The sequence below is a fragment of the Balearica regulorum genome, chromosome 1 (assembly GCF_011004875.1).
Source record: "Balearica regulorum gibbericeps isolate bBalReg1 chromosome 1, bBalReg1.pri, whole genome shotgun sequence".
In the NCBI taxonomy this organism is placed as follows: domain Eukaryota; kingdom Metazoa; phylum Chordata; class Aves; order Gruiformes; family Gruidae; genus Balearica; species Balearica regulorum.
In genome coordinates, this window is record NC_046184.1 from 168,941,471 (window position 1) to 169,013,559 (window position 72,089).

Here is a 72,089-nt window from a genome sequence, read left to right on the forward strand (position 1 = left end):
GTTATATATATATAAATGTATGCAAACACACTGGGATGAAATTTTAATGAAAGAAATAATGATTTTCTTTTTTTTTTTTAAATCAGTGAATCCAAGACAGTTTGCAATAAAATTAAAGCTTTCTTTTACCATTTTTTTCTGAAATACGTTTAAATAAAAGTGACCTCTATTCCACCTCTTTTTTTGGAGGTGGAAAACTATTTGATTTTCAAAAATATCACCAATAACATTTCGTTTGTATAACAAAGGTATTTAATGTCCCAGTGCACTAGAAATATAATACATATGCAAAATCCCCAGCTATAATTCCTGGTAGCTTCTCTGGATTTACTAGTTCCCTCTGAATCATTTATTCATTTTGAATGATCCTAACCATGTGACCAGACAATGGATACAAGGACACAAATAGGCACTACCTATGCATAGTCTTTTGTGGCTCAATCAAGAATGAACATCTGGGAGGTCAAATGTGCAAGTCTGATGTAAATATTATTGAACTCAGAGAGAATCCCAAGAGAAGCAGAAGAGACACCTCCTAGGCTTTTCTAGCCTAGTCCTTGGAAATACTCATTAATTAGTGAGAATCTAAAATATTGCTCTGTTTCATAACCAAATCAACAGCAACACTGTAGATTTCCTTTAATTGTAAAGCTTTACGTCTATCTTAAATTAGTTTGTTGCTATTGCATATTCTAAAGAACTAAAGTTCCTCTGTTATTCCCATAATTATCTCAAATTTCTTTAAAGCTAACAAATAAGAGTAGAGCTTTAAAAGTGACAACACAGAAAAAATAGAACTAAATTATTGTTGCATATACTGGGCCAAAATAGATCTTAAATATGCTATAAAAACTCAAATATACTCAGAGGGATATGAATATTACTATAAAACTAGTGGAGAAAAAATAAAATCATCCCTCCAGTACTGGATCAAGTGTCCATAGAAATCTAAGCAGTAAAAGTTAAATAGTCCTGGAAGCAGGACCCCAGCAGGATACTCTTCCTCAATTAGAGCTAAGGAATCGCAGAAACTGTAGAGTGGGCCAATGACTTTTATTACCTTTTGTAGTGTGGGATATCTGCAACTGAGATTACAATGTCACCTGTACCTGAAATATGGCTCAGGGATGACAGTACAATATCACACAGAATCACAGAATCATACGGGTGGAAGGGTCCTCTGGAGATCATCTAGGCCAACCCCCTGCTAAAGCAGGATCACCTGGAGCAGGTTGCCTAGGATTGTGACCGGATGGGTTTTGAATATCTCCAGAGAAGGAGACTCCACAACCTCTCTGGGCAGCCCGTTCCAGTGCTTGGTCACCCTCAAAGTGAAGAAGTTTTTCCTCATTTTCAGATGGAACTTCCTGTGTTCCAGTTTATGCCCATTGCCCCTTGTCCTGTCACTGGGCTCCACTGAAAAGTGTCTGGCCTCTTCCTCTTGAAACCTGCCATTTAGATATTTATAAGCATTGATGAGATCCCCTCTCAGTCTTCTCTTCTCCAGGCTAAACAGACCCAGCTCTCTCAGCCTTTCTTCATACAAGAGATGATCCAGTCTCTAGCTGCCAATCACAGGGATTGTCCTGGTCTCCCTTTCCCAAACTTTCAGCCACTGTGCTCCCCGTGTATTGCACTGGCACATCTGATCACACAAGGAGCCAGTTCAGGGAGGAAAATCATCAGGGGAACAGGAATACGTGGTTTGATGTGAGGGGAGGAGGAGCAGGGCCACAACCTTCAGCATCAGATCTGCTGATCATTTAATCACACTCTCAGGCTTTTGCACAGACCTGAGGAGGGGGATATGACTTACATCCTAACTAACTTGGTAAAAAATTCAAAGATTAGATGTTTTGGGTTTTTTTTTTTTTTGGAGGGGGGTGGTTATTATTATTTCCTATGGGAACACCTAATATACAGTAAAGGCAATGAATCATAAAGTACAGACAATAAAAATAAATATCCTTTTTTTCTGCATAAAGTCAGTAATTTCATCATTCACCTGCAAATACCTGACTTCAGTTCAGGTTTCTTCCTTTGTTTGACTCACAGATCTGCACAGATCTAAGCTCCAGCCTGTAGAATAATGTACGTATGCCCTTCTGAGTGCATGCACGGGAGTCTACTCCCACGGAGAGGAAGGGTGGGTTAAACTGGGAGAGAATGAAAGAGAAAGCAGAACAGCCAAGCCTATAAATAGAAAGTGGGCCACTGAGCAGGAATACAACAGCCAGCAGTTGTTGTAGCAGGAGACCAGGTAGATAAGGTGATTTTTCCTTAAGCTAATAATTAGGAGTGGAAGGGGCAGCTGTGTGAAAGAGCGACTCATAGTAATAAGACTTACAGCACTGTCCATCAAGTCTTTTAGTATCTTTATCCTGCTCTTTATCCAACTATCTGTATTTTCTCACAGAAAAAGCAACAACCAACCAACCAACCAAACAAACCAAACCCCCAACCCCACCCCAAAACAAAAAACAAACAAAAAAACACCTGGTAGATTTTCTTAACAAAGGCTTTAATCATAAAATTAATTTCAAGATAAATAACATTATATGACGTTAATTTCCCTATTTTCCCACAAGCTTGGGCCCTTAGGTAACGTAGCAGGCTAAAACCCACTTATTCAGGAAGCTATTGTGAAATCTTTCTGTCATATTCTGTCAAATTGCTTTGTTCTCACACTGCAAAAGACTTCTTTCTGTGTTCCTTGACTTATTCACACCAGTTATGCTGAATTGTACAATGTTTTTTAGTGGAAGACTGGTGTTTGGAAGAAATTAGATTCAGTCCAAAACTCTCAGTTCATTTGAATGTTCGCAAACTGACTGAGTCCCAAAACTCAAAAAGTGAAAGAATTATTACATTCCCTCATTAAATCATTTTTTGTAAGTAAATGTATCATCTTAATAAAACGGAAGGTTACAACAATAAAAACACAATGTCTCCCAAATAATATTTGTTACAATATTAGAATGAGTCAGTTACTGGCATGAATTTTATATTGAAAGATAAAAAACCCACAATATGTAAGGATGATGATGTTGAATACCACTGCCCAGTAAAATGCGTTAATGTTTGATCCACAGATCTATTAGAGACGTTAGTTTACCACTGAATAATATTTTAAGTAGACAATATTTTATACTTTATACTGTTTAAAACATTTCATCTCTTTCTATTTACCAAAGTATTAAACCTGCAACAGAACATTTTGGTAGCTAATCAACTTTACTCAAATTGGGGAAAAAAACCCAAACAACAACCCAATGCTTAAATCTTACTTTATCTTTTTTTTCTTATTAAAACATCACATTTATTCACTCTTACTGGGGACTAATGCACATGCTCTTACATGATATGGTTATGTGACCTGACAATCATGCATTCTCTGTGCATAGGTAACCAGCAGCAGGTTCCGCATAAAAGCTGCCCCACTATGCAGTCCTCAGTCTCTGAGGGTTTGGGGTTTTTTTCTTATTAATCTAGCTTTGAAATCTCTCCAAAGCACAATTTTCTAAATAAAATTCACAATAGTTTATCTTCCTGAAGCAGAATGCTTAATTTTTCTGAAAAAACAAACACCTGTTCTTTTATTCTGTTGTGATTAGTTTTCATGCGAGCCTTTTACCAATATTTTCTAACTGAACCAAGAAATTGCAGCCATGTCAATATCATATTAAATATATTCACTATTGGGATGTCAAAATAGTACAGATAAAAGATAATAGCCCTCTTTCCATTAGTCTCTTGTTCCGGAATTTTTAAAAATGCATGTTCAAAATAAAATTGGCAATTAACAAATACAGGGTTTATTTATCTTATTTATACATTTTTAAAATAATCCACTAATGAATCTCTGTAAGGGTTGCATATCTATCAGTGGAAGTTCATAGACTTGAAATAGATCACAGAGAATTTTATAATAAGATGACCAATTAAAACAGGAAGCTTTTCTTGGGGATTTATTTCACTGTGCTTTATTATTTTTCTGTGCTGATTTGTTCATAGCTGATTGATGTTTCTGTGAGAAAACTATAATGGGATACATCTTTTGAAGACACTTTTATTGCACAGACAGCACAGCAGGAATGATTATACAGTCATAAAAAAGTACCAAAATATCTTTCCATGTCAAAGGACACTTTCTGTGAGTGCCAGTTAGAAGAACCTGTCATGACTTCAAGATCTGGTTCTTCACTTGGCAGGCAGACAGCACAACAGATCATAATGTGACAGTCCCCTGAGGGTCCCCAATGTGTTAAAGGCTTTCACTCTCCCTGCAGTAGCAAAACAAGCTGTTTTAAATGTTGTTAAGGCCATAACCCTGACAGAAACCTTCATTTTCCCTGTCTTGACCAGAATTCTGAAGTAACCCAGTCCAATCTGGGTGGAAAAGGCCAGTTCAAGCAATGATATTCAAAAGACTTTTTAGGATGTGATACCCAATCCAGAAGACAGTTTGAGTCAAATTGGTTATTAATGACCAAGTATCACTTGTTGCACTTTAGATTACGTATAGAAACAAAAATGGAATTAAAACTTTAGTAACTAAGCAGGTCATAAGGAAAGACTTGTCTTAAAATGATATCTCAGAATCCCAAATATCATGATGTCAGTAAAATTCTGATGTATATACCGCATCGAGTTTGTAACACTTCCTGCAAATACAATAGGAAACCTCATTATAACTCATAACTCTCTAGCCTGTCCAGGTCTCACTGAATGGCAGTGCAGCCTTCTGGTGTGTTGGCCACTCCTCCCAGTTTTGTATCATCAGCAAACTTACTGAGGGTACACTGTCTTTTCATCTAGGTCATTGATGAATATGTTGAATAAGACCAGACCCAGCACTGACCCCTGGGGCACACCACTAGCTACAGGCCTCCAACTAGACTCTGCACAGCTTATGACAACACTCTGAGCTCTGCCATTCAGCCAGCTCTCAACCCACCTCACTGTCCACTCATCTAACCCACACTTCCTAAGCTTACCTATGAGGATGATATGTGAGACAGTGTTAAAAGCCTTACAGAAGTCAAGATAGACAACATCTACTGCTCTGCCCTCATCCATCCAGCCAGTCATGCCATCACAGAAGGCTATCAGATTGGTCAGGCATGATTTCCCCTTGGTGAATCCATGTTGACCACTCCTGATAACTTTCTTTTCCTCCACAGGCTTAGAGATGACCTCCAGAATGAGCTGTTCCGTCACCTTTTCAGGGATGGAGGTGAGGCTGACTGACCTGTAGTTTCCCAGGTCCTCCTTCTTGCCCTTTTTGAAAATCAGAGTGACATTGGCTTTCTTCCAATCCTCAGGTACTTGTCCTGTTCTCCATGACCTTTCAAAGATGACGGAGAGTGGCACAGCAATAACATCTGCCAGCTCTCTCAGCACTCACAGGTGCATCCCATCAGGGCCCATGGATTTGTGGGTGTCAAAAGTAAAGGCTGAAGCAAAAGACTGCATTCAGTAACTCTGCCTTCTCTGTATCCTCTGTCACCAGGGCTCCCACCTCATTCAGCAGCGGGCCCACATTTTCCCTAGTCTTCCTTTTGCTGCTGATGTAGTTGAAAAAGCCCTTCTTGTTGTCCTTGCCATCTCTTGCCATATTTAATTCCAAGTGGGCCTTAGCCTTCCTCGTTGCATCCCTACATAATCTACCACATTTCTATATTCCTGCCAAGTGGCCAGTTCCTCTTTCCACAGTCTGTAAACTTCCTTCTTCCCTTTGAGTTTTTCCAGGAGCTCCTTGGTCACCCATGTCCATCAGGTCTCCTGCCTCCTTTGCTTGATTTCTTACTCTTAGGGATGCACCGACCTTGAGCTAGGAGAAGGCGGTGCTTGAATGTTGCCCAGCTCTCTTGGACCCCGCTACCTTCTAGAGCCCTAACCCATGGCATTTTTGCCAAACAGGTCTTTGAAGAGGCCAAAGTTAGCCCCCCTGAAGCCCAGGGTTGTAATCCAGCAAAATGTCTTTTGTAGAAATACTGTATCAAAACTGCTAATCAATCTTTTCTATACAATCCTCGAGGATTTTAATACACAGATACACAGAGTAACTTGAATATAAGGGAAAATTAGTCTGAAGAAAATCAATATGTTATACTACTGAAGACATGAAAGGAAAATATAGTAAAAATCATTAATGTTATTAAAAACACTGGGCACTTGCATGAAGTCTCTGACTGGATTAGGGTGTTTAATCAAAATAAACAATCTGTCTGTGGTGTTGCAGGATTCTTACCTGAAATAGTTCCTTAAAATTAGATGACATGCTTTATTTTTGATTAATTATGTATTAATTCTAGTGCTTTATACTGCAGATAGTGCATTTCTTATTCTGAACAGACAATTATCCTGAATCACGATTTCTTTCTGTTACATTGCTTTGTTGGATTACAGCTCTTTTATATGTCTCAGGCCAAGAAATAGCAGTTTTGAGTGCTACTTAATATGTTACTATTGCCATTTTAGTCCCCTTTTCAGTGTTACATTGCGGTAATACAGAATTTTTCTCTTTCTTTAATCCCACACAGGGAGCCCCAAGTGATCTCCTGACCCAAGGAGGCAACGAGCACCACACTTCTTCTGGCAATGACTGCAGGGTGCTGGTGTGACTCCACTGTCATCCCACACAATGTTATTTTGCTTGACCTTGGAAACTGTTGCACTCTGGACCCAGAGGGACATGGAATAGGTGTAACATCAAAGAAAAGGGTTAGAAATTGAAAGGATTTTGCCCTTGACAGTTGTAAATGTGTTGGTGAGTATATTAATCCGGGCAGTCTGTGTTAGTATAACTCGTTAAGGGCTGTTAAGAGTGTGGCCACCTCCTCCAGCCATTCCTCCTTCCATATACCCTTGCAATATTTCAATTGAATTAGCAACACTTGTTTGTTGCATTTTGATTAGATCGCTGAGATTGTAAGAAGGCAAAATGTGTTCTTTTTCACCCCAAACAACCTTTTGACTAGCACTTGGATCTATATATATGTATGGAAATCAGTGATAAAAACAGACTTTAAATTCAACAGGATATATGGGGTGGGATCAGGTACAGAAGCAGACACCTACATTCAGGCATTTATATTAACTATAATGCCTAAGGACAAGCCTGAACATAAATGCCCAGTGGCATTCAAGATGCCCTGGCATACATATATCCTTTGACCTTCATCTGGGATTATAGAAAGCATGAGCATCTCCAAAATGTTGTGTCATATATGCCAGTACCATATAGATAACTTTGTGCTTGATCATGCAATAGATGTCACTTTCTGGGCATCTGAATGAAGTTCAAGGTTTGCACTGGCTGTAACAGGAGCTTAGATATGCAGGTCACACACAGATGCCTACATTTAGATGTGCATGAACTACATAATTTCAGTAACTTCCAAGATTTTACATGGCACTACACATCGGCCTCATTTTAGAATTGCACCGACTGCAGACAATACAAATTAATGTAACATTAAACTCCGTAGTTTTCACTTAATCTTTTACTTCCTTCATCTAGATTTATTTTGGATGAATATTTCTACCCAAGTTCCAAGCTATCAGACAGAGGTTTAAATATAAAGTGAGATGGTGTTCTGATTAGCTTTAAACCTGACCATCAGACAGGAGTCTAAAAGATGTGCAACTGCTCTAGGGTTCTGAGGGATCTACAGAAGCAGCAGCTGGGGTCAAGGTGGTTCTCAAGAGCCACCATCCTCCAGGGTCTGGATGTTCAAATAGAGAGACAGTGGAAGAGAACACATCAGCCGATGCCACCACTTTTAAAATATATGTTGTGTAAGTCAGCTGTATGGGAAGCCAAATCATCATATCTGTAGACACAGCCCTCACATACAGGTTTTGGCTAACTTAGAAATTTAATGGTAAAAAGCACAAGCAACATGCAGATAAACTGGAACCTCTTGCTCTAGAAATCCTGAAAGACTTTCACAAAACTGAACACACACTCCTAAAATCTTATATTTTATTTAGTATGTTTAAATTTTGCATAAAACGAAGTTTTTAAGACAAAATGTTTTTAAGAAAAAAATGTTTCTAATGCTATTACCTATATGTAGTAGTGAGGAATACAACCAAAAGGTGGCAGTACTCTATCCACTAAACTTTGGGTCTGTATTAGATTATATTATTGTTGAGAATCTTTTATACACATTTATATACCCATTGTGATTTAAATATATTTATGTGTGTTTGTAGTGTTTCACTGTTTTTTGTGACTATGTATGAAGAACAAGAAGCAGGAATTCCATTTTTCCGTGTTACTTCAATGACTTTCTACATTTTTTTCCCATCTTTTAAGATCACAGTCCAAAGGCAGAAAGATGGTATATATCATGAGAAAGTGGAATAAATGGGTAAAATTTAAATACAAATTATCTTCAGGAAAATGAAGTTAAACTGGATGGCAGAAATTCTCCAGGTCTCAGAAAATTTAGCAATTCCAAAGGAAAATATCCTGAGAAAATTATTTAGACTTGGATTAGACACTCCAGTTTTTGTGGTGTTTGTTGATTTTTTTGTTTAATAAAAACTTTTAATAAATCAAACTGAACTTCAGAATTTACAAAACATATCTTGATTATTTTGCAGTAAAATGGAAATATTAGTTTCTGGCAAGACTGTTGAATTAAAATAAATTAATAAAATTAACTACAGTTACTTCATATGACCATTCTGGATCAAAGTAAAAGATTTCTACTAAGTATACTCAGACAAAATTGAGTCCAAAGTACATAGTAAAGTTCAGTCATTGCATTTTTATTATGCAGAAATAAAGTATTAATTTACAATATGCATTTTCAAGAAATAGAAGTATCAACATAAATTGTAAAATATGAACTTAAAAAATTAAAGAGTAACAAGAACCAAAAAGAACAGGCTGAAGAACTCAGCTTCCTAAAGTCTCAGAATGAAACTCTCTTAGCATTTCTCTGGGGTTAGAGTTAAACATTTCTCCTTATATTTCTCTTTCAACAAATGTTTCAAAAAAAAAAAAAAAAAGAAAGAACTGTTCTTGAAGGTTTTCAATCTAATGTGAGATAAATTACATCAAATAAAATTAAGCATTTGAAGGGATACTCTCAACTACTTAGCATTTAGTTTTGTGTAATTTCTTTCAAATTTTCCATTGTTTTCAAAACTCTTCAGAAGTCAAGATCTCTTGCTCTATTTGTACATTCTGTTTCTTATTGTTTGCAAGTGTGTATTTTACCTCTTTCTCAGTAGGTATTTCATGCTGCTAATTAACAGCTCCCTAGTTAGTTTATTCCTGGGTCTTGGTAGCCTCATCATCTATGCTGCATAAATGTGAGTTCACTCATTTGAAGTCAGTCAGCGTTTTCCCTCTGAAATATATTCTTGGTTCTGTGAATGGTCTACCCTGAGGGCAGCTCCCATTGTGAAATACATATGAGCCTTATCTGGGACTTTGCCAATCCAACCTTCTCAGTTGTCATGAACGTTTATAGCAGACTTTGAAACCCCAAAGTCTCTGCTATGTCATCACACCTGGTAGCACTTACTGCTCTTTTCAACTTAAAGAAACATCACTCTTATGGTCACCACAAGCATATTTCTGGAGTCACGGAGGACTCAAAGATACTCATGGCCAAGTGCTATGGACCCAGCCAGGCTGCTCAAGAAGGGGTTTAGCGTGAGCAGTCTGATCACCAGCCGAGTCAGTCTGCACAGGCTGGCCTCCAGGTCAGTGATTAGCTCTCAGTGGAATATAAACTCAAAGTTAGCAAAATATCCAAAGTATCCCAGAAAAATACTGGTGTTTTCACAAGTGTGTTGCCCTTTTCTCCCCCTACTCAAACACAGAGTATTTTTCTATGATACCTTTTGAAATAAGGCAAGTAAAAAATATGGGAAACAATGAACAGGGTCAAGGACTCTGTAGAGAACCTTAGAGGACAATTAGCAAAGGTTAATGATTTAGGAGACCCAGAACCAAAGGAAAGAGGCTCAAACCAAGTTACCTGCTAAGAAATAATTATATCTAAGTAAATTGAAATCCAATATTTCTCACCGCATAAGTAAAAATCAGGCTGACAGACATTGACCTTCTATGTTGCCAAGAATGATTTGATTATTATTTTTAAAGGGGAAAAAAAAAAAAAAAAGACATTCACTATGTTCCCTGTTCTTGTCATCAGATATCAGAGGAGTAGGAAGCAACTTCAGTTCTCCCACATATCTGCAAGTAGAGACAGAAAGAGGGAGCCTGTTTGATGTACTTTTTTGGCTTTCCTTCATTTAAAGTTTTATGAGTAGCAGAGGAGGATACTGAAAGTTTCAGATGGCTTTTAAACCCCAAATTTCCTTTTAAAGGACAGGTGGAATTTAACCTGACCTACCATAGAAGAGAACTCACAGGAAAAAGGAACTGAGAGAAGACAAAACCACAGGTGAAGCCAGGGGAGCAGAGATAAAAGATGGATTCACAAAAGCTAATTTTATCCTGTAGAAGCTGATTTCATAGGACTGTCTCCATAGTATTTGGAAAGAGGCTGTTTGAGAGGTAGTATTAAAAAAAATCTAAAGTTAGGCTCTTGTTCTGAATTACCTTCTGGAGTTGCCTTGCAAAAGACTATAAAGTGACATATGGGAAGTTAGTGCTTTTGGGGTGAAGTTCAAAATTTGAGTGAAAAAAAATTTCCTGAGTAGAAGAGAAAGAAAATAATTAAAATTTTAGACAGCATTTAAAAGGCAAGTGGAATTAAACCTGATATAAAAAGATTTTCTTCTTCTTAAAAGCAAAAAACATACAGAAAAAACCCAACAAAACAACCACAAACAACTTTGCCAGAATTTTAAAGACACTGAGAGTGCTGAGAAATCCTGATTATATTATTTCTTCAAAATATATTATTTTTCTCTTGTATAAAATAAAAAGGAAAAAAATAGTAATAAATGAAAAAAAGATTTAAAAAATGTGAAAATATTAATCCTATATTACATGTGACAGTTATGCCTTCTGTCACTGTAGGACTGGTATCAGTGTTTCTCTGAAGCTTCACAATTCTTTTGCTAATGCTAGGAATTTTCTTTGAGGAGGAATACATTATTCCCAAAACAGATGCATAATGCGTACAGAAATGAAGTTCATGGTGTATATCTACCTGTCTTGATATAGACTTCATTAAAGGTCACATGAAGTTCTCAGTGCTTCCTTATGTGTATAATTGTATGAGACTATCTACCAGATCAGTAGCATTTTTCTTTTAACTGTGATTAAAATTATTTTTGTAAAAATTGATTGATGCCTGTCAAGAAAGCTCAGGCAACAGAGAAACAAGTTTACTTAAGGAATCTGTGTGTGTGTGTGACTGAAAGTGTTTGTGTGTGTGTGTGTGTGTGTGTATATGCATTTTTTAAATATGCATGTGTTTATATACATATTTGTAAATACACTCACAATTATTGTTCTGCTTTGATAAATTTCATTAAGCCTCCTCCTTAATATCTGTAGGTGTTATTAATTTTAAAATGCAATATGAAAGGAACATGCAGAGCGTCCTTATTTTTCATTCTCCCTTGATCCACTAAACCACCCACACGAATAAACAAACAAGTCTTTGCACTGAGCCCTCCCTACCAGCATCTGGAGATGCTAGGAAACTGTCACCTTCCTTCTGCTATTGTTTGTGGAGGACTTAAAAAAAAGATCTCAAAATTTTAGTGTTTGTGGATTTGGCAGAGGAAGTAATTGTTACAACACTGCAAAGTAAACAAAAATCAAGAAAATCATATATATATATTTGCATAATATTTTAGATTGAAAATTCTCTATAAGCCCTGCTTAATGTTTAAATGGACTAATTTATTCAGCATTTAGTGTATGAAATGGAAAATCTGTTTTTTTCAGGATCCTAGTAAGTTTATTATCATAGATATTTGCTTGGTGCTTCTAAATGAGATATATGACTTGTAAAATTTAGGTTGTGCCATTCAGCAGTTGAATATATATATATATAAAGGGAATAAGCTATTCTTATGCACATGGGCAAGATTTTCTTTCTTTTCTTTCTCTTTCTTTCTTTCTTTCTTTCTTTCTTTCTTTCTTTCTTTCTTTCTTTCTTTCTTTCTTTCCAAAGAACAGCTAACTCCAGGAAAAAATATTCCTTTTCAATCTTGGACTATGGGGGTTTTTTTAATTTGCAAATATAGCAATAAATTTTAAATATGGTAAAAATAAGATGCTGTATCTTAACTACAAAACATAGAAATTTACACATGGCTGAAGACATTTTAAAGAGTTGTTTTTCTTCACCTATGTGCACAAACTAAATTAATCTAATCTAAAATTATTGACAATATCTTTACTAGACAAAGGTAATTTATGGAATTTTATTTCATAAAGTTATTTCATAACTCATTTTCAATAAATTAAAATTTAAATGTGCACTTTTAGTTTATACACAATTTCCTTTGCATACTGTTGTGTTCTCAACTGAAACAGTGTGGCTTAGCTTGAAAAATAAAAGTAATATAAGTTGCAAGAGGAAAAAGAGCATGATCATCTTTATCATTCCAAAGATAATTGGCTCATGGGAATGTATCAATTTCAGTCTGGCTTGATTCCAGATGAGAAGCAGTTTGGCTTTCTTGAAGACAAATCATTTTTTGTTTTTTTGTGTCCATGATCTTAAAACTAGAGGAAATTGGTGATTCTTTTTTTTTTTTCTCTATTCAGGAAAAATATATAACAGACCTTATATCTATTTAAATATGTTTACAGGTGTTTCAGGGAATTATGACTGAGATTTTCAAAGTGGTGGTTTGTTTGGTTTGTTTTTTTTTTTAATATTCACTGCTGAAGAAAGGCTTACTGCATAGTGAATGTACTGGAAAAAACAACAAAACAAATCAAGAAATAAACACCAGATCCCTTTTCTTATGCAACCTCCCCCAGCATAGTAAACCTGGAAAATTTTAAGTCTGGAAAATTATTTTCATCCCATATTTTTTATTAAGGCTTTTATTTTCATTACTTATTAAATTGACTCTTACACAGTTCTCTAAAGACAAATTTAACCTTTGAAATGTTATATACAGGTTTGAATGTGGAAATGTGCAGTCTATAAACTTACAGAAATAATACTCTAAAAATTTAATCTACATTAGAACTGATTAAGAGTCTAGGTGAAACTACTTAAGAGAAATTATGATCCTGCTACGAGATACTGCTAATTTTGATATGTTCCTGTTTGTTGTAGAGCAATTCAAATTCTATCCTCATGGCACTATCCATTTATCGTTTTGACTTAGATATCTTACTTCATTTCAGGAATAGATTCTCTGATGTAAGCCTCTGTTTGGTATTTTATTTTTTCCTGGTTTAGGTGTCCCAGTGCTTGTCATTCTGGCTATGATAGATCCTCACCTAGGATTCTAATTCCCTCTTATTTTATTCACACTCACCTACTGCAAGAGGACGTAGATTCCCAGAGCACAGATACTTCACTTTTGGTTTTGCAGTAGTGCACCCCAGCCTTCCCTTCGTAGCCCCAGCCATAATGCTCTAACATGGAGAAACTTCTGCCATGAGGAGAAAGCTCCATTGCAGCGAGAGCCAGCAACAGATGATGGAGTCAAGTCCACTTGAAGTTCATTGGAAACTGAGTCTACAGAGAGTAGACTTAAACTCCAGAGCAAGAAATATTTACCAAAAGGTAAAGAATAGCACTGACTGAGGTGGCAAGCAGAAAGAATGAATTGAGTATTTATAAGATTTTTTTGTTTTCAGTGATACACCTCTAGCTACACCAGCCATCTAAGACTTTGCCAGCAGCCTTCTTTTTAAAGTTACTTTTCAAAATTGGTAACCTTTTTCATTAATGATTTGGGGGGGGGAGGGGGGGGGTGTAGAAAAAAAGGATATTTCCTGGCTTATCTGCTGTTTCCAATAGTCCTAATTTTTAACCACTTGAAAGTGGAATCTTCTGAATTAAATCATCACCTACTAAGTAGCAGGCTACTAATTTCAAGGACTTTGCGGACATCTGTTTTCTACAATATCAGATATAAAAAAATGACACTTTTTTGACAGAAATGAATAGTTACTTCTCTGTGTGCCCTCTAACACTCTTGAATAATACATAAGATCAAAGTCTCAGGGGTATTATGGAATTTGAAATGGATATGTTGACTACTAAGGATTCTCAATATACAGTATATCACAGGGTGGAAGCTATGAGGGGCAACTGGAGACAGATTAAAGAGAATCAGCCAAAAATCAAACCTACTCATTCAGAATGTCCTGCTGTGAAAATAATGAAAAAGGATGAGTTTCATCCAAACATGCTGAAAATTACAAGCCATAAAACAGATAAAAACCTAATATATATTGAGGAGAAGTCATGTCACTTTTATTACTTTTAACATTTTTTAAGGATTCAAAACTTGTAGATGTTGTAGCAGAAGCGAGATGAGGAAGTAGGGATTTAAATGAAGAAACAATAATGTCTTTATAAATCATGTCTAGAAAATAGTGAAAAAGGGACAGGAATACAAGTGGAAGTGATGTCAAGATCTGTTGACTGAATTGCACATATAAAAGATCTGCTATGTTCTTCATAAATTCATACTGAGATTTTTTAAGATGTTAACATGAATGCAAGTATATTTGGGACAGGGGAAAGAATTCCATCCAGGAAAACCCAGAAAAATTCTTAGTAGGAATACTAATGCTGCCTTAAGTATTTACATTTTCTAACACAAAGGGAAAACACATGATATAAGAACTTGAGAACCATATTTTGTTTCCTTTTTTTTTTTTTTTCTTTTCTCCTTCTCCTTACAGTTCATAGCGGCCTCTTGTTCTTGCTCCTGATAAGATTGCCACAAAACTGGCTAAGCAGAGTCTTCAGTTTCAATTATGCATACAGCCTTGGAGAGGTTAGAAGACATTTTATGACCTGCAAAGATGGGCATCAATTATGTATGCGTGAGCCAGATTTTCTAGGAAGTTAGAATGACAGAATGTGATGGAAAATACTGTGTTTATGCGGTTTTTTTGTTTTTTTTGTTTTGTTTTTTTTTTTCAAAAAAACCCAACCAAACATGAAATCTCAATTATTTTATTAATTTAAACTTCTAAATAGATTGTTTGAATTCTAAGCAGAATGAATAAAGGTTATTATTTTACTTAGATTTCACTATAGTGTAACTCTTGAAGATGATGAAAATACTTGTGTGTAACTGGAGAAAAATGCAGAGAAAAGCAGTCCCATTTTTGAAGCCTTTTCCCCCTCAGATAGTTGTTATTTATGAAAGGGAAAATCAGCTCATTCTATTACTGTGATAAAAATAAAATCACAAAATTAATTATGGCAATTTGAGTGAAAACAAGTTTGCTGACAGTATCAAAATACACAGCAGTATGAACTAGATTTTTCAAAAGAAAGATGAAATGTTTTAGTCAACAAATTTGGGGTATTTTGTTTCTATGTTAGGCCTCAGTGTTTTGAAGAGAAATTTCTTCAGCCCTAGAATACAAGACTTCTTTTAGAAATATACTAGCATTACTTATTTAAGCCAAATGAATTTTTGGTGGGTGAACAATTCACTGAAACATGCAGTGTTGGTCAGACAGGAGTGTTCCTGAATTTGGATTGTACTCAAGTGAAAGAGCAGAAAGCAGTAGCTGACAGAAATGAAAGATTAAAAGGAAAAAAAAAAAAAAATAAAAAAAATTGATTTTCATGTAAAACAATTTTCATTAGAGAATTAGCTAAATTAATAAAATATTTTATTTCAAAATGAGCAAAACACTTTGATTAACTCCCAGAAGAGAATTTATTTTTAGCTGGATTACCAAGCTCTAATTGTTATCATCGTTCTAATTCTGGATATTTTTGTCATTACTTTAAATGTTCTAGTTTCAGTAGTAGCCTAAGGCAGGAAGTTCCATCATCTAAAATTGTTCATTTCCTGAAAAATTGTTTTCCTTTAGTATTTTAATTTTAGTCAATGACCCTTTTACTTTTATATAAGTTAAAGAAAGCTGCCCCATCACTATAGCATATCATATTAAAATCAAACTGAAAAATATAATGAATGTAATATCTTACATAATACACTTTGTTCTGGGAGAAAATGTTATGAAAAGAGGCAAAGAGGGACATCTGAAAATGCCTAATTTATTCCTGAATTTAACAGCTAAATAATAGTGACATTAAACCCAGAAAGCAGACAAACAAATAAAACCCCTAGGTTTTATAAGGCAAGCCTATTCTTTCTTCTGTAGCAATGATGTAAAATAGCAATTGTAATTTCATGGTCTATATTTAAACTCATAAGTTATTAAGCAATAAAATAAATTGATGTTTCATACAGTGTCAGACTTTAGACTTTTCAAGGATATGTCTAGGTTTTTTTATTTGTTAAATAAAAAATAATCCTATATATTAAATTTTCTAATCTGTGGACTTTGTATATACAGCATTGAATATACAGTAGTGGCATACATGTCTGTAAAATTTTAAGGACAATCTTGTGTTTACACAGTGAAGGCATCCACTGAAAGGGAAGTTATATATAGGATTTATATAGGATTTTCAGAACGAGAGTCTATGTCTTCAGGAAATTGAATCCGAGAGCAGAATTTTTAGTGTGCAGTGAGAAACAAAATTATCTCCCTAAAACTAATTTTTTTTTTTTCACAATTATGATTTGTTTCAATAAAGATGGTATTGCATAGAGCTATCCAACAACTATTGTGCAAAGAGACTATGAATTGTGATTGTTTCTGCAGTATTTCACATGAAAGCGAGAACTTCTGATGTAATAGTCAGTCTTTAAATATATAGTATAACCATTACTTTGCTTTTACATTTACTTTGACTTTTCTTTGCCTTTAACATATTTTCAGTGGTACCTGGAGCTTAACATGTCCCAAGCATTGTAGTAGAGACAAACATGGGTGGAGTGTAAAACAACAACTAAACTATTAGTCATTTCACAGCTCCATATTGGGAGGTAATCAAGTCTTCAGGAGCATAAATTACTTTTTTTTTTTTTTTTTTAAATCCCGCTTGATTTCACAGAAACAAACAAGTTCTGTTCCTATCTACATGTGTATAGAAGATATAGTACTGATGCCTCCTCCAAAAACAGTCAAGGAGATACAACAATATTAACAAGTACCTTTTCTTCAAACATCTGACTTGATTAGTTGGAATTGCTTTATCTAAACCTTTTGCACATCTTACAATGAAATGATAAAAAATTAGTTTAAGGTGAGACTCAATTTGTGTTTTCAGTGCTGTTTGATATTATTCATACATGAGGTATCTTACATCTTTGTTGTTCTTTAAATAAAATTATTTATTTTTTATGCTGGAAAATTCACAAGCCACTGGAGAAATTTTGGGGAAAAAAGTTAAGGAACCATGCCAAGATTAAGGTTTATTCAGATTATCAAAGAGTTGAAATGGTGATGAAATAACAGCAGAAAGAAATTCATAGAGAAAATTTTATTTCCTTGCCTAGCATCTCCAAAGCTAGCTCTTGCCTTATCTCAAAGGTTGACAGTGATCTGTCCTAGATCTACTGTGTGGTAGATCATGAAGTTGAGATGCAGCTGAACAGAATGTGTGCCGAACTATGTCCATCCTTCACGTGTCAGTTTGTCTCAGTGCATGGAATTCACCCCATCTGCATAGAGTGGCTTGACCTATCTGATTTGCATAGGCACCTAATGCCATTTAAGGTGTAAGTGGTTAATTGAGTGATGGCTCAAAAATGAAAAAAAGATGAACAGTCCCACTGATAAATCTGATGTTTTGGTTCATTTTCATTATCTTCTGTTTCATCAAATAAATGAGTATTTCAGATTTTCATTCTTGAACAGGATGAACCAAAATTTTGAAATATTAGACCTTATAGTGAGTAACTGTGGAAGAAAAGAAGTTTGGATCTGGAACCAGTTATTTATGATATAAATTTAAAGGTAAACATCATGGTAATTCTCAGGGAACTTGGAAGGCAGAGCACTGGTTTCAGAAGGGAAGAGTTAAGAGACATGAGCAAAAAGCTATTCCTTGGACATCATCTGAACACCAGTTGCAGTGGTAGCACCTCTAAAAATACTTCTGTATTAACGACTCAGTTTAACATAACAAGAATGAAACCTTTTACCTTATTAATCAGTATGTGGCCCATGAAAAGCAATAAAGAATTTTTCAGGTAGCTGAAACCAGCGAAGAAAGTTATTCAGCAGGGCAGATCTCATCTTGTGTCAGACAGCTTAGCAAAACACAGCTGAAGTTTCTAACAGCTCACCTTACTTAGTTCATTCCCTTTCTTCTCTTTCTGATCACTGCTTTGACAGCATCTATTGTATTACTGAGAGCCCATTTTCATTAAAAGGATATGCTGATTTGGAGTGACAGTGCTTTTCAGTCACTAGTAAATGAGCAGTTCTCCTCAGCAGTTTTCTGAGAGGTGTCAAGAAAAGACAGTACCTTCAAAAAATTCTGGAATGGTATTGCTGGAGTTGTGGGATAGCTGTATTACTACCACTACTGCCTTTTCTCCATGGGTCAGAATAAATCCTTAACAACAACAACAACAACAGAAACCTGTTTAAAACCTAGAAAAGATTTATGGGAAAAAAATTTTAAAAAAAGGATCTTTGTGTAATTTTAATGATCATCACAATCAAGATGAGGAAATTAATACTGCTCCTACCAAGTAATTATGTCAGATGAGCAGTGAAGTTCTGTTTGGTGTGTGTATTACTTGTTCTTTTCCCAGCTGAATATTTGACTATCTGATTGTGAGACAGTCATCAACAACAAAGAAATGATAAAAATAAATTCCCCAGAGTCTTTATCCTCAGATTATGCTTTGAGAATTTTTCTATGAAGATTATTATTGATGGATGAAGGGAAAAGATCCTGGTAGTATTTCATTCCACTCCATTGCTACAGTTCAGGTGATAGCTGCTCTTTAGTCAAGTAATTTTCCTATATCATCAGCTGTGCTGAAAAGAACAAAGATAATTTCTAGTCTCTAAATGGTAAGCAGCAAGTCAGACATGAGGTCTTTCAATTGTCTGGGGAAAATCAGAGTAGGCTGGCCAGTTTTGAGATTATTTGTGCAGAGTCCTTGTGAGTTACTGTCATCCAGTTGTGATATTCTGGGGAACAGAAGGAAATGGGTAATTTAAAGTCAGGAGTGGAGACCTGTTCCTGTCCAGGAATTTCACAAAAATCTGCTCCTTAAGTAGCAGTGAGAAGTGAATCCTTCCTCAGCTGCTTGATATGGAGTAGGACAGAGAGAGCACAAGTATCTCATCTTCTACCAATCCCTCCCAAAATCAACATCTGTTGCCAGTCTGATTAGAAGAGGATAGACAAAATTCTTCTAAGGCATTCAGAGAAAGCCTTAACTACGAAGATTATAGATACACTAGGATAGGTCCTACAGCTTTCCAGATTAATAATTGTATAATTGTATATATTTGTAAACATATCCATGAGAACAGAGAAAATATTAAATAATAAGATTATGATTTGGAGATCAGTATGGATGGCAGAAGGAATGGGATAAGTGCCTGAGCTAACAAATCTCTATTCAGTCAAGCAAATATATTACAGAAAATAAACCAAAGAGGTTAGAGCTTTTACCTGGCTTGTCTATTCCCTCCCTTCCCTGCAGCGTTAAGTTCATAGAATCATAGAATTACTGAGGTTGGAAAAGACCTTAAAGATCATCGAGTAGTTCACTAGATGTTGACTTCCCTTCCCAGCAGGGAAATCATTGCTGCTCTGGGAAGGTCAGGCAGAAAGTTCGGTCACTTCCTGCTGTGCAGCTGCTAGCAGTTACCAGTCTTGGGTGTCCCCAGCCAAGGTCAGCCATTTGTCTCCATGATTCTTTCCCATATCCAGGATCTTCCCCGACTTCTGAGAGCTTACCTCTGGCTAAGATCTTCCCCTTCTTCTTTCTGGACCCCTTTCTTCTTTCCACAGCCACTTCTTCATTTCCGAAACCCTTATTTTTTGCAACATTTTCTTCTTTCTGGAACATCAAGTCCTTGTTTTTGCCATTCAAAATAGACTGTGTGCAGAAACAAATGTGTGATCGGCTTTGCAATTTCTGGTTCTGTCTCTTTACTAAACAGAGAATTCAGGGTATGGCACTTCTGTTTAACCCAGGTGTTTTCAAAATCCCCAGCCAGCCCATATCAGGGGCAGCTAGCAAGCACCAGGCTTCCACTTGAGAGTTCAAAAATTCAGTTTTGCACATTTAGTCACCAACACAGAAACATCCAGTTAGATGCCAAGTGTTAACATTCACAATTAAAGCTTTTTTTTTTTTTTCCCCACCTGTGACATATGGGAAAGGGTCTTTACCCAATAAGCAGTTTACCTCTCCATAAATAGACTTCTGGATGAGAAGGGAAAAATCCTTTCCCTTCACCTCTTAGATGTGAAGTGTTGCTCCACAAAATGTCAAGCTGGCCTCAGGGACAGAGACCGGTCCCTTGATCATTCTGTTTTCTGGCTTTGCAAAGCCCACCAGCCCTAAATAGAAGTTCCTGCTAAATCAGATGGAGTGGGCAGTTTGACTAGAATTTTATCCTCATCTGTAGCATGTATTAAGGCCCTGATTAATTCTTTACATGAGGACACATGCCTTTTTCATCTGGCAGTTTCCTGAAGTCCTGAAGAAGCAACTTAAAGGTTGTTCCCTGAATAGACTCTGAAAATGCTTATCATTTCCAATTATGTCCATGAGATAGGTTATCTGTAGAGATCACTGGTCTGAGAATCAGCTTGGGTTCAGCTTGGGTAACAAGCAGCTTTGAATTTCTGGAACACTTATAGAAGCATATTTCTACATACGAATCTTTCAAGTTTAGAAAGAGCTGAGCAAGTTTTGAAAAAGTTCGTCACTACATAAATATTTCATCAAGGTCCCTAAATCCGTACACAGGCCCAGGCTTTAACCTAAACAGACAAGCAAAAAAATAAAAAGTAATAAAGTCATCGCTCTTCCTACTTCATTTTTATAAATTAATTCACCACTGAATTGATTTACTAACTGCATCAGCCAGGAGATTCAGCCAAAATTCTCATGGAACATCTTTCTTTGCAGCTGCACTATTTGAATGGCAGTAAACATTTCAAAGACAGTTCTGTGGCTGTTAAAAAGAATACAATGTTCTAATGCAAGAGACTACAATACATTGCATGTTAAATCTGATTCCAACATAGAGTAAAAGTGCATCAAACATCTTAAAAATAACAGGAAAAATTTTAATCAAGATCAAGCTGTCATCTTGCTGTCAACATGGCATTAGAGTGCTTAGTAGTATGTCTACAGAAAGAAGGAATTCACCTTACCATCTGTATATTTGTTAGGCTTAAAGCTTTTTTTGTGGGAATGATGGAGTGATTTACAGCATGGTGAACTAGTTAATGGCATGATAAGGTTTCAAATAAGTTAAAATCTTCAAAAGAAAGTATAACTATTTAAGTGGATTAAAAGTTTATCTGCCACACTTCCTTTATTTATTTTAGTTTTTGGTTGGGTTTTTTGTTTGTTTGGTTGGTTGGTTTGGGTTTTTTAATACATTTGGTTTTCCATACCTTTTACTGGAGGGTTTGGGAAAGGCTTTAAGTGAAATGCTGAGACCGAGAGACTATTCTTTGCTCTGGGAAGTTGTTTGGGTTTTTCTTTCTTGGTTTTGTTGTTGTTTGGTTTTTTTTTTTTTTTTTTTTTTTTGGGGGGGGTGGGGGGGAACTGCAGCTATTTTAATGAAAAATTTAATTCGTATTCCCCTCCCCACATAGTCTGATAAGAATTTCCTAACTGAGATGGGTGATGTAACTGTTTAATTTCTTCACTGTTTACTGTGTGTGCTTTTTATGTTGTCTTCTGTTCAAAGCATATGGTTGAGCATCAAAAAAAATGCAACCACCTGTTTACCTTACTCTTGGGTAGTACTTTCTGAATTAAATGAAACTGCATAGTGGGAACAAGGGTTTACTATTTTTCTGAAGCCAGATGATCATGACTAGTTTGGAGAAATCTTCTGGAAAGTCAGATGGGATGAAAGTATTCTGAAATCACACAAATAAAGACTGAGAGACTGCTGAGAGAAGCAGAGGGCAGATAGGAGCCAGTTTTTTCAGGTGACTGGAAAAAAAAAAATCTTCCTGGGAGAATGAGGAGGGACTTTGTTGTAGTACAGCAAGACCCTGAGAGTTTCTCGTCTTAGAGCTTAGCAAAAGGGAGAGCCTTATGCAGGAAGGGAAAAGAAAGAAAAATGGCAGATCTGTTTTCAATTTCTTTTATTTCAGTCTATTCCATAAATACAATTTTATTCTGTTTTGAACAATTCTTCATCTTAATGTGTTTTCTAATAATACAAAGTATGGTATAGGTAGGGCTTTTAAAGACAACAACATGTGAAAGGGAAAATTTTACAAAAAAATACTGAAGGAAAAGGACATAATACTACTAGATTGTTCAATTGGTGATTTTTTGTTTTTGTAGAATTTCTATGCTAGATGTGGTCCAGTTCCATATTAGCAGATATCTGTTCTATAGGAATAAATAAAAAAAAATAAAATACAAAGAAGTGTCTAAATGTTACTTTGCATACTTGCCAGATTTCCTATATTTAAGTATCATCTCCTATTTTACCTAGATTAAAAAAGCACTATTTTACCTAGCTTATAAAAGCACCATTAATTTTCCTTTGTAACATTATTAAAAATATATCTACAGGATGGAAAAATATGAATTAAATTTTGAAAGAAAATTTGTGCTATCTGAATTCCTGCCATGATTTCAATATTTTTGCTCTCATTGCAAATTGCTTTTCATTTCTTACAATACTGAGATGAAGTCAAATAATTCTACTAATATGGGCAAAAGGAAGCATATTTAACAGAGATGATGGGGAAACATTTAATGAGGACACTTTGAATAATTCCTACCTGACTATAAATAGTTGACAAAACTGATTATAAATGGATGTATTGTGCCTGGTATTTGAAGTGCTAAACATGCATTCTGAATAGCTTTAGAGCTTGTCTTTGAAGTACTAAGGATGAAATCCAGTAGTTCACCTACTATTTTTTCCAGCCCTGTATGATGCTTCAATGGACTTATTAATAAGGCAGTTCTTAGGGAATTCTGAAATTCCTGTAATTACTATAATTTGATAATATGTGTCTATTTTCCTTAGTATACAATTACATTATGGTAATTTAAATACTCCAAACTAGACTATGGTAATGAGCTCTTCAGGGGGTTAAACTTAAATCAGCCTGGAAACTGAAGCTACTAAAGAACACAGAAGCCTGTGTATCAGCTGACATTGTTTTGACATCACATGATACCTTTATGCTTTCTAGTTTGCCTGTTTAAGCTGTTGGTATTGCTGATTTTGCCTAAACAGCTCAAGACACAGACTTTTGCCATCTGCATGGGGCTACTTATAGTAAAATTTTAAAGAGTTTCCTTCCTCTTCAGTACGTCCAAAACATGTTGAATCTGTTGAACTTCAGGGTTCCCTGTACAAAATTTTAAATGGAGGTCTTTCAAACTTTGCTAGCCTCTCACCTTTCTTCCTTTATTTTCCTCTAAGAAGGGACTTCATTGAATTGCTGAACAGTGTTGAACCAGAGCACTTGATTCATTCCTGGCACACAGATGTCCAGAGCTGTTAGAGATGGGTTGGGATAAATAAAACATCAGAGGACTGATGGATATGATGCAGGACCTGTGGAATACCTCTTCTCTTGGTGTAACCAGTGATCAGCTGGTTACACTTTCGATGTAAAATGCCTTGGGCATCTTAAACTGTGTGTCTTTCTGTGCTTTCTTCACAGCTACATTTTATTTTTGTTTCTGCTACTCTGTGATACTTAGGACATGTAAATCCTTTGTTTTTCTCAACTCATGAACGCCAATTTGCAAAAAATCCCTAACATTTCACAAACCAAATCTACCTTTTAGTAGAGTGAAATATCTTCCTTTCCTCAATATCACCTGAGTATACTTGAATGGTGTTTTAATCTTCTGCCACACTGCCAATGTCCTTCACTTTTGTGGCATTTGCAACTTTTGTCAAGATTTGTAAGCACAGGCAGCTGGTACTCTGGTAGGCCTTTCCTCTTGCTATGTTTCTTTTTTCTGTAGCATCTCTTCTGGGCTGGTCATTACATATATTATGCATGCGTATGCTTATCCTTGTTTTCTTTACTGAGGCTCATGTACATTGATTATTCCTTAAGCCAGCAGTGTGCCCTTGTGGCCAAGAAGGCCAATGGTATCCTGGGGTGCATTAAGAAGAGCGTGGCCAGCAGGTCAAGGGAGGTTACCCTCCCCCTCTGCTCTGCCCTGGTGAGGCCACATCTGGAGTTCTGTGTCCAGTTCTGGGCTTCCCAATTCAAGAAAGACAGGGAACTACTGGAGAGAGTCCACTGGAGGGCTGCGAGGATGATGAGCATCTCTCATATGACGAAAGGCTGAGAGAGCTGGGTCTGTTTAGCCTGGAGAAGAGAAGACAGAGAGAGGATCTCATCAATGCTTATGAATATCTAAAGGGTGGATGTCAAGTGGATGGGGCCAGACTTTTGTCAGTGGTGCCCAGAGACAGGACAAGGGGCAAAGGGCACAACTGGAACAGAGGAAGTTCCATCTCAATATGAGGAAAAACTTCTTCACTTTGAGGGTGACTGAGCACTGGAACAGGCTGCCCAGAGAGGCTGTGGAGTCTCCTTCTCTGGAGATATTAAAAACTTGCCTAGATGTGATTCTGTTCAATGTGCTCTAGGTGAACCTGCTTTAGTAGGGGTGTTGGACTAGACAATCTCCTGAAGTCCCTTCTACGTCCTACCATTCTGTGATTCTGTGATTTCTGTCTAAATTATTTAACCTTAGGATTTGCCATACATATTTCACAGCATAGTTTGATATCTACAATGTTAGCTTTAAATTGTCTGCCAAGCAAATAATGACAAATGTGAAGAAGAACAGATGATAAAATGTCACAACTTGTGCACTCAGATATTTTCAGGCACATTTCACATAAAATAACAATTGTGGAAGCATTAAAGGTTTTGTTAAATACATTAGGCATAACCATGCTTCTGCCTTCCAGGGTGAAGCTCTTTTTCTTCTAAGAAGTTCAGTTTTAGCACTGACTCAATAGCCTTTACTTTTCACAAATTTGGAACTGTCATTGTCACTGACACTGTAAAAAAACATTGGGATCACCCAATGGCTGAGAATTCAGTGCTTCCAGAGCTTTTAGTTCCTACCAAGAAACCTAGTGCTGCTTCTCATTTACTTTTAAACACCTCAAACATAGCATCTTCATGAGCCAGTTGTATTAGACACCTCTCCTTACAGTGCAGGTACATAGTATGAGAAGTCAAATGAATGATCAATTGTAGACCTACCTTTTATGATGAGACTAATCATCTCTAGAAGTAACATGCCATAAAGTTAAAATGAGTGGTTAGATCAAATATAAAATGAACGCTACAGATATACCTGGACAAATAAACTACATTTCAAGACCTTTAGAAACCCTAGAGGATGGGGTATACCAGGCACTCTGGGACATATGTTTTCACATTTCTGTCCCTCGGATTCTATTTCTTTGACCATACTGAAATAAACAGATGCTGGGTGGTTGCTCAGAACAGCTGACATTCTGGCTTTATAGCGGCAGTGAAATTGATAAGAATGACAACTGCGCTGCATAGGTTAGGAAAGCCAAAGCCCTGATAGAAATCAGTCTGGCCAGGGATGTCAAGGACAAGAAAAGCTTCTATAGGTATGTCAGTGATAAGAGGAGGAAGAGGGAAAATGTGGGTCCCCTCTGGAACAAAATGGGTGACCTGGTTACCCAGGATATGGAGAAGGCTGAGGTACTCAACAACTTCTTTGCCTCAGTCTTCACTGGCAAATGCTCGAGCCTGACACTGCCCAAGTCACAGAAGGCAGGGACTGGGAGAATGCAGAACTGCCCACTGTAGGAGAAGATCAGGATCGAGAATATCTAAGGAACCTGAAGGTGCACAAGTCCATGGGACCTGATGAGTTGCATCCGTGGGTCTTGAGGGAACTGGCGGATGAAGTGGCCAGGCCACTCTCCATCATATTTAAGAAGTCCTGGCAGTCCAGAAAAGTTCCCACTGACTGGAAAAGGGGAAACATAACCCCATTTTTAAGAAGGGAAAAAAGGAAGAGCCAGGGAGCTACAGGCCGGTCAGTCTGACCTCCGTGCCTGGCAAGATGATGGAGCAGACCCTCCTGGAGACTATGCTCAGGCACATGGAAAATAAGGAGGTGATTGGTGACAGCCAACACGGGTTCACTAAGGGCAAATCGTGCCTGAAAAATTTGGTGGCCTTCTATGATGGGGTTACAGCATCAGTGGATAAGGGAAGGGCAACTGACGTCATCTACCTGGACTTGTGCAAGGCATTTGACACTGTCCCGCACAACATCCTTGTTTCTAAATTGCAGAGACATGGATTCGATGGATGGACCACGCGGTGGATAAGGAACTGGCTGGATGGTCACACTCAAAGAGTTGTGGTCAACGGCTCAATGTCCAAATGGAGACCAGTGACGAGTGGTGTTCCTCAGAGGTTGGTACTTGGACTTTTCAACATCTTTGTCGGTGACATGGACAGTGGGATCGAGCGCACCCTCAGCAAGTTTGCCGAAGACACCAAGCTGTGTGGTGTGATCGACACACTGGAGGGAAGGGATGCCATCCAGAGGGATCTTGACAGGCTGGAGAGGTGGGCCCGTGCGAACCACATGAAGTTCAACAAGGCCAAGTGCAAGGTCTTGCATGTGGGTCAGTGCAATCCCAAGCACAACTACAGGTTGGGCAATGAATGGATTGAAAGCAGACCCGAGGAGAAGGACTTGGAGGTATTTATTAATAAGAAGCTCAACATGAGCTGGCAGTGTGCGCTTGCAGCCCAGAAAGCCAACCGTGTCCTGGGCTGCATCAAAAGAGGCGTGACCAGCAGGTCGAGGGAGGTGATCCTGCCCCTCTACTCGGCTCTTGTCAGACCCCACCTGGAGTACTGCGTCCAGCTCTGGGGGCCCCAGTACAGGAGAGACATGGAGCTGTTGGAGAGAGTCCAGAGGAGGGCCATGTGGATGATCAGAGGGCTGGAGCACCTCTCCTATGAGGACAGGCTGAGAGAGTTGGGATTGTTCAGCCTGGAGAAGAGAAGGCTCTGGGGAGATCTAATTGCAGCTTACCAGTACCTGAAGGGGCCTACAGGAAAGCTGGAGAGGGACTGTTTATGAGGGAGTGTAGTGACAGGACAAGGGGTAACGGGTTTAAGCTGAAGGGGGGTCGATTTAGATGAGATGTTAGAAAGAAATTCTTTCCTGTGAGAGTGGTGAGGCACTGGAACAGGTTGCCCAGAGAAGTTGTGGATGCCCCCTCCCTGGAAGTGTTCAAGGCCAGGTTGGATGGGGCTTTGGGCAATGTGGTCTAGTGGAGAGTGTCCCTGCCCATGGCAAGGGAGTTGGAACTAGATGATCTTTGATGTCCCTTCCAACCCAAACCATTCTATGATTCTATGATATCTCCAACATCTATGGAATAGATGGCATTTCAGAAAAATTGTGTCAATACCTATATTTTGAAACTTTTTCTATATTTTGGATTTTCAGATTTTTTGAGGCAGGGGGCAATTCAGGCAGATGTTTGTGTTTAATTTATACAAGATCCAAATGAAACATAAACATATTTTCACAATGACAATCTGGATTTTTATTAAAATCCTATAATACCAGTTACTCAATTTCCACAGTTTCTCACTTTGAGTGTAAATACTATCTTTCTGTTAAAATAGTTTTAAACCAAAAATATTCTCAAACCTATAAGTATAGTAAACATGGGTGGTTGGGGTTTTTTTGTGGGGGTTTTTGTTTGTTTGTTTTTGTTTTCCCTGCAGAAATGTTAGAAGTTGGTTTAATTTTATTTTACTTTTCTGGATGTAACTCATTAAAAGATCTATTTTTGACTCATGTATCATACTATTCCAGCAGTGCATAGCAATCAGGTTTCTTAGACTACCAAATGTGAAATAAATAAAGAAATTATATTTTTCATTTTATATGAAGTAGAAAAGAAAGATGAATGTATAAAAATTTCTCTATTGTCTAGTTGAAGCAGAGAAGGCCATATCAGGAATTTCATTTCCTTTGTGTTGCTGTGACAGCAAAGTCACATAGCCTTAAATTAGTGCATAAGAAAGAGAAAGACTGTACTGCAGTTTGCACAGAAGTTCTATAACAAAGGCACAATGGACAGTTAGGAACACTGTGCATTACCACTGTTTTTGTCTTTATTTCATCAAACTGACAACCCAGTCACAGGTCTTTAAGTTAGGGCATACATTGCATTTATTGTGAAAGTTCTTGAGTGTCTTGGTCAACTGGGAATGCTCCTCATGAATTTCATTTAAGTACAAAGTCACAGTGTGATTTGGCATTAGATACTAAGGCCTTTTGAAAAAAAAAAAAAAAAAAAAAAAGAAAGGGCATTAATATTGTCAGTTTTTCAATGAGTGCCAGCAAAATGCATTAGATCATTTTCATTTTGCTGCTCTCTGCTCACAAGTAAACTATAAAATCAAGAAAATAAAAGCCAAAAGGAATTTTTAGAGATCGTCAAATCTCATGTCAACCTGGTTGAACAATGTATGAAGGCACAGCTAGAGAAGCTGATGAAACCTATGCACATTAGCTCTCCTTGTAGTTTAATGTGATTGTATATCACAGTATCACAGAATTGTTCAGGTCAGAAGGAACCTCTGGAGATCTAGTTCAGTGTTCTGCTCAGAGCGGGGTCAGCTACAGCAGGTTACTAAGGTCTGTGTCCAAGTCAGGTTACGAATATCTCCAAAGAGGGAGTCTCCACAACCTCTCTGGGAAACTTGGTCCAGGGTTTGACAATCTTCCAAGTAAAAAAAGCTTTTTCTTATGCTTCCATGGAATATCTTGCATATCAATTTGTGTCTTCTTCTCCATTCACTGAATATCACTGAGATAAGTCTGGCTCTGTCTTCTTTACTCCCCCTCATCAAGTATTTATACACATTGATAAGATTCCCCCAAGTCTTCTCTTTTCCATGCTGAACAATCCCTGCTCTGTCAGCCTCTCCTCACATGTCAGATGCTTCAAGTCCTTAATGATCTTCAAGACCCTTTGCAGGACTTACTCCAGTATGTCCATGTCTCTTTTCTGTGAGGAGCTCAGACTTGGACCCAGCACTCCAGATGTGACCTCACCAATGCTGAATTAAGAGGAAGAATCATCTCCCACAACCTCCTGGCAATGTTCTTCCTAATGGAGCCTGGGAAGTTGCTGGCCGCCTTTGCTGCAATGGATCATTGCTGGCTTATGCTCCACTTGCTGTCCATCAGGGCCGCCAGATTTTTCTCTGCAAAGTTTCTTTCCAGCTGTTCAGCCCCTATATGTACTCATGCATGGGCTTATTCCTTCCCAGTTGGAGGACTTTGCATTTCCCTTTGCTGAACTTTGTGAGATTACTGTTGGCCCATTTCTCCAGCCTATCCAGGTTCCTCTGAACAACAGAACAACCATCTGGTTTATCAACCACTTCTACCAGATTTGTATCACCTGCAAATTTTCTGAGAGCATACTCTGTCCAAACATCCAGGTCATTAATGAAGAAGTTAAACAGTATTGACACCAGTATCAACCCTGGTACATGCTTTGGTGACTGGTCTCCAACTAGACTTTGTGCCATTGATCACAACCCTTTGAGCACAGCAGTTCAACCAGTTTTCAGTCCACCTCAATGTCCACTTATCTGAGCCAATTCTATTTTAGATGCATTGTCATAGCAACATGGCAATGTAATAGGGTAAAACTATTATGAGCTACTGCTAAGAGTGACTCATCCCCAAGCACCAGATTCTCATCATTACTGAAAATAGATTTATACCAAGTACAATCCTGATACCCAAGTAGGTATCTACACAGAGATTATCTGAATCTATAGGTTACTTTGTTATCTTTGTCCCTCTTCTATTGTTTGCCCCCAGACCCTCTTTTCGTAAATCACAATAGTTACTGAGTCTGGTTCCCCTGTCTGCAGTGGTGGTTTTGATACAAGTGATTTTGTACTCATTCCCAGCTAGTTTGTGCAGTCTAATCTGTTCCATATCCACTGTTTTTCTGGATTCATCTTCTGTTGGATTCCCTAGCATGTCAGTGTTTGATCTGATTGAGACTAAAGAGGCTCTTTCTAGATTAATTCTACCAGCCTAATTGTAAAGCTCCCCTACCTATCATTCTTTCTTTGGATATTCCCTTATTGACTTATTTGCATTAAGTTTTTATAATATGGTATCAGTACTATTTACTAACCTTGAGATTACTCAGGATACAGCTATAACAGCAAATAGAAAAAAGAAAAAAAAATATTCAGTTGTTAATGAGAAATCATTTAAATTATGAGGGCAGGGACAAGCAGCAGGTGACATACTGAGGCCTGAATGGCTGAAGTTACATGTAGAAATAAAACCTCATCTACCAAATTATTAAAAAATACAGAAAATAAAATCAACATGGTTGGAAAATTGCATGTGTTGCAATAGAAATTTAATGCTTTAATTTCCTAGATTCATACAGAAGAGTTTTATCTTCAGAATCTCTATATAATGCAATATGTTCAGCATGTATCTCTTTGGAGCTTCATTTAGGGTTGCACTGTATGTACCACTTTTTTTTTTTAAACCAATTCTAAAAAAACAAATGGCCAATATTACCATTTCATACACTACTTGGATCTCTGTGAATTCAATATGCTTTAGAATATGACAATATAAAATACCAGATTGTTAGCATAACATTCCTTTTATTTCCTTCATTCTGCACATAATGTCTGCCATGATGCTTAGGATGAAATTTAGCTTTTGTTGAACACTCCAACACAACAAAAATGTGAAGTGTCCTAGATGCAGACACTTTCCTTTCTTTATAATCAGTTGTCACATCTCCCTACCTCACTGCCAGAAGCTTGTCTACAAGAATGTTCATTATTAACTTTCTCGAGCTGTAGAATGGGTAAAAGTCCCATGAGAGTTTTGTTCTAGGAACAATTCCTTTTTACTGTTCTCTCCTAAATCTGTTTCCACTTTACAACTGCAGAAGGCACTGGGAAAGGCTACCCTTTCAAAAGCCTGTTGGTCTTCACTCTGTTCTCCATGGCAGATGCAATCATCAATTATTTCCTATTTCTAATGCCATTTATGTCATTTCAGAGGGCTTCATCATCCTGGTTTTATATATTATTTACTAGATTTTAGTATTAATAATACAAATCAAAATTGCATTGACTGTAATTGTTGTATGTTACAGAGAAATAATTTGTAATGAATTCTGTAATAGACTGTAAAGGGTAGCTTCAGCATGGAAATGTATCTGAAAACTCTGATGAGAATGTCTAGTCACTGGCAGTCTGATCTGAAGACTGTACTATGTCAGTCTCTCCTATCATTATGTTACTCTTTTCTTTGCCCTGTTCCATAATGCTCGGGTTTTTAGAGGATGATAGACATAGATCTTCTACTCAGGCACGTGTGTACCTGTCATGAAATAATATCTTTGCTATGCTAGCTTCTTTTTTGGTTTTTTTTTTCCTCCCACCTCACTCCCCAAGTAGTTATGATACATATGGTCTCCAGAATTGGAAAGATTTAGGCTTTAGTTTATCTGTCCTCTAGCAGGTGGTGTGTCCAGAATCTTCAAGCCACTATTTAAGTTGTATTTCCAAAATTTGTTTGTGTGAGGAGTCTTACTCTTTCAATAATTTAATAAAAGACTCTTTACTGAGTTGCTACAAATAACTGACAAGACCATTCATCATAACCCTTGAGAACCTTTCGCACAGATTCCAAACAGTGGCTTTGTCTCTACTTGCTTAAAGTGTTTGGCATGTTTTGCTCATTTTTTTCTTTCTTTCATAGTTTTTAGGAGCACCTAATGTAAAAACTATCTTGTACTGTTCCCAAGATATTTAGAAAATACACGTTATTCTGTAATCAGACAATCTTAAATATTCTTTCTAAGAATCTGCTCTTAATTAGAAATGCTAATAGACCTATGGCAAGTTCTCTTCCAGTCATTCAAAATGGTTTGGTTCCTCCAGAATCAAATGTATACTTTCAGTAGTGTTAGACATGACTGGATAAGGTAATTTAGTGACCGAGTATTGTTTTGTCTTCCATCAAGTTTGTTTACATCAGAAATTTGCAAATTGACTTCTTGTGTTCTGATATATTGATGATATATATATCTATGTCATACACCTACAGGTACATGTTTATATGTACATACACACATATACATATATGTGTATATTTTAAAATATATTTAAATATTAAATATTAAACTTATAATTTGATATTTAATAGAATGTTCTTAATATAGTTAATATAATGAATGTATTTAATATATTTATTAAGTATATTTAATATGTATTTAACAGCTATATATATTTAACGGCAAAATGGCCAAGGTATTTGTAGCTGTATTCAAGAATTAATAATATAGATCATTTTCTGTAATGTTTGCTATCTATGAATTTACTGAAAGTTTCCCTCCCTATTTCTGATGTTACTTCCTTTACTTTATATTAAAGTAGTTGTAATCTTTACTCAGTTCATTCTTCTCCATATGAGTTATTGACGATTGTAATAAAGGAGGCATCAGTGAAGCTGATAAGCTGTAAACCCATCTTTACTGTGTCATGCAGTAAGTAGTCAAAATTATTGTATATTAATGTTCAAATTATGTGATGGCATTTTTATTTTTGGAATAGAACTTGACTAATTTTAAGAGATCAGCCAATGCAGAGATATTGCTAATAGAATGCTGAGCTCTTTTTTTGCCATCTAACACTTGTCTTTTTTTTTTTTTTTTTTTTAAATCTCTGCATTATGAGGAGACTCTTCTCTTTTTCAAGGATGTCAGTGAAAATATTTTGTTTTTCAGATGCATTGACTTTTAAATCAAGTTTATAACATCTTCAGGTTTGAACTCTGGTGTCATAGTCATCATTTTAAGAATACTTTTGGCATATTTTATCTAGTTGTGTGGTTTTAGACTCTTCATAACTAACTAAATCAACTATAAAAATAATATATTTTAGGTTTTCTTGTGTGTTTGAATCTCTATTTTTGTGTAGCTATAAAACCTCTAGCAGAAAATAGTTCCACTGCAGTAAATCTTTTTCCTGTACCAGATTTGAAATAGCAGAAAACTATCTTTTTTTTATCTGTGGTTCATTGTTCTCTTCAAATATTGTTTACTGATACTAACCAGAGAAGACTCCATTTTCTTTCTGTTCAGTTGCTTCTGTTAGATTATACCATGTCTGTTCACGCAAATTGCTCAACTTTACAGGACCCAGCACACAGTCAAAAATCCCCAGTCAAGAACGTTTCTAGAGTTAGAGCAACATCTTCCATCAGCATGGCCTTGCTCTACAATTTTGTTGTGTTGACATCAGAGCATTAGCTTCAGTGCAATTCTTTTCTCCATGTGGCCATGCTGAAGGCCACTGTGAAGACTGCAGTACCTGCTCTTAACGTATAAGGTTGATGTCAGCAAAGCAATGATTTAAGGTCTGCTTCTGAAAACTCATATTACTGTGGAGCTGTAATTTAAGCAAAGTCTAATGAGAATCACTGACTTACCTCAATTTCTTTGTTATAGTTACGTCCAGAGTTAGCAATTATTGTTTCTGTTTTATTTAGTTAATTGAAAATTTAGATATTGTTTTGAATTCATACAATTGCTGGGTTTAATTTGACCTTCCTATCTAGTTACTTTCAGCCACATTCAGCATATGTTCAAATGTCTATCATTTTCTAATAGCCTTTTTTGGAAACAGAGTAGTTTATCTATTAAAGATGTTACCACTGTGTCATTTATCTCTAACAGAAGTACAGCACGAGCCAGCTCATAAACGTATGCACCATCTCTTACAAACAGGACTGTAAATGTAGATAGGATAGTGAGGAGATGGGAAAGATAATAATAGATTATGGAGAATGAATGAAAACAAATAGTTTAAAGGAAAATAATTTGCATGCATAAAATAAGTGGGAAATAATTCCAATTGACAAAAAATATAAAATTATCATATCGTAACAGAGTCATTTCATAACAGAGTCATGAGTTTGCTGTATTGTGCTTGAAGCTTCCAAGCAGAACGTAAGTTTCGTATGAAAAAATCTTATCCCTGAACAAGGTGACTGAGTCTAATATCTCAGCAGAGACAGAAAACCCCCATGACTTTCTGTAAAGGGCTTTATAGACATAATGCCACTTAAGTGATCTTGAAAACAAGGACAGAAGAAGAGTGTGTTGGTTTTGCGTGGCAAGGTTTTGGTAGCGGGGGGGCTACAGGGGTGGCTTCTGTGAGAAGCTGCTAGAAGCTTCCACAGTGTCTGACAGAGCCAATGCCAGCCGGCTCCAAGATGGACCCGCCGCTGGCCAAGGCCAAGCCAATCAGCGCCTCTGTGATAACATATTTAAGAAAGAGGAAAACAGTTAGAGAGGGCTTTTGCAGCCAGAGAGAGGAGTGAGAAGATGTAAGAACATCTGCAGACACCAAGGTCAGTGCAGAAGGAGGGGGAGGAGGTGCTCCAGGCGCCGGAGCAGAGATCCCCCTGCAGCCCGTGGTGAAGACCATGGTGAAGCAGGCTGTCCCCCTGCAGCCCATGGAGGAAGGATGAGGGGGTGTAGCGATTCCACCTGCAGCCCATGGAGGACCCCACGCCAGAGCAGGTGGAGGCACCTGAAGGAGGCTGTGACCCCGTGGGAAGCCCAGGCTGGAGCAAGCTCCTGGCAGGACCTGTGGATTCGTGGAGAGAGGAGCCCATGCCAGGGCAGGTTTTCTGGCAGGACTTGTGACCCCGTGGGGGACCCACACTGGAGCAGTTTTCTCCTGAAGGTCTGCACCCCGTGGGAGAGACTCACGTTGGAGCAGTTCATGAAGGACTGTCTCCCATGAGAGGGACTCCATGTTGGAGCAGGGGAACGATGAGAGGAGTCCTCCCCCTGAGGATGAAGAAGCGGCAGAAACACCGCGTGATGAACTGACCGTAACCCCCACTCCCCATCCCCCTGTGCTGCTGAGGGGGGGCAGAGGTTGAAGCCGGGAGTGAAGTTGAGCCCGGGAAGATGGGAGGGGTGGGGGGAGGTGTTTTTAAGATTTGGTTTTCTTTCTCATTCCTCTACTCTGTTTTGCTTAGTAATAAATAAGATGAATTCCCTCTCTAAGTTCTGTCTGTTTTGCTCGTGATGATAATTAGAGAATGATCTCTCCCTGTCCTTATCTCGACCCATAAGTTTTCTTTCATTGTACCTTTTCTCCCCTGTCTAATGAAAGAGGGGAGTGATAGAGCGGCTCTGGTGGGCACCTGGCCCCCAGCCAGGGTCAACCCACGACAAAGAGTGATTTCTGTTGCTTTAGATGCTGAGAGGGAAATAATATGTTTCCTACTACAGGTGCATGATAGGATGTGTATCAACAGCAATTCTGCATGAATTTTGAACCTGGAATGGTATTGACAGTGAACACAAGAGTCAAGAAACATTCTAGAAAATTGTTGTGATTTTGGGCAGAAAGAGAGATAACACTTGTAAGTTTGAGTTATCCATTTGTTATAAAATACAGAGGAGGTGTCATTGTCAGTAGTCCAGAGTAGGTCAGAGTCAAAAGGCATTAATGCTATGTTTTTAACTCTTTTTTGCTTTGCTAGAACAAGTGAGAATCTATGTCTTTTCCAGTGACAAGACAGAGACTCCAGAAGCATGTTGGCTCGAGGTTCCATTTGGATGGAGCAGAACTAGAATTGTTCTTAACAATATACCTGTTAAGTAGAAGAACAGCTGTTCTATAGACATGTGCTGTGCTGGTAAATGCTAAGGTAAACTAGGAAGCCAAAATTACAATCTCATCATGATTTTCTGAGAATAAAAAGAGAATTTATGCCACCTTTTCCAGCCCTAGCAAGAAACTTCGTTTTATCACAGACCATAAAAAAGGAAGGCAGTAGGGAGACCACTATACGAGTTAACTCCATCTGCTTCCCAGCCAGTCTCTGAAGCTGCAAGCCAAAATTAGCATGTCACCTCCCAGCAAGTCAGAGAAGTATTACTAATTAAAATATTATCAACATGTCAGATTTTATTTTAATCAAGTAATTACTTCTGCTGTGCACTAAAATAGATCTGAAAAACACTGTAAAGTACATTTTAATCTCTTTTCTTCATTTGTTTAATACACAGTAAAAATTTGTTTTATAGTAAATCAACTCCATTAAAAAATTCAATTTTGTTTCCACTGTGTAGAAACCTCACTAAGCACTATACCTACTAGCTTAAGAAAGTGAGTACTGAGTTAAGAAGTATATGACACTAGGACTCATCTTAATACTTTATTTTTAATGGATTAATTAAAAATTACCTATTTCTTTGACAGTACTTCCTCTCTGGATGACATCCATACATAGTACAAATATTTGGAAATAAAACCCAACTATTAATTAATGAAAATCCTGCAAGTCTCATTTCAATAAGTGGCTGCTTTTATCATTTAACTGATTTTAAATACAAAGAATAAACCAAAATGTTTCATGAGAAATGTAAGAATGTAAATATTATTTAAACTTTATTAGATATATAATCTTATATCCAGTAGATAGTCTAAATGGTTTGGTTCTGGTGGTGAAATTTATTACAGATAATTTTAGCTAACTAAAATTCATGCATCCAGCTTAAGTAACCTGGTTGCCTAAGATCCTGCCACTGAACTGAGGCTTAAGGTGGACTCATCATCAGGTTTTAGATCTAAATTTAGTGTTTAAATGTAATTGTCTAGATGCAAGTCAGGTCATATGATTTAGTTTCCAAAACACAGGCATATATTATTACGTGAGATGCCCTTGAGTAGCCAAGACCTCTGTAAGATGCTCATAATTCTCATACCAGAAATTCATGTTTTCCTGGAGTAGCATCTGGAAATTAAATGGGATATACCTGGACATGTCAAATAAGACTCAATGTTTATTCTTAGACAACTAAAAATTACTTTCTACTAAAACAGTAACTTAAACACCTTGAAATGGGCTTCACTGATTGAACTTAGTCTGATTAATGACATTGAGATATTTGAGTTAATGTTATCTCCTGCATGGGCCTGGCTGATGTGATCCTGGGACTGTAAGAGACCTTCATCTTGGTAGAACAGCAATTATAGGCTATTCCAGAGCACATAAAATGACAGAAGACACTAAGAATAGGTAACTGAATCCCTTTCTTAGTTCAGATATACATACTTGCATTTAAATATCTAGGGCTTGGTTTAGTTGTCTAGATAAAGAAGTTTAACAGTAGCTAAGAAGCCTTAGGTAGATTGAGACGTCTCCATGGAGGTGGCATATATGGCATTACCTACAGAAGAGCACCCTTCTGAAATGGTAGCTGAAGATCACCTGGGATACTTTAAATCATCTAAAGCAACACCAGACAGCAATGTTTAAGACACTGAATTGACTTCAAAGTACAGAATACAACTGCTGCATTAGGCATCTAATTTTACATGCAAATTTGCCTTTATACAATGTGGAATCCATCTTTATATTTAATACCTCTTGTCATAATACCAATAAAAATCTCCAATTTTGAGTGCATTGTTTCTCTATATTTTCTGTATTTTCTAAATAAACTAAATGAGGAATTTCTGTTTGTGGGTTTTTTTTTTTTTTATTTTTCTTTAACTTCCATATGAGTCCTCTATGATTATAAGACCAGTTACACTCTTTCTACTTAGGTATCTCTTTGCTTACTCAAATTTTACATTAGTGTAAGCAAATTGGCTTCAGCTTTATCATAATATCTCTGAAAGTAGAACAATATAATTTCCTTTGTATATGAATCTAGTTCTGAGCATTTGCCTCTTGTAGAAACTCAGTTTGTGGAAGAAGTCTTAATGCTGAAGATAAACTAATATGCATGTAAAGTGACTTTTTTCCCAAGTTTAGCACCAAGAAGAAAACAGGATGTCAGTTTCCATATATCCTGCTCTGCCCTGAACAGCTGAGACCAACATGATAGATGAATGAAAATATGCCTTTGCAGAAGTCTGGAATTAAATTATAAACACTAGACTTCAGTCCTTGAAGTGACAGGCCATTTAAAGGAATTGATTAAAAGATTAAAGTATCACTGTAAGACAAGGTGAAAGGATAAAAGAAGTTCTGCTTTCTGTGTCCATGCTGACATTACATGAAACCTAAATTAACAACATACACAGACAGTCAAAAGGGAATGTAAATAAAGTGAAATTAAAAATAATTTGTTTTAAATATATGCACTTTACAAACTTTTTTTGGGGCAGATGTCCAAAATTTTTTTAAAAAAATTATTATCCTAAGTAAAATTCACATAGATCTGTCCTGGTTCTGGCAGGACACGTCAAGATCAAAATTCCAAAATTACTGAGCTAAAGAAATACTACATTCACTAATACATTTTAGGAGTCAAATATGTGCTTTCTAATCCCTTCTTGATTTTGGGTGATAGAAATACCCAGGCATGTTCTGGAGAAACTTTCATAGAACATATTTAAATTCTGCTGGAGAAAAATATTAATAGATGGATTTAAAATGTATCTGTCTATAATTGGGAACAAAATCACACCCATATATTTAATTGATTCATCTAATATGTTCCTGAGGTCTTCAGGTTAATGGACATGTACAGAATTAATGCTCTAACTACTGAGATACTGACTGTTCTGGGTTGCTCTCTCTTTGATTCTGCCCAGAAATTATCCCAGAGTTTCAAGTTTTTTCAAATAAGTCTTGAAAAAGTGGTGCATTTGGATGAGAAATTATAATTTTAGGTAATTGAGAAGCCTAAAATAATTACTGTTTCACTGAGCAAATTCTTAGAACATATGCAAGAGAAACTCGGCTCCTATTGCTATCTTGAATCATACAGAAAAAAAAAAAAAATCCTGAGTAACAATAGGAGGTGATGCTTTGAGACTAAGAAGTGGGAACTGTGAGCCAAATGAAGTAACAGGTTGTGTATAGACCAGTCTTTCGAGGTAATCTAACCATTCTTTATTGACTAATGTAGCTAGAAGAAACCACAGAAGAAAGTCAATATTTGTAAAAGAAAAAAGCTGGAGATCATAACATATCTGTGGCTGAATTCAAGGGAAAAGTCAAGAACTTGAAATGTTTTCACCTCATGTTTTTGGAAACTAAAGAAAGATATGACCTTTTTCCTTTGATATGAAACTGACTGTTTGCAAGTGTAGCAGCTATTATCCTTCTATACTTAGTTGACATTTTTTACATGGATTTTTTTAACAAATGTTAAAAAATGCTGCTTGGGACACATCAGTGAATCACATTTTAATCCCCTCAGAGAAAGAATAGGTAGAAAAGAAGACTTTGACACAAGCTTACAGTACACTTTGCACTCCACATTAATAAAATTACAAAATGAACCTTAAAATAATATTTGTAAAATCACATTACTAGCAACGGTTTTTGCTTTTCTTCATCTAATGAAACTACTTCGACAGTCTAGGTTATTGACATTTTGAGGCGAAATTTACCGAGGTATTTTCTTTTCTTCCATTTGTTCCCAAAACTTTCACACTTCATTTTTAGTGTGTTTACTATCTTCTACTTCCAGTGCCTCTGGAAATAGATACGTATTGTCTCATGAAAATAGACTCAAATGTGGTCTGCTTGTCCAAGCTGGCTCAACATGACCCAGCTTTGATTCAAACCCTCTTTTGCTGCCAGCATAGTGATACACTTGAGAAACTAAGCTAATTAGCTCAATCACACTGAAGTCCAATGTAGTAACACAGGTTTTGGACTAGATCTGGATTACACCATATCATTTTGAAACATGAGCACTGTGTGTTTAGGACTGTCTGCAAAAGCCATACAGGCATAATGAAATAAAGGTATCACTCTTCAGTGTACTTTGAAGGGGGAATACCAGAAACTGACCACACCATTCCAGAAAAGAGCCATAACATCTCCCATGTCTTTCAGGCAATACTTTAATCAGTATTCCCAGAATTACTTTTCTTTTTTCTGCAACAGAAGCACAATTTTGAGTGTGTTGAAATGTCTGAGGACCTTTCAGGTTACTTTCTGAAATTTTGCTCTATAAACATTTGTGTAACTAATTTTGAAGTTAAATTCTTTAGCTTTTTATTGTTTCTTAAATTTTCTCAAAGTTTATTACCTTATGTTTCTCATTCTCCTTCATCTAAGTGAATGGTACAATTCATACCTCATTCTCTGCAGGCTGGATGCCTCATCTCGCTGATTCAATTACTTGGCTTTGGGAAGCAGTATCACTTCTTTTAAGTACCTCTTGACATATATAGGCCTACAGGTACATGGCTTGCTCCTCGGAGCATTTTATTGGTAGAATATAACTTGAAAGACAATATTATAAAGGAGTTTCTTCTTGATTCCAACAAATTCTTTTTAATTTAGATATTTAAAATTATGGACCAAGGTATAAATTTATTCAGTTAGAAAATTTTGAATTGTAGTCTAGACACTCAAAGTGCTTACAATTTTCCTTTTCATAATTTAAAAATTATAAATTAGTGAACAGCACTGGAAGTAAGACAGATCCCTGTGAGGTATGACAGTGAATAACCTTCAAGTTTGGGAGCGTGTTACTGATAACTATTAGAAGGATGCTTTTTCCAACCAATGGTGCATTTACTCTGTATGGATTTTCTCTTCATCATATATCTTTTAATTTAGATGTCAAACTGAGTGAGAAATTAATGTTATGGTTTGGCAGCTATCAAGAATTTTGAACAGACCCTTTTGTTACCTGCTTCTCTATAGAGAAACAATGGTTTAGTTCTCAGTGAAATGACATATCCCCAGTACTTGGCATTTATCTGAGTCCCCTGCAGCCACAGCAACTGTGCCTTTTTTCTTCTTCTTTCTTTTCTTTTCTTTCTTTTCTTTTCTTTTCTTTTCTTTTCTTTTCTTTTCTTTTCTTTTCTTTTCTTTTCTTTTCTTTTCTTTTCTTTTCTTTTCTTTTCTTTTCTTTTCTTTTCTTTTCTTTTCTTTTCTTTTCTTTTCTTTTCTTTTCTTTTCTTTTCTTTTTTCTTTTCTTTTCTTTTCTTTTCTTTTCTTTTCTTTTCTTTTCTTTTCTTTTCTTTTCTTTTCTTTTCTTTTCTTTTCTTTTCTTTTCTTTTCTTTTCTTTTTTCTTTTTTCTTTCTTTTCTTTTTCTTTCCTTTTTTTTTTTTTTTTTTAATTTTTTAAATTGCTTCAGTTCAAGCAGAAAGTATTTTTCCTGTCTCTTTTGGAGGAATTAAAACATTGGTACTGCAAAGCATTGCAATTGTATTCTTTGCAAAATATTTTAAAATGACAAAAACATTTCTGGTCAATGTTTAAAACAGAAAATGATATCTTAATGAAAATTAAAAAACATAATTTTCTGCTTCTGAAATGAAAAAATGTCATCAAAAACTTCATATTTTACAATGCCTATACATTGACGAGGGGGAGAGACATGCTAGTTAAATTCAACTCTAACAAATTATTTTCAAATACCATATTTATTGTAATTGCTACTAATTGAAGAAAGCCCAATTCTGAAAATGACAATAGCATGAGTGAATGCATCAAAGGGTTTAATAAAGTCGAGATAGATAACACTCACTGGTTATCAAAGAGAAGAGACATTATTGTTTTGATAGAAATTATGAATAATTACCAGCATTTCAGACATAAACACTTCAAAAATTCTCTAACGTAGATTTCATCAGACCTTTTTTATTTGAATACATGTAGCCCAGTCATTTGCTCTTTAATTGACTCTTTCCTTACATTAGCTTGTGATGTTGATTCCCAAATTAATATTAATCTGACTACATTTCTAGTAATATTACCTATAGTCCTCAGAAAAAACATAAATTCAACACTTAAGTGCTTTCCACAATAATGAACCTCTTAACATTTGTCCAATTTCTGTGTGTTTGTCAGATTTTGTTTGTAGATACATTGTGATGTTTCTTACCTGTCTAGAAATAACCTTCATTCACATTTGGCCAAATTTATTTATTTATTTAGATCATCAAAGAAAACTTTTAGTCCTTGCTATGGTTTATTCTTTTATACACAAATTTGTATAGTTTTCTATTGATGATTTTCAAACTCTTTCTTTTAAAAAGAGTCCTATCTGCCCTCAGTTGCTTTACTTTCTAAACATCTTATGTCAGAAGATTTTTCCTGTCAGTTGTTTGAGTTGGATGGGGTCAGGGCATGCGTGTGTGTGTGCGTAGTCTTTTGCTGCTGCAATAACTCCTTTTTGTGTGACCACAACTTCTGTCACATATTAAACATTTTCCCAAAACTGTTTCCTAGAGTTTCACTTCAAGCAGTTGTAACCAGTTTTATTTGTGACCACCTAATACAAACATCAACACTTTTCAAGAATTTACTGTATGATCCATTTCCTACTATATTTCCTGGCTCCATGCATTATTTCGTATACAATTAGAAGATCACTTCTTGCTGAGATGAGGGGTAAAGCTCCCATATCATTGCTTTTGTTTCTTATCTCTTTCATCTCTACCCAGAACTTAGAGTCTCTTTGATACTTTTTGTTTGGCATTTCATACCAAACTTTGAGATAACAGCCCCCTCAAGACTCACGTGTGTACAAATGTACATTTTTATCTTATGTCCTAAAACTTCAGATCCTTCTGACTGTTACCCACATTGCTGTCATTCTAGTAACATCTGAAATATTTGGGGGTTTGCTTACCCCTTTAATTGCTCTACTGAAAGTTTTTGACTCTCAGTGATCTGCTGTCCCCGCAGGATTCTATGTTTTGATGAAATCATAATTTTTGTTTTGTTTTTAAACTGGTTTTTTTTTAAGATTTAAGATTTAAGATTTTTTAAGGTTTGTCAGCTCTTTAAAATTACTTCTGCAGTATTCTTTCATTGCCAGAAGTTGCCATTTCAATAAAGCAATCTCTCTCTGAAGTAACAATACATAATAAAAGCAAGTTACATGCTTATCATTTACTGAATCAGCTAGTAATTTCCTGGTTTCTGCAGTTAGCACATGGATTTGATTCAACAATGTATTATAGTGGTTCAACACTCCTAACAAAAAGACAGCGTTCTGTATTCCATTTTATAGTCTTTAAAAAAAAAAAAACCAACAAAACCCTACCAAATTTTTAAAGGAAAAAACATAAGCTACCAACAAAACGAGCATTAAGACTGTAAACTAACCAGATAATTTCAATGGTAAGTTCATATTTTGCTTTTTATGATCCTAAATTGTTAATCACTATTTATGGGGATTAAATACTAAACAAGAAAGAAAAAGACAAATATAGTACACCAGTTTATTACTGGAATAAGTATTAATTTAGTATTTTATACTAGCATTTGGTATTATGTGCCAAATAGTGAAAGTGTAAAGAAAATTGTAAAATATTGTACTGAGCCTGGCCAGGATAGAGTTAATTTTCTTCATAGGAGCTCATATGATGCTATGGTTTAGATTTTTGCCCAAAACAATACTGATAACACACTAATGTTCTAGCTTTTGCTGAAGTGTTTGCACAGCATCAAGACTTTCTTTGTTTCCCACTCTGCCTCCCCAGTGAACAGATAAGGAGGTGCCAAATGGGCTGGGAATGGGCACAACTGGGCAGATGATGTGAACTAACCAAAGAGGTATTTGGTACCATATAACGCCATGCTCAGCAATGGAAGGGAAGAGAGAGCGTTTTAGGGAGGTTAGCCATCTTCTCCTCAGGAACTGGCTGGGCATTGGTCTACCCATAGGAAGTGGTGAATGATTGCCTTTGCATCTCTTGCTTTGTTTTGTTTGATTCCCTCTTCTTCAACTTATCCATCACTTATTAAACAATTATTACTATGTTTTGCCTGTTTGTTTTATATTTACTTTCAAGTTTTCTTGGTTTTATTCTTCCTTTGTTCTTCCCCTGTCTTACTGGGGGGGGGGGGGGGGCATGGAGGGGAAAAGTGAGCGAGTGACTATGGTGATTATATGACTAGTGGGGGTAACCTACAACAAATATATTAAAAAAAAGATGCAAAAGGGAGAAGGACAGAAACAGGCCAAAACCAAGAAAACTTTCTACACCTTTTGATCTTTGATTCTATGATACTATGATTCTATGATTCTATGATATTATGATCTTGCATTAGAATCATAGAATTACAGAATGATTTGGGTTGGAAGGGACCTTCAAACACCATCTAGTCCAAATCCCCCTGCCATGGACAGGGACATCTTTCACTAGATCATGTTGCTCAAAGCCCTGTTCAACCTGATCTTGAACACATCCAACAATCGGGCACCCACAATTTCTTTGAGAAACCTGTTCCAGTGTCTCACCATCCCCATCATAAATTTCTTCCTTATGTCCAGTCTAAATCTACCCTTTTTCAGAGAATCATAGAATGGTTTGGGTTGGAAGGAAGCTCAAAGATCATCTAGTTCCCACTCCCCTGCCACAGGCAGGGACACTCTCCACCAGACCACGTTGCCCAAAGCCTCATCCAACCTGGCCTTGAACACCTCCAGGGATGGGGCATCCACAACCTCTCTGGGCAACCTGTTCCAGTGCCTCACCACCCTCACAGGAAAGAATTTCTTCCTAACATCTAACCTAAATCGACCCCCCTTCAGCTTAAACCCATTACCCCTTGTCCTGTCACTACACTCCCTCATAAACAGTCCCTCACCACCTTTCCTGTAGGCCCCCTGGAGAGGAGAATGGGAAAAAAACCAGCCTGTGGCTTGAGATAAAGACAGTTTAATAGGATAAGAAAGGAAGATAATAGCAATGACAGGTGGGGTTTCATCAGAACGGAGTAGAGGGGCAGAATCCCAAGCCATGAGCAGCCACTTTCTCCAGCAGAATGCTGTGGGAAACAGTGTCAAAGGTTTTACTAAAGTCCAGGTAGACAACATCCACAGCCTTTCCCTCATCCACTAAGTGGGTCACCTTGTCACAGAAGGAGATCAGGTTAGTCCAGCAGGACCTGCCTTTCATAAACCCATGCTGACTGGGCCTGATCACCTGGTTGTCCTGTACGTGCTGTGTGATGGCATTCAGGATGATCTGCTCCATCACCTTCCTCAGCACTGAGGTCAGACTGAAAGGCCTATAGTTCCCCAGATCCTCCTTCAAGCACTTCTTGTAGATGGGTGTCACATACGATAACCTCCAGTTTTCTGGGACCTCCCTGTTGCAGCTGGGACTGCTGATAATGATGGAAAATGGCTTGGTGAGCACTTCCGCCAGCTTCCTCAGTGCCCTTGGGTGGATCCCATCTGCCCCATAGACTTGTGTGTGTCTAAGTGGTGTAGCAGGTTGGCAACCATTTCCCGTTGGGTTATGGGAGCTTCATTCTGCTCCCTGTCCCTGTCTTCCAGCGAACAACTGGTCTTACTATTAAAGACTGAGGCAAAGAAGGCATTAAGTACCTCAGCCTTTCCTCATCCTTTGTCACTGTTTCCCCACGAATCCAATAAAAGATGGAGATTCTCCTTAGCCCTCCTTTTGTTGCTAATGTATTTATAGAAACATTTTTATTGTCCTTTACTGCAGTAGCTAGGTTAAGTTCTAATGGTCCTTCTAATTTTCTCCCTGCATAACTTCATGACACCCTTGCAGTTCCCCTGAGTTGCTTGCCCCTTCTTCCAAAGGTCATAAACTCTCCTTTTTTTCCTGAGTTCCAACCAAAGCTCTCTGTTCAGCCAGGCTGGTCTTCTTCCCTGCCGGCCCGTATTTCAGCACATGGAGACAGCCTGATCCTGTGCCTTTAAGATTTTATCGTTGAAGAATGTCCAGCCTTCCTGGACTCCTTTGCCCTTCAGGACTGCCTCCCAAGGGACTCTGCCAACCCATCTCCCAAACAGTCCAAAATCTGCCCTCCGGAAGTCCAAGGTGGCAGTTCTGCTGGCACCCTCCTTACTTCTCTGAGAATTAAAAACTCTACCATTTTGTGATCACTATGCCCAAGATGGCAGAGGACTGCTTCAGATATCCCAGGGTGTCTGAGACTTCCTTGTAGAACTAGCAGAGGTGACACAGAATTTGTGAGAGACCTGCATCATCCTGGAATGACAGCTGAAACCTAAGCAGGGTACAATAAGGCTCATAAAACTGTGTGTTAAAATATACTGTGTGTAGGCAAGTAGCTTCCACCATGGTTATTTAGAGGTGTGCTAGATGTATAAATCCCACTGTAGTCAGTAAAGATTTTGTCAGTACATTCAGTGGAGTTTGGGCAATTTTTCAGCTGACCAAACACAGACGTATATTTTTAGGGTAAACTGAATAGTGGGAACTTTTCACACACAGCTTGCAGACAAACACACAATTTCAGAAATTAAATTGTATGTATGTGTACATGTATGTATAATCTAGTGTTGAAGCCTATTTCTGACTCTTAAGTAGTATGTCTTTCTGTAGTGAGTTTGCTTTAATTACAGCATGCTTGTTTTTAATCATAATGATATTTTCTACCCAAAAGGTTTCTGCACATTAAAATGAATGTAGCTAACATAAAGCATGCAAAATAATACTTATATTGAGGGTATCTGTTTTCTGAGTTAACCATTGCTTAAATTATCAGATTATTTTGTTTCAAGCTATCTATTTTGCTTTAAATGTGTTGAGTGAATGTCTTTGCAGGAGTTTTTTTGGTATGAAAACTTAAAAGATTTAAATGTTATCTACCCTTATTTGGGGGTGGCAGGATTACATTACTAATATGCATGGCTTAAAATATCTTTGAGCCAATTATGGCTCTTTGTCTTGATAGGGACTTTTTTTTCTTTACGGTTTTAAAACTCTTAAGAATAATTAGGGACCATTTCAAAGCTCTAATTAAAAATTAACAAAAAAGTCACACCAGAAAATCCAAGTTTTTATTTTACTCTAGAAGTATTTAACACTGACAATGTACTTTTTCACACAGGAAGTACAACAAATAATTTAAATAATCCCTTTTCCATGAGAAGTTTTATTTTAAACTAACTCATTTTTTCATGGAAAGCAACTCTGGCTGTAGTTCCACTATTACAGTAAGCTCATTTGTTTTCATGCTCAGTGTTATCTAAATCAAATTTCTTTTTCCAGTGTATGCTCTTTATTTTTGGTTCATGCTTTTTATCTACGTTTTATGCTTCCAAGGCAATACTCCTTAAAAGAAGAAATGCACAGATCTGAGACATGTTTATTATCTTGACTTGCTATTTGCAAAGTTAATATTACTTTCTCTATATTTCTCTAATATTGAAAGTTCTTGATGAAATAATTATATCTATGCTATGTGGAAAAACAAACTGTATACAGGTGGGTATCATACAATGCATTTGATGAAATAATGCAGCTCTAGCAATCTCTAAACCAGAATGAATATTCAGAAAACGTGACTGATTGGCTGCTTCAGCCACAAATAGTTTCTGATTCTCTAATATTTTTACATCTCTAGGCCCAAGCGCACTTGTAAACATGGGTACACATCATTGGCTTTACGTCACAGTTAGAATAATGAAATTAGAGTCAATTTTCATTAAGGTCATCATCTTTTGGAGAAGTAGCCTCTATCAATAATCATAATGTTTTTCGGTGCTCTTCCTCAAAGTCCATATAGTAGTCACTTTGGAAAGGTTACGTCTGTTCTCAGATTGTCATCCTACAGGAGGACTGTGCTCATTTATTGTACTGAGGCAGTGTGAATAGAGCAGCAGATTTTCCCCCCAAAATTAATCACTGTTTCTGAGGTAAACAATTAAATGAATGAAAAAATCTTTACTTAATGTCTCGCTTCTCCCTCCCTCCTTATTATGTGTGGACAGATCTTTCCTTCCCCCTTTATTCTCTTCTTCCCTTCTCTCTCCATCTCTCCATTTCTCCTTCTCTCCTCTGTTTCCCTTTCTCTTATCCAAAAGACACAAAATTCACTTGCACTGTGTAATTGTGTTTTTAAGGAAAGCAATCAAGAGCTGGGAACGAACTACACTTGTCAGTTGCATTCTACAGCTATGACGAGTTAAAATGTGCCAGCTGTACAGCTTGTCCACAGCTGTTGTCTTTCAAATCTTTGTATAATATCCATTTTCTCTCCAACATTTACAGAGTTTATAACTGCAATGAGAATTGATCAAAATTAGTATAGAACACTACTAGTATAATAGCTCTTAGTTTTAAGCTATGCATAAGAGAATCTATGCCAGAAATAATTCTTCACGTAATGCTTAAGACTGCACAGATGTCTGCGTTTTATCTAAGAAGGCATAATTAAGAAGAAAATGCTGACAGAAATAAAGTACACATACCCCCAACTACAGCAGAAAAAAAGCATGTAGAGGAAGCTGAAATGCTAGTGTTTTTGGAGAATATACAATGAGCAAAAATGTCACCTATGTAGTTCGACTGTAAACTGAAAGACCAACACGGGGGGGGGGGGGGGGAACAAACAAACACACACACACAAATATCAACAAAAAAATATAACACAACAACAGCAAAACTTGAATATCATCAACCGATCAATACTGAAACTTCTCCAGATCAGTTTTTTGGTGGGAATGCTTGTAGTATCAGTTCACAGCAAACTGGGAGAGGAAAACTTGTTCAAGAGGCAGATTAAATATAAAAGTGTGTATGTGCAAATGTGTTTACATGTATCTGAATTCAAACTTCAGTGCTGAAACCTTAACTCTATGAAATTTTGGACAGATGGAGAAAAACAACATATTCTCTCACCTGTACAAGAAGCATCTGTTTCCTTGCTTACTTAGATTTTTTTTCATATCCCATGAGATCTATTGCAGAGTCACAGCTGATTTGGCAGTTGCTGAATAGCTGGCTTCTCTGCCAAAAATGTATGTAATCTGACATGCTCCTGAAGTCCAGGGGGAACTGGACAGTCTGGCTTTGTCTATTGTGATAAATAAAAAACAAACCAGGGACAAGTCCCTGACTCTGAAATCTAAGGTGGTACAAATTCACTTTCATTCCCATTATTTTGGGTACTAACCACAATGGCACATTTATACTACAGACGTAATTGGAATGGCTTAAATCTGAGCTAGGAAATAGAGAGATAGCAAATACATAGTGATCAAACAGTGCTCGAACTTTTTCTTTGGCTGTCTTTTCTTCAGAAGTATGGATATGCTGTCTAGGACTTCTGTAGTCTTACTGAAAACAAATCAACTATTAGAGATGTTACCATACACATAAATAATAGCACCTGGAATAACTTAGTAGATTATTGGAAATGAGAAAATATATAAAGTGTGGTTTGATATATATATACACCTAAATATACAAGGCAATATATATTTTTATAAATCTACATAAACACATACATAGATATGTAGGTGCAGAGACACACACAGAATTATATAAACATACAGGTATACCTATACATTCTTGTTTTTTTTTAAAAAAAGCTGTGGCTGGGCAAAAGTGAAGTAGGCTATAGTTTTTGTGCCCTGATAAAATCCTCAAGTGGGAGAGGTGAGGAGTGGGAGGTTTCTCTCCTACCTGAAAGAACCTAACTGGGCATGTGCAGCTGATGGAATCTTTCTGGAGTAGAGAATGAAATAGGAAAAGGAAATATAGACTGTAGGGATAAAGTAGCATACAGGGGCACTGAGGGGAAATTCAGCTTCTGAATTTCGGACAGCATTCCAACAAAAGTTTGTGGCTGTACAGATGGTGACAGGAGTCTTCGTTGCAAAGGTCTCTGCGAAGGCGTTTTCGACTATATTGGGTGAGACTCCCCAGACTGGTTCTAATGAATCCTTATATTCAGCTGGTCCTATGTGACCATGATCCATTGTTATTATCTTAAAAATACCACAAAACCTCTCTGAATCACCATAACTATTTGTAAAAGTCTGTTCTCTGTGACCATTTCTGCATCTTCAGAAACAGTTTATGCTCACTATTTTATATGTTTTATCTATGTGCAGTCTGGTCAATTCTACAGCACAAACTACGTGGGATGGTATTTGGGATGGTCAAATTTTTCATGCTAATCAACACATTTAAGCATATAAACATTGCCTATCAATTGCAAAAGGCACATCAGGAGCTGCCTGGGCGAGAATCATTGGCATTATCTGACATTGTCACCCAGACAGCACCTGTACCAATGAGTCAAATATTTTGTTGTGAAGACAGCTAGGAGGTCAGTCTCAGGTTTGTCCATTTTCTCATCTATGCAGATGACTAGACAGGGAGTTCCTCAAACATCTAAAAAGTTAGTGATGAAGCGTGATACCAGGTACACCACAACTGTTAACTACAGGAAAATCTCACCTGCAGCACTTATTTAAATTCCACAGCTCTTGTTGCAGTTTGAGATGCCCTAAGGTATCTCTCTCTGCTGTCTAACTGCTGTTCCAAAATGTGAGTCTCCTGTTGGTGCTGTCATAACTTTCAGACTTGTTCAGATGTTCTGCATATCCAAGGGCATTTCAAACGATATTAGGCACAAATGTTTAGACAACTTATATGAGTTTCCATGAACTTCAGTGAGGATTAGAAAACATCAAGGCTACATGTAGATATCTATATTTAGGTAATTATTTATGAGCTGAATCTCATCTTAGGACAATCCTTGCATGAGTACAAAACAGTCATACAAGCCTCAAGAAACATTCAGATGAATAGTCAGTGAATCAATACTGATGCAGTATATGTTATATGCTGAAACTCTCAAAGTGTGTATGCTATGGAGATAGAAATTTGTTTCATGTTGCATCCAGTTCTTCTTTTAATAGTCATTTGAAAGTTTCTGCTTTCAAAAACAGTCAGTGAGCTCATACCTACAGGATCAGGTTTCTGGTATCCAGTAGGTTACTTAGGCATGCCAGTTAATTTCTACGTAAACAAATTCCTGTCCTTTGTCAGGATTTCTTTTCCAAGGAGAAGTCATACTGTCAAAATCTTAGACACTCGCTACTGTGGTGGAAGAAACCTATGACAGTTTTACATGCTTAGTTATAGGTACAACATTAGTGAATGTCCTAATACTGTTTAGGAGAAAATAAATGAGTTGCTGTTATTTGAACCTGATTCTTTGATATCTACCATAAGGTCAAACTGCCTGTATCATTAAGCACATTCAATTGTGATATGTATTTATTATGTTCTAATATGGGCCTCTCTTATATGCATGGTTCTCTTACAGATGTTAATATATATATTTATTCATATATATAAGTATACCTCTACTGATATATATATATGGTCACACAAACACATATATATGTTTTTATTATTTTCTAGGTTTTATGCATTACCAGAAAGATTTAAAGCAGAGGTTTACAATTTTCATACTTAATTGGAATAAAATTTAATGTAAGGGAAAAGAATGTTACCTGCTACAGACCCTATTGATATTTATTTCTCACAGATTAAATGTGTTCAGATATATTTACTGTTGAAAACAAACTTTGGTGGTTTTAGATGACTCTAGAAGGACATTGCAATGCTAGACCATGAATCCATGAAGGGTATTTGAATTCTTACTTTTCGATTGGCAGTTCTAATATTTCATTACTTGACAATGGTACTAATTAGTCAGCTTTAAAGCAATTTTTTAATGCATCTGCATGCCTGGAATTTATTATTTGTCAACTTGCTATTCAAATTAAATTTGATTACTATAAGCCATTTTTTACCCATCAGTTCTGCTGTGAGGCTTCTTAAGGCACAGTATGAAATTTTAAATTTGTCATTATAGGCCATTACAATTTGAAAAATTAATTACTAGTCCAAGTTATTAATTATTTTAAATGATGATATCATTAATTTCAATTTTAAAATTACATTATTAAGTATTATGTATACACAGATAATTGTAATATTTTATATTTGATTTACAATAAAAAAGAAAATTAAAGCATACAAGCAACCCTCACAACTTAACTCTGTTAATTTTAAAATAAAAGATATGCATCTAAAGTATGGTGATGAGTTTATTTTAGTTTTTTAATTACCTGAAGGAACAAGTCAAAGTATTTTTTGCATGATGAATGAAGAAGGCTATATGCATGGCAGATCAAAGATCCACATGTAGCTACTAAAATCCTCACTGAAAAAATCAAAATCAGTCAGATGATAGTAAAGATACCAGATATTTAGAGGTTAGTCTTATGAGCATTCTCTGTTTGATGTGTACTGATTTTATCAAACAAGTTGAGGTCGACTTCCCTGCTTCTGATGGTCTGTTGGGACTCCATTGCTGAATGAGTCAGACAGTTTAGATGTACATGTGTTTTAGCAAGTGGAAATGTATACTCAAGTGGAGAATAAAAGATTTATCTGAGACATGAGATTTGTTTGTATAAATTGAGACAAGTGACAGAACTCTGGCTTATTCATCTTAATAGATTCACTGTCTTGGATTTCACATCAACATGGAAACTCAGGGAATAAAGCTAATTACCTGGCTGAATTATAAACTGGCTTCTGAGAAATGTATTGTGACTGAATTATAAATATTAATTTAAAAGATACTTTATTAAGTTCTTATAAGAAACACTAAAGAGCAAATACATCAAACATATAACACCATAAGAAGGTACATGTACCAATAAAAATATTCTTGTGATTAAAGAAAGTGTTCTGTTCAAAATTTTTAAGTTTTGTATAATATAGAAATATTATTGAGTGCGCTGTACTGACAAAATAATATTAGGCATAAATACAATGATCCACTACTTGAATATTTACAATTAATATTTTACATGTGCAACATTTTGCTGAAGTGGTTTCTCTTAAAAGGAGGCTACTTATTGTCCCCAGCTTCTCTAAATCTATATAAAATTGTATCTTAAAAAGATTTGGGCTCCCAGGTAGGCATGTATAATACATAAAATTAGATTTATTTTAAAGGTGTTCTGAATTTTCCCACTCACACGATACATGAAAGAAGTTTTGGGGAAATAGCTAGTATGATTAAAATAAAGTTACTATATATCAAGATATGTACAAAGAATATTTTAATTGTTCTATATTGAAAGATGATGGAGGAAAAAATGTGCATTCAAGCAAGATGTACAAATCAACAACACTTAATTGATAAACTGCAAACAAGTGCCTCATATTTGGGGGACAGCAAATTGCATAGAATAAAAATTGACAAAATGAAATCTTTAAACTTGAGTCCACAACTTTTTATTAGAGTGACTACAGCATTTGCTTATAAGACCATTGCAATACTTATGTATTCTTGTTTACTTCAGTGAGAAAATACTATACATTTGGATTTGTCACAGAATTTGGATGTATTCACATGAACTGTAAGCTTTAAGATATCATTACCTAAAATGGAAATGACCCTGTAGTCTTTCCCAGCTCATAAAATGTCTGTTTCTATGAAAAACTCCTCACTGAAGTTTATATAGTTCCATGCAAAAAGAGGAAACCCCTCCCCCCATTCAAATTTGCAGACTTCCTAAGAAATGTACCAATCCACTTAAACCAAAGGTTTCAGTAATGTTCTGCTTCAGGATATGATTTAAATGAGCCTTATAATGTTATAGTTCTTTATCTGACCTTAGTCAAATGATACAGTCTTTGAAATAGCTGACTTTTAAAAAAACAATAGAGAAATTGTTCGTTGAGTAGTGAGCTATATGAGCTTGCCATCCATGTACATGTTTCCTGTAGTATCTGCTCAGCCTACTGTCACTTATTTAGAGTTTTGCTTGTAATGACTGGCCAGCCGTAATCTCTTCTGCGCCATACCCTTAGCTCCTGCCAAACTATAAAGGACAATTCATTGTATCTGCAGCATTTTTCTATTCATGAGTCACTCATTTGTACTGTTCTTTGCTACAAGTCACCAAATTTCAAGGAGCTGTAGGACTACGTAAACCTCCTATCTCTAACTCTGTTTGGGATTAGTAAAAAACTTCACAGTAGTAGAGAGGCAGGGAACAAAAAAGGCAGAGACAAACTTTATAAAAGCTAGCTTTAATGGGAAAAAAAAAAAAAACAACAAACAAAAGAAACAAACTCATTCCTATTCCTTAAAAATTGATAAGTACATAGTTGATTATTAGGCATTGTAGAGAAATCATATTTTCTTCTAATTGGCTTTTTTGGGGGGGGTAAACAAAGTTAAAAAGACCAAACAATTATATGCTTCTATCATTATAATTAAAAAATGAGTAAATAAACTGTAATAAAGCTTTTGAATTTTAATCTTAAAACTTTTCATTCTATGAACAGTAGAACTAAAACTAGACTTCATATGAATTTCATTTATATATCTTCTGCAAAACTCAACAACTAACCTGCTTTCTGTCAGCTGCTTGAGACAGCCTTGTAAAACTTGGCAGAAATTGCTCAGATACAGAAATTATTCATGTGAGGAGGAGGAGGGGAAGTGTGGAAAAATAAATGTATTTACAAGCACCCAGGCAAAGTTATAGCTCATTCCTAAGTCTCATTTAATTGAATAAGCTAAACCAAAAAAATAAAACCTGAACAAAAAAATACCCTCCAAAATCCACAACAGGTTACAGTGACATATTTCCACTTATTATCTTAGCACTTCATGCAAAAGGTGCTAAACAATCTTGCTCTACATTGGTCAGAGTGTTCTATTTCAAAGAGATGGAGGAACTATTTCAAAGACATGAAGTCAGAATGAAGAAGGAATTAACAATGATTTTTTTTCTAAATGAATTATTGATATCTAAAAATATCAGATGAATCATATTCTGGAAATGTGTTTCTCTCCATTTACCATAGAGTTTAGGGGACATCTTATTTTTGGAAAATTATTTTAGGGAGATAAATTTATGTTTCTAATCAATTCTTCGTTGCTATCTATCTTTTCTTCTGACCAGTCCTCTTCAAATGTAGCCATTTTGAAGGCTGCATAAGCCCTCCCTACAGATTGGTCTACTAAGTTGTACTAGTTACCTGAAGTGCTCTACCTGACCTGATTATGTCTTATATTCAAAATATGAGATACAGACTTTCAACTTTCTCTCTTGTATAATTTTTCATGGACAGATATTAAAATGTCTCATTTTTGTCTAAAGAGGAAGCAAAGACCTCTTAAAGTAAAAAAAAAAAAAAAAATTAACATGAGGAAAATGGTTTTTCACTTTGAGCTCGGTTTTGAAGGAAAATTTGAGATTAAACAAGACAATTTACAGTTCTACTGTTTAGAGAAGAGTTCCAGAGAAAACTGGCAATTGTATATTTATGTAGATTAGTGTTTCACCCAAGCACAATAAAAACACTTTAAATAGCACTGTAATATTTTTTTTTTAAAATATGTGTGTGAAAGTGTTTTTAATGGTATGCTTAATTCTTTTAGAAATGGCGTAGCTAAGAAACACTTTCATATGTGTTCAGGATAGCTGTATGTAGGCTAGGAATTGAAGGGAAAAATCATATTGCAACTGCTCAGTAGAAGTAATTTGTGACCAAGGAATGATCTGGCATGGAGATATAGAAGGACTAAATACAAAACGAGAGAGAATGACTCCATATAAGGGAGTGAAGTTTGCTGATGAGATAAGAAATACTGCAGTATTTTCTTGTAATAATCATGGAATATGAGTGCTCAGGGCCCCCTTTTGGTGAACAGAACTGGCACTGTGAGATGAAATCAATACCAGTTAAGGTGCCTGATGCTCACAGGGCCAGCGTTGGTGCAAGTGTGTATAAGGAATTGGCTCATGATGTGTCTTGGCAGAGTCCTTGCAGAACTAACTATGGAAGTAGTAGGGCTCTGCCCAATGTCCAGTAAAGTTTGACAAAGGCAAGTGCAAGACTTGTGCAAAGCATTTGACACTGTCCCGCATGACATCCTTGTCTCTAAATTGGAGAGACATGGATTTGATGGATGGACTACTCAGTGGATAAGGAATTGGCTAGATAATCGTACTCAAAGAGTTGTGGTCAACAGCTTGATGTCCAAGTTGACACCAGTGATAAGTTCCTCAGCAGTCAGTATTGGGTCCAGCGTTGTTTAACATTTTTGACAGTGACATGGAGAGTGGGTTTGGGTGCACCCTCAACTAAGTTTGTCGATGACACCAAGCTGCGTGGTGCTGTTTACACTGTGGAAGGAAGGGATGCCATCCAGAGGGTCCTTGACAGGTTTGAGAGGTGGTCTCGTACGAATGTCATGAAGTTCAACAAGGCCAAATGTAAGGTCCTGCACGTGGGTTGGGGCAATGCTTAGTATCAATACAGACTGAGGAATGAATAGATTGAGAGCAGACCTGCAGAAAAGGACTTGGGGATACTGGTGGATGAAGAATTGGACATGAGCCAGCAATGCGTGCTTGCAGCTCAGAAAGTCAACTGTATCCCAGGCTGCATAAAAAGCAACGTAGCCAGCAGGTTGAGGGAAGTGATTCTCCCCCTCTGCTCTTGTGAGACCCCACCTGAGTACTGTGTCCAGCTCTGGACCCCCCAGCACACGAAAGGTATGGACCTGTTGGAGTGGGTCCAGAGGAGGGCCACAAAAATGATCAAAGGGCTGAAACACCTCTCCTATGAAGAAAGGCTGAGAGAGTTGGGGTTGTTCAGCCTGGAGAAGAGAAGGCTCCAGGGACACCTGATGGTGACCTTTCAAACCTCAAAGGGGGCCTATAAAAAAGATGGAGAAAGAGTTAATATCAGGGCCTGTAGTGACAGGACAAGGGACAATGAGTTTAAAATGAAAGAGAGTAGATTTAGATTGCATATAAGGAAGAAATTTTTTATGATGAGGGTGGTGAGACACTCCAATAGATTGCCTGGAGAAACTGTGGATGGTCCCTCCCAGAAAGTGTTCAAGGCCAGGTTGGATGGGGCTTTGGACAACCTGGTCTAGTAGAGGGTGTCCCTGCCCATGGCAGGGGGGTTGGACTGGATGAACTTTGAAGGTCCCTTCCAATAAAAACCATTCTGTGATTCTATGATTGCTCATGTAATCTCTGTATATTTAAGAACAAATGTGTGTTTAATGTATCTCAAGAGGTACAATAAAAATTCCCCAACAGAATCCAATTTAGTTACTGATATTTTTTAAAATAGGATATTATCAAAGTATTGACACATTCCTTACTCAGCTAAGAGCTTCTCATATTAGAATTTTATATTCCATTTTTCATGTTGCTATTTCTATGTCCATACTTCTCAACATACATAGTAGTAAAGCACTCATTCTAATGATGTAAAAATATTTTAATTATGTCTGTAATTTTACCTTATTTTCTTCTAAGTAAATCAAAATAGAGATGGAAATCCAACAGTAACATTTCTCTGAAGTAATTGTAAGGTGAGCCATGGAGGAAAATCTTTTCTTAGAGGTGCTGAGTTTGCAGGGCAGAACAAGTAGCTCATCAGCTTTTGGAATCCCTGATGTCATAACATCTCCAGAAATTTTAGGAAGCACAGTGGAGATCATCTGATACTCCTTTAAAAGAGCTGAATTCCTCAGTCTTTCATTATGGGAATTTTTTAATGCTTCTGTGCCATTAATACAAAGTATAACACAAACCAGCATAAACTGTTGCTCTCTACACAGATAGTAAGAAATTGATGACTGGTTTTTTTTTTTTTTAATTTAAGTATACTTGTTTTGAAACAGTCAAAATTTGGCCAGTATGTCATCTCTTGTAAGACTAACAAACATGTAATATGTTTCAATTCTTACAAAAATAATCTTCCTCAAAAGAAAATATCCTCTATAAAGTACTGCTTTCAAACATATTATATTTCAAAATTAATCATGGTTAATAGGAGATTAGTACATGTTGGTGCATTATTTTAATATGTGAGAAAAAAATAAAAATCACTTGTAATGATTTCATTTTCCTTGAATTAGTTAAAATCAATATTTTAAGATGCAATTTTTGTTGTTTCATCAGCATGTACAACTTAAAGGTCAAAGCAAATGGAATACAGTCTATGTTCTGCCACAGACTTTAATTTTTCCATTAAGCACAATGAGTTTTGAATTTAGTCTGTTATCAGTAAGCAGGTTCATTGCCCAGCAAATTTAGACACAAAATTGTTTAAGCTGAGACTTTCTTATTAAAGTATGTGTTATTATAATGCATCTTCATAGAATGTGTTTGATTAGAAGTTAATGAAAGAGCCCATAGAGGGGAAAAAGAAAAGACTGTCTCTTGGTTTTGAAATTAATTTAATGTTTGTTTAATGAAATTAGAATTTTACCTTTCTAATAATCTTTCTCCCTTATAAAAATTGACTTGATGATGGGAATGAATATTATATTGGATTAAAGAAATGAATTTCAAGTAATGAATTCAGTCTTTTCAGTTTAACTTGGTTTTTTATATACGACAGCTTTTAAGAAAGACATTTCCTGATGTATTTTCAGGAGATCAGCTTAACAAATACTAGGTGATTAAATAGGTTAGTACTGTCTTTTCTGAGGATCTATGATCTGCTCTAATTTCTGTATAATGAAAGGAAATAGAAGAGTTTTATTATTCAAAGAAAATTTGTTTAAATCTCAAATCAGGTCTACTTGATGAATTCCTAGTATAAAAGACATATTTACTTGATTACAAACAGCTGAAATGGCCATATGGTTGAACCATCAGCCAGGGAACAAAGTAATTGTCCCATGGATAACAATAATGTGAACACTCTCTTGAAATATTCAGCATCATTTCCAAGTTTGAGGTATTCTGTCATGTTGTAATTTCTCAGTGGATTTTCCCTAGCTTCTAACTTATTAGTGAAAATCACTGTGTTATTGTTTCCCGTAAAGTTTCTTCCATCACACGTATTCTAATTAAAAGTCAAGAGTAATACAAGAAAACTGTTTACAGATTCATATAGATTGTTACTCAGTCTTATTGTTAGTATATATAGGCTTATTCTTATGTGTCTATGCTTTTAATTACACTTTTAATACTATCTATAATATTGAATTACAAAATAGAATTTTCCCATTCAGTGGCAATAAATAACCATCACTACTTAGCATTTTTTCCAAAAAAATGTTTGAAAGCAAAAAATAATTCCTAATATTCTTTGATTAAATAAGAAAGAATAGTCAACTTTGAACACATCTGTCAATGTATGGAGCTAATGTATTTAATGCAGCCTTTTAAAACTTTTCTTTTTCATTATGGTTAAAAAAGCACTGCTTGTAAAAAAAGAATAAATAACTTTATAATTTGATTGCTTGTCTATTGCCATGTAGCTGTTCATTGCTTACAGAGAGAAGGATTTTCATTGTTAGAAAACATATAAACTTATTTTACTTATTTACTTTTTTCCCCTGTCCACAGGACAAAATATGTTTCTCTGTAATAACAGCATATTTGTATTTAAATAGCTTGACATACTTCTTATCTAACCCTCAAGTTTAATTAAAGTAATCTTTGATGTTATAAAAGTGTGTGAACTGAAAAACCTGTGGGAGAGAATAAGAAAGCATATTGGTAAATGTCAAAGTGTCAAGTAGATTGGAAGTTACAAGGTCTACTGCAGGTAAGGTAAAACATAAAAACTTAATCTGAAGAGATTAAAACACAACTACAATTTAAAAATATGTATAATTTATAAAAATGGCTTTCGATTTGAAAAACAAATAAAAATACTAACCATAGATATTAATTTGGAAAAATAAATAAAACAAAAACAAAACAAACTTGCAAAAGGCACAGTTCTGGAAGGTGTAGATGTAAGAGTAGGCAGCAAAATAAATGTGAGTTTATTATGCTTCTGCAGCAGAAAAGAGACAGGTTTTGGAATATATATATGAAATTGCATCAGGAAAGGAAATTTCTCAAATGTTTACATGGAAGTTGCTTTTCAATGATTACAAATGTTATAATATCTACTAGAAAAATAGAAACATTATGAACAATTTGGAGAAAAACAACAAAGATGATAGAAGATTAAATACTCATTAACATGATACTCTTAAGAGCTGCTCTTAAGGGCGTTGAAAAGATTCTTATGAACATTTGAAGTTAGCCTGAAGCCAATACTTGCTTGACATTGAGGAAGAAAAAAAATCAAGGTCACTGTGTGGAGAAGGTTTCTGTCACCTTGGTTTTTGTAGCAGAAGAAAAAGTATTTGTAAATATAGTAGATTTCTATGCACTTGTTTGGTTAAAAGGAAAACAAATTAACAAACAAATTTGTCTCCATCCTCATTTCCTATCAATGTACATATCAGAGCAAGCAGGCACTCTAAAATCCAATACTAATACTATCTTTAAAGAATGATATCTACCAGAGTAGATACTATATATTTAACATATGACCTTTACCTTCTTGTATAAGACTGCAGTGGTTTTAGACTTAGCAGGACACTCTGAATAAAGGTTACAACAGACCATGTGAAGTTTGAAGACCATGTAAAACTAGAGATACAAGCAGGCACAAACAGCAATGTATTCATTCTCCACAGTCTTTACTTTCAGGGTCTTCCTAGGTGCTTTACTTCTGGCTTTGAAAGCATATTTGCTGCCATTTTACTCAGCCAGTGTGCGGTTATTAAAAGTTACTCTCAGTTTGCAAGACAGAGCACTGTGACCATAACCTCTCCTTTCAAGGAAGCCTTTTAATTCTCATTCAGTTCTCTTCTTTTAACTGAGGTTGGACCTACATCAAGAAAGAATAATATCTTCATGCCCTCAAACATAACCTCTTCATTTTTCCCTACCGCCTGTAGCATTCTATCCTTTTCCCAGGTGTACAACAAGGTCAAAGTCATGGTCCCTCCTACACTGTTACTCACAGATGGCCTCGATGTGGGAATCCTATGGCATTTCTGATCCAGATTAGATAGTCTTTCAAGTTGTGTGACTGAACTACAGATGAAGTTTTCCATGAAAAAGATGGTGTCAGGACTTCATGTTCCCCCTGGAAATCTCAGAAGCTTAATGTCCCTCCTTTTGTGTGGGTTGTTTGAAATTTCCAGTCATCTTTTCTGTGCCAGTAAGATTTTACCTAAGGATTTTTTCTGCCTTGGGAGGGGTTTGTTTTTTTCCTATTCTCTGAAAAACTTTGAATTAGAGTTCAATAATAATTTAAATGATAAATGTAAAAGCTAGACTTTGTTTTGGGCTCTTTATCTCCAAATCCAAATAAGCATGTCACTCTACTTATATATTTATATAAGTATGTTTTCATTCCCTGCATATTTATTAGCTATGGTTTAGATGACTAAAACTTAAGTTTCTTCTGTTTTGAAGTACAGTTCATAAATCTCAAACAAGCAGACTTAGTTTGCAGTTTCATTTGGCTCATTGAGAATTCAGATGGTGTAGCTAACTAAATTGATTTTTTTTTTTTATTGAAGATAAGAAAAACAGATGGTTCATCACAGATAAATTAGTATTTGAAGGGACTGTATGACCCTCAGCTATGCATTCAAGGTTCTGCATTTTCCATGCACTCATTCATTCAGCTTTTTCTCTATTTTTATAATGTATTTTTATGTTGAAATAAAAAATTTAAAAACAAAAATCTTACTGAATTACCTGAACATGCTAACATTTAACATTTTAGAATGAGTCACACTAAGAAGAGTAAAGTCCCACAAAATGAAATAAAACAGATCTCACAACTTCTTTTCCTCTGCACTTCTTGAGCCTTACAGAGAGAATGAGTCAATAGACATAATGGAAAGCCATGAGATATAGGCTATTTCAGATAAATATGTAGAAACATGATCAAAAGATGATGTGCTTCCAAAGTAGATGCTTATGTTACTTCTTTCTTCTTAACCTTGAAAATTACACACACATATACAGATATCTGTATCTGAATTTAGGTTAAAAAGTGATGGTCCAAAAGAGGACATTTGTCTCATTTTAAAAATCATGAACAAAGGAGTCTTCTACATGTGTTAACTCTGGAATAAAGTTTAGGGTTAAAAGGGATGACCAGGCTGCTTCCACTTGTAAACATTTTATTTCAGTTTTGTGCCCATTCATTCTGATTTGAATGAATAATGTCATTTTAAAATTAAGCTTAAAAATACCTGTGGAATTAGATTGGACTGAACAAAACCCTGCCCAAATCTTTCACCTCAGTCTCACTTATTGCTAAGTAAAAAAAAAAGAATAATCTTATTTCTAACTGAAAAATAAGAATGAAAAAAAAAAAAGTTCCTTAATATTTCCCCTGTACTGAGATAGCAATTTTAAAATAGTAAAATAATAAAATGTGCTTAAAAATCTAATGACTTCAAATAAAAGGGCTATTCTGTCCTCAGAGTTTATTATCTATACAAATCAGAATCATAGAAATGTTGACTTGAGGAGGCTTCTAGAGATATCTTGTTCAGCATCCTTCCCAAAACAGGATTATCATCAAGACTAAATCAGATCAGCCATGCCATCTCTATCTGAAGCATGAAAAACTCCATAAACATTTTTTCTTCAACCCCTCTGGGCAACCTTTTACAATGATTAACTTTTTTGCCAAGTGAAAAGGTTTTTCCTGATGTCTTATCTCAACCTCCAAAACAGCAACTGCTGGCTCTTGGCCACTGCTACTTCATCTGCCACTACTGAGAAGAATTTATCTCTGTTATGTTTGTAACTACCCTTCAAATAATTGCAATGACAGATCATCAGACTCTTCTTTCCCAGACTAAACAAGCCCAGTTCCCTCAGCATTGCTTCATAGGTCATGCTCTGGGTCTCTGACTATCTTGGTAGCTGTCCATTGGACCTTGTCCAATTTCTCAGCATTCCTTCTGAGGCATTTCTGTGGTGGGGCAGGTAAAATTTGACACAGTATTTCAGATGTCACCTCCTCAGTGCCAGTATGACAGGGATAATAACTTCCCTCGACCTGTTGATTCTCCTCTTCCTATTGTAGCCCACTATGCACTTTGCTGTATCTGCAATGAAAGTACACTCGGGGCTTACGTTTAGTTTGGTGTCTGCAGTAACACTGAGATCTTTTTCAGCAAAGCTATTATTCAGCCATATTTTTCCCAGCCTGTAGTCACGCAGATGGTCACTCTATCCAAGGTGCAGAACTTTGCAGTTCCCTTTGTTGAACATGAACATTCTTCTGTTGACCCAGTCCTCAAGTTTTCCAGCATCCCTTCAGATTGAAGCTCTACAATTCAGCATGACAGTAACTCCCCTTAGTTTTAGTATCATTCAAAATTCGTGAATGGTGCATTCATCTTCATTAAACAATATGGGACATAGTATTGACTCCAGGAGTTATTGGATGTCAAGTCATTTATTGCTGTCCTATAAGCCGACAGTCTGTGAATATGTTTGTTGCTTGGATTATCTTTTATTTTCTAGCCAGGACATTTGTTTGTATCAACAATGCTTTTATACTCATTCATTGTTAGGAAGCAGCAATACAGTCAGGTGCATAGCTTTGGTTAGTCTCCTAAGAAATATCAGATTCCTACTGTCTGCATATTAAGTTTTTGCAATATTGTCAGGGCACAGCTCTGGGACACTGGAAGCCGCAGGGCTACCCACTGCAGCCAGCGGGACAGTGGCCTCACTAGCCAGGGCCTCCTGCGAGGGTGCAGGGCAGGCTGAGAGGGCAGCTGGGGCCAGTCTCCATCCCAGGACATCAGGCACATCCCTGGGGATGGGCCGAGGCCAGGCCAGGCCATCAGTCTTGGGGGCAGCAGGGGAGGTCCAGTGAGGGGAATGGGGGTCAAAGAGAGCCCCAGGATGGCTGTGCACTGAATGGAAGTGTGGCATTAAACTCTGCATCCACCGTCCATGAGTGGTAGATACACGTGCAGTGTTCCCTTGAAAAAGTATTAGGCAGTATGCTTGTGGTGCTAAATAACCGAGGGTCAGGGAGGGAGCTCCAGCACTAGACTGCTCTTCAGCTGTGATGTTTATTTGCTAATTCATTCCTTTGTCCCACTTTGGAAAACAGCTTTTTCGTTGTGATGTTTGGGTTTCTTTAGCCCTCTCCAGAACAAATCTAACAGAGGGTTATCCTTAAGCAGCATGGACATGGACTGTCCATCTTAGGCCAGGGGTCAGACCTCGACTCTCCTTTGTTTTATTGTGTAAACATAATTATATAGACTTCCTTCTACCGTATTGGATGTCCAGTTTAATTTGTAGTCAGATAACAATGTCAGCCTCTCCAGTCTGTCCAGATCACTTTCAAAGACTGAAAATCTAGTTCCAGAGAGAGAGAGAGAGAGGAACAACCTCCCCATAAATCTTCCCTTGTAGACAATGTGAACATTTTTCATTTTTCATGTGGAGTTAACCTTTTTATTGCTTGGTTGTCTTAAAGACCTGTGCAGATAATTAATTTGTAGTTACAGGTTGAGGCACAGGTAGAAGGTGTCTTGGGAGCCTAAACATACCAGTTTCCTAAAGCAGTAGGCACCTCCAAATATTCTATACATTGTCTCATGTGTCAACAGTCATATATTGCTGTGGACAGGAGTCAGTTGTCAATTTTACTGATTCTTCATCATAAATGAAAAAAGGATAGATATTCTGTATGCCATTATACAGAATAGATACACCAAAAGATTAATTGAAATAGGGTTACACTGATCATGTTTGACCCCAGTTTGGTGCAATCATTTCATAATTCCTTCAGTCCAAGTTTCATTCTCTGCCTTATCTTTTCCATGTTGCTTGTGCTGGTCTTACTAAGTGTCACTTTCATCTTTTCCTTTACTAATGAGGCTTAGAATGTCCTGCCCATTCCTTGCGTACTTTCTGCCCTCCACCACATCTCTTTTTCCTTAGTTCTCCACCTGCAGTCAGTAGTGATGTGGCAGTAATATCTTCAGGCAGGATACCTCTGTTCTCCAGAACAGATTTAGCACTAAGGCCTTACAGGTAACAGGACAGTAATAGACTATTGCTATTTTTTAACAGTAAAGCAAGTCCTTCACAATGCATAAATTAAATTGAAATTGATATTTCCCTTATTTTTTCATCTGTAGATAAAGAGACTAATAAAATATGTCACAGCTACAGGCAGATTCAAATTGCCAACATTAAAATGTAGCATTTGTGATGGATATGGAGAAATCCACTCTACTATTATGAAGGTAAAATATTAACATATGCAATATGACAATCAAATACATAGTTCTGGTGCAAGTTTGAACAGCCTGAAGAAAATCTGTTCACCTTCAGATTAATTAGTTGTGGCAGTTTGCTGGGGTTCACTGAATAGGTATACACTATAAAATGTTAACTCTGAATTCAAGATTATTCTTCAGTTGCTTGTCAGATGAACTTCTGTGATTATTTACTATTTCCCTGTAGCAATGCAAAATTGTTTTCTATGGTATTGACCTTTAAGACAAAGAAGTCTTTCTAAAGTACTAGGAAGAAAACTAAGCTGACATAAGTGATATGAACTTTAAAGGAGCTAATAAGAAAAGATCCTACTGTGGATGTGAAAACACATAGACTCTTCTTTCATCATTGTATTTTTATCATTATTATGTGAAGGTAGACTAAGGTAGCCCTCGTCAGTGTGCAAAGCTTAAAGGATCTAGCAAGTAAATTCTGCCGTCAGAGTTAATATAAACTCTCGAGACAGGGAGGATTTCTGTTCCTCGGCTCTACACTTTCAAATATTCGGTGTTGGGTTCATTTTTTGCCGCAGTTAAACTAGGCTCACTTTATAGGCAGTAGATAGACTGTTAATCTCCCAAGGAAATTAATCTGGGTTTAGACCAGAGCTTAAAGTGATATCAATTGTCATATGGAGTCTTTATTTCTCTTGCTGACTCTAAGAGCAGTCTAGAATGATTAGCGCAAAGGTAGATCTCAGAACTCATTTCTGTTATCCACACATAAGGGTCTAATTCAAGTTGAGATGGTGTAGGATGTCTGAAATGTTCTTGTGGGCATATGAAAAAGAACGTAAGGAAAATTTACATTGTTCTGAAAGAACAGCTGTATGTGAATTGGGGATATAGAGGTTCTGAGGCCCACTACACTCCAACTGAAAAAGAGATATTGGCAGCATATGAAAGGGTTCAAGCTGTTTTGAAAGTGATTGGTACTGAAACACAGCTCCTCCTGACACCCCAACTGCCGGTGCTGGGCTGGATGTTCAAAGAGCGGGCTCCTTCTACACACCATGCAACTGATGCTGCGTGGAGTAAATGGGTCACACCGATTACACAGCGGGCTCGAACAGGAAGCCCCAATCGTCCAGGAATTCTGGAAGTGATCACAGACTGGCCAGAAGGGAAAGGTTTTGGAATGTCGCCAGAAGAGGTGGTGTGTGCTGAAGAGGCCTCACTGTATAATAAACTAACAGAAGATGAGAAGCCATATGCCCTCTTCACTGATGGGTCCTGTTGCATTGTGGGAAAGCATCAGAGGTGGAAGGCTGTGTGGAGTCCTATACAACAAGTCACAGAAAGTGCTGAAGGAGAAATGAAACAAGCCAGTTTGCAGAGGTGAAAGCCATCCAGGTGGCTTTAGACGTTGCTGAAAGAGAAAAGTGGCTGATGCTCTACCTCCATACTGACTCATGGATGGTGGCAAATGCCCTGTGGGGGAGGTTACAGCAGTGGAAGCGGAGCAACTGGCAGCGTAGAGGCAAACCCATCTGGGCTGCCCCACTGTGGCAAGATATTTCTGCCAATTGTAAAATAACCTAATTATAAAAGTACGTCAGTAGATGCTCACATACGCGAGAGTCAGGCCACTGAGGAACATCAGAACAACCAGCAGGTGGATCAGGCTGCTAAGATTGAAGTGGCTCAGGTGGATTTGGACTGACAACATAAGTGTGAATTGTTTCTAGCTTGCTGGGCCCATGACACTTCAGGCCATCAATGAATGGATGTAACATATAGATGGGCTTGTGATCAAGGGGTGGACTTGACCATGGATGCTATCTCACAGGTAATCCATGAATGTGAAACATGTACTGCAATCAAGCAAGCCAAGCTCTTAAAGCCTGTCTGGTATGAAGGACGATGGTTGAAATATAAATATGGGGAGACCTGGCAGATTGATTACATCACACTGCCACAAACCCACCAAGGCAAGCAACATGTGCTTATAATGGTGGAAGCAACCACCTAACAGCTGGAAACACATCCTGTGCCCCATGCCACTGCCCAGAACACTATCCTGGGCCTTGAAAAATAAGCCTTGTGGCGACATGGCACCCCAGAAAGAATCGAGTCAGCCAATAGGACTAATTTCTGAAACAACTCCATAGACACCTGGGCCAAAGAGCATGCCATTGAGTGCGTGTATCACATCCCCTACCATGCATCATCCTCTGGCAGTATCGAACAATACAATGCACTGTTAAAGACTACACTGAGAGCAATAGGCGGTGGGACTTCAAACATTGAGATATATATTTAGCAAACATGACCCAGTTAGTTAACACTAGGAGGTTCTACCCATCGAGCTGGCCCTGCGCAATCAAAATTTTTACATACTATAGAAGGAGATAAAGTCCCTGTAGTGCACATGAATATATTATGGAAGACAGTCTGGGTTATTCCTGCCTCGGGCAAAGACAAACCCGTCCGCGGGACTGCTTTTCCTCAAGGACCTGTGTGCACTTGGTGGGTGATGCAGAAGTATGAGGAAGTCTGACGTGTACCTCAAAGGGATTGGATTTTGGGTTAGAATTGCAATGATACAAATTGTATGATGTTAAGTGCTACGTAACATTACATGTCATCACTACTATGATTGCTGTATGCCATAGCTATAGTATTACAGTGAGAATTATCCAGATTAATGAAGAATGAAACTGAGCAAGCTGCAGAGGTGATGAAACCAGAAATGGCTTCAGCAACAAGTGCCCAGCAACTTCTCTGAGATTGACATCTTCAACCCGCAGACTGTGAGCATGGGCCATGCCAGATATATTGGGTACTAGCTCTGGATGCAGCATGCAACAATCCAACATCACACACCAACCCTGCCCTGAGAGACTGTTATGACAGATGGAACCCAAAAGTCATAGAGTAAATGAACTCAACTGTCATTTTAGAGAGATGTTGCATAGACTAAGGGAATATTATTTGTGTGTACATATCAAAAGACAATTGATTAATTGGAATGTATTGGGAAATATAGGACCTAGGCATGACATAGATGGTATGGAATACGGGGTGGATACCATCCTGGTTTCAGCTGAGATAGATAGAGTTAATTTTCTTTCTAGTAGCTGGTATCGTGCTGTGATTTGGATTTAGTATGAGAATAATGCTGATAACACACTGATGGTTTCAGTGGTTGCTAGGTAGTTGTAGTACCTACACAAAGTCAAGGACTTTTCAGCTTCTCACACCCTGCCAGGTGCACAAGAAGCTGGGAGAGCACAGCCAGGACAGCTGACCCAGACTGGCCAAAGGGACATTCCCTACCATAGAGCGTCATGCTCCGGATAGAACTGGGGAGGCTAGCTGGGAGGTGGAATTCACCACTTGGAAACAGGCTGGGCATCAGGTGTTTTGTTTTTTTTTTTTTTCCTTTTGCATGTGGTGAGCAATTGCATTTGTGCATCGCTTGTTTTATATGTCATGCTTCCCTCCTTGCTGATGAACAATGTGGAAGTTAGGCAAAACTGGAATGAATAGAGATTGAGTTATCTGCTTGATTGAAACATAACTGTTTGCACTGCACCTAAATTATGAGATAGGAGTTTAGATATGTCTTCCCCAACAGCTGTGATGTTTCCCAGGTTTACACCCTGTCCTGTTCTGCAATTTCGAGTTCTGAGTTCTGCTGTACTGCTCACAGCTGTGAAATAAGACACCCTAAAACATTTTTTGTTGTTGTTCCATCTAGAAAAATAAAGACAAGAGGAATCATGAGAAAATAGAATGTAAATGTACAGCAGCACTGTTAGAGATTGCTGAATCCAGTAGACCAATGGAGGCAAGGGACAGCTTCATGTCACCACATCCAACCCACACATGCAAACACACAGAGGCACAGACACACGCACACAGGTACATATATATAGAATCATAGAAACATTTAGGTTGTAAAAGACCCTTAGGATCATCAAGTCTAACTGGAAACCTAACAGTACCGAGTCCATCACTAAACCATGTCCCTAATCACCATGTCTATACATCTTTTAAATACCTCCAGGGATGGTGACTCAATCACTTCCCTGGGCAGCTTGTTCCAGTGTTTGACAACCCTTTCAGTGAAGAAATTTTTCCTAATATACAATCTAAACCGTACAAGCCCCCAAGGCCACAGCCCTACTCCAGCTGCCGATACAGTCCCCCTTGCACACACACCGCCCTCCCTGCCTGGCCCCAAATACATGCTATTGATCCCCCCCAGTAACTGGGCTTAGACACAAAGCACCATCCAATAGTAGCCAGGCCTGGATTCTCTTCTCAGGTGTCTCCTGTGCAGAGACTTGGGTAGCCATCTTCTCCACAATCTCCCCCTTAGAGACACATACATACTCCTGGCTTCTCCAGGTAGAACTTAAGTCCACTCAGTCTGGTCTCTCTGGTTTTTGGCACCATGGACACAGGAGCCCTCTCACCCATGGTCTGAGTCCAGCTGTCCACCCAGACCTGCACACATACATGTGCATACACCAAACAGAGAGTCACTCACTCAGGAAAAGAGTTAGAAATAGACAGGATAGACTGAGATGATCAGGCACAGGAAATGGCCAGAAAAGCCAGTACTGGCCAACAGACTGCTTATACATAGCTGATCCCTTTTAATTGTTATCTGTTTTCCCATTTGCTCCTCACTCAAGTCACTTTGATGCCTTCATTTTCTGGCCTTTGTTCCTCATCTAAACGTCCCATCGTAAGGTGTGTGTAATTTCGAAATAGTCTTCCCCTGCACTCCAGCCAATGGGGGACTGCGGCCAGTGCCTATCAGCTCCTCTCTGCCACTCCTTCCTCCTCACATTTTCCCCTGTTCTAGAGTGGGGTCCTTCCATGGGACACAGTTCTTCGGGGAATATCCACCTGCTCTAGCATGGTCTTTTCCACGTGCTGCAGGGAAATGCTTGTTCCATTGTGATCTCCTCCAGGGGCTCCAGGAAAATCTCTGCTCTGGCACCTGGGGCACCTCCTCACCCTCCTCCTCTCACCTTGGTGTCTGCAAGGTGGTTTCTCACCCTTTTCCCCCTCACTCCTCTCTGTTATGTGTTGTCTTCTGCCCTTTCTTAAGTATGTTTTTGCTGAGGTGCCACCATCTTGGCTGAGAGGCTCAGCTGTGCCCTGTGGTGCATCCTTTGGAGGTGGCTGGAAGCAACTGCATGGGGCAGTCCCAGCCTCTCCTTACAGAGACCATTGCTGCAGTGCCCCCACTACCTGCTTGGCACCTGCACTCAAAACACCCCACCTGCCTAGTGCCTCTGTGCTCCTCTGTGTGCAGGGAGGTGGGCTTTTTATCACATAACCTAACAGAAATAATTACCAGAGATGAAGAAGAACATATGTTTAAGTTAAAGGGCAATGATGGCAGCAAAGCAAACAAACATTCACTGATTGAGAAGTTTGGATGAGAAAACAGAAAGCAGTGTTAAAAATCTTAAAGTATATGGATTCTGGAAAAACTTTCCCATGCAGTAACAACAGAAGCAAAACAGCTAACTGCATTTCATATGTATTGATGAAAGGGGTTACTTAATAGTTTACTGGCAGTTGATGGAAACTCAGCTCAGTGACTCTGAATGTCTTCTCTAGTTGTGTATAATAGTGCAAAACTTATGTTCTCTTAGGAGAACCTTTGGAGATCCCTTAGGAGATCTTTGTACAATGACCTTTACAAGGGGTATGTGTTACCTTGGAAAATCTGGTATATCTTCACTTTTTTTTTTTTACTTTTCCTTCTCCAACTTGGTTCAGACTAATTTTCTGGAGACTATATCTTAGCCTTATCTGTACTACTGATCAATATCACTTTTGCATTTGGGCAGTAGTGGTGGAGGGTAATATTAGTCTTCTAGTATCTCAACCTATAAACTAATTTTAAATATTCACTTGGTTTTATCGGTTGTTCTGGTAATGAAAGTTTCTTCTCATTTTGTGTTGTGCTTTATATTTCATCATATTTCCAATCCCAGATGACTTTATAAAATTCTAAGACTTTAAAAAAACCCACATTTCATTATTTCCATCTTAATGAGCATTAGTTTACCCATCTTCATAAATAAAGTACTCTGCATTGCCTATAAAGCAGTATTTCCACATCAAAGATAGTTTTATTCATTGCACTGAATATACCTTTCCCTGAAGAATAAAAAGGAAGAAAGATTCCTATGGTTGTTTCTTCTCCCTTTTCACTCTTGCCTGTGTTTACTTTAATCATTTAGAAGCTAAGAAACTGACATCCTACTAGATTCAAGACTAATTCCCTTAGAAACAGATTAAATGATGGACAAGGCATACAAGAAAGTACTAAATAAATTGTATTCAAGTGAACTGACGAGAATGGTTGCCTGCAGATTGCTCCTTAATATAATTCTAGCATAATCACAAAGCAAGATCACATGTAAAGAATTACTGTCAGCAGTGGTGGGACTGGATCTCAGCATGATGGCTTCAAATAAGTTTTGCCTGTACTTTGTGAAACAATGTACTGAAACCTCATCAAATGTTAATGGAGCTTTGCAAAGTTGGTAACATAGGTTTCAACCCAAATCGAATCAAATATATATGTTCAGCTTAAGTATACACACATGAACACATAGGTACAGTAAAAAACCCCTATATAAGTGTATAAGCATAAACATATATATGTACAGGGCTTCCACTAAAAAGCAAAACCAAACCCAAACCAAACTATTGAACAAATAAGTAATGACAACACAAAACACAGTGTGCAAAAATTAGGGTGAAAAGAGGGAGGCCAGTTTCAATTTACATATACGGAAACAAACTTTTCTTTTTCCAAAACCTAAGTTTGTCTTTTTGTTGAAATGGAGATATTTTAAAAGCTAATATTGTC